This window comes from Ahaetulla prasina, chromosome 1, assembly GCF_028640845.1.
Source record: "Ahaetulla prasina isolate Xishuangbanna chromosome 1, ASM2864084v1, whole genome shotgun sequence".
NCBI lineage: Eukaryota > Metazoa > Chordata > Lepidosauria > Squamata > Colubridae > Ahaetulla > Ahaetulla prasina.
Genome location: NC_080539.1, coordinates 278376490 through 278448221, shown reverse-complemented (window position 1 = coordinate 278448221; position 71732 = coordinate 278376490). Strand labels below are relative to the sequence as shown.

The window sequence follows — 71732 nt, the reverse complement described above, 5'->3', positions numbered from 1 at the left end:
ATGTTCAGTATTTTAGCTAATTTAGGATTTTCTGAAGAATTTATAATTGGATCTGTATTCAAATGTACCTTCATCCAAAGTGATAGTCATTTTTAATCCATTTTTTTCATTGATAAAAGGCACTAGACAAGGATGCCCATTTCCCCCTATTATTTTAAATAGGTGTTTGAAATCGTTAGCATGTGATATTAACAAGATTACAATATTTAATGTATATAGCATAACTTTTTAGAATGTGAGCTAGGGTTAATATGCTGATGATATTTTTTATGTCCGTATTTCATGTCTCCAGTTTTGATTTTTTTTTTTAAATGGGAAGATTCTAAACTGCTCCAATAAACAGTCGACTGAACTAGCCCAAGTCAGAATTGTCAATGAGTAAAATTATCTTCAAGCTTTTCAATCAATCAATCAGAATAAACCTGGAAAGAACCTTGGAGGTCTTCTAGTCCGACTCCCTGTTCAAGCAGTAGACCCTATAACCATGATGGCGAATCTATGGCATGCGTGCCACAGGTGGCACACGTAGCCATATCAGTGGGCATGCAAGCTCAGCTCCGCCGGCTGCTTTTCGGGCCTTCTGGGCCCACCAGAAGTAGGGAAACAGGTTGTTTCCTACCTCCGAAGGGCCTCAGGGGGGGTGGGGATGGCCCGTTTTTTGCTGTCCCCAGCCTCCAGAGCCTCTCTAGTAGTCTGGGAAGGGAAAAAATGGCTTTCCCCACACACACACCCCGGAGGCCAGAAACGGCCCGTTTGCCAACTTCCGGTAGGCCCAGAAGGCCCGAAAATCAGCTGGCTGGCATGTGCATGGATGCCAGAGCTGAGCTCACATGCCCACTGATATGGCTACGCGTTCCATAGGTTTGCCATCACGGTTATAGGATCTGCTTGAGCAGGGAGTTGGACTAGAAGACCTCCAAGGTTCTTTCCAGGTCTATTCTGATTGATTGATGATTGATTGACTGCTATCATGTCCCCCTCCAGCCCTTCTTTTCTCTAGTCTAGCCAAACCCAAATCAACCATTCGTCATATGTTTGATTCTCCATGCCTTTAATCATCTTAATTGCTCTTCTTTGCACTTTTTTTCAAAGTCTAAACCTTTTTTTGTCATTTTTTTATCAGTTTTGTATTTGTAATCAATATATTAACTATCTCAGGGTCTTTATCCTTTATATAGTTCACAGATTATTACTTTAAATATCAATAAAAATATAAAATAAATCTCTTTGGATCTCTATATCTTACAAACATTACCCCTTGGAGCATGGTTAATGACTCATCAAACAGCTATTAAAAAATACCAAATCTGGGGCAAATGGCATGTTCTACCTGCTATGGTTGAAATGAAATTAGAATTTATTTTCAGGATACTTCCCTTTGACAATGCAGACAAGCAAGGATCAGTTCAATCCCCCACTTACATAAATCTATCAGACCCAAAAGATCCTTTTCTGCCTCAAAAGCCTGCCCCATCCTTTCTTTACTGGGAAGAAAGTAATAGTAACCATGAACAAAGGCAGAATGAAATTGACTAGAGGCCTCAGAAATCCCGCCCCATTCAACTGACCAAAGCAGAGCGAATAAGGAAGTTGCAACTAAGTATTTGGGTTATTTGTGTCTAAACCCAGCAATGTTATTCTAAAAAACAATGTTTTTTATGCATATGATCCCAAGAGCTTGATCGTGAATCAGTATCTAGAACATTCTGCTCTGCTATTCAAAACGCTTATAAAATGTCTTGTCTGTTGTTCTTTATTCCTCACCTTGCGAAGCTGGAACTCAATGATTGTTGAATAAAAGGTTAATTTCCCTTCAATCGTGTTCTCCATTCTTTCTAATTTTTCCACCACAGTGCCTCCCTTCCTTTCCATACACTGTTTGGGTTGCTTAACTGAATGTGGATTACAAACTGACTATTCTGGAATCTTTCTTTAACCAGTGATTTGTCTCTCTGAATTTTTTGGGGGAAAATATGCACTAACACTTGGCATTTTTCTTTTGATATGCTTAAAGTGAAAGGATGAATTTGCAGTTTGCTCTGGTATACTTCAATTGAAGATTTACGACTGCGAAGTTATATTTGGGCTTGAAGCAAAAGCTAAATAATCACAAAATAATATTCCAATGTAGATCTGTGGCATTTTGATACATCTAATTTACTACAAGTGATTATTAAAAGTCTATGGCATAAAAAACCCTACAATTACTATTTATAAAATTCTGTTGATAATGAATCAACAGTTGATACACAAACTATAATGACTGAATGGAACAAAATTTAAGGTTGTGTTTTGCCACACAACGGGAAGAGGTGTTTACATCAATTGCAAAACTTCAGTAGATATTATATTTTCTTAACCACTTTAAAAAACTGTAATATTTGGACATTCCATGGTGTTTATATATAAAAGGCTTGATCTAGGCTTTTAAACATATTCTTTTAAACATCGTAACATCCCCCTAAGATGAAGTTGGCCCCATTCTTCATAACCTTTGGGAAGTGAAGTCCCTTAAAATATGGCTTTGTCAACAGGTCAGGGGAATCTGAAGGAGATGACAATTTGATAAGACGGCTGATTTATTTTTTAACATTAACTTCCTTCAGATTCCTACTATTAATAATATTGCTGGTTCCTTTTAATTGTAGTTTTTAACATTTAGGGTTTTTTATGATGGTTTTTATTGTAACCTGCTTCTTTTTTACTGTGACACTTCACTGTTGCTTGTATAAATGTGATAGATAGACAGACAGACAGACAGATGATTAAAGGTCGGAGATGTGATAAATGCTTCATTTAAACATGTTTGTACAATGCTTTATATTTGTTCCAGTTGGAACAATTATGACGTATTAATTCAATTTTGAAAAAAGTATTATTTTCAGATATCCGTGTCTTTTGAATTATATTCCCGTAGCGTAGAAATTTGCTTTTGGATGAAGAAAATTGATGTCTGGGGCCTACATATAATTAATAAACATATTCTTTGGCACTGGAAAATAAATATATGGCCCCAACTATTCAGTGATTTGAAAGGATTTCAGTTGCAGGAGTAAATTAGATAAGTCTAGTTAACTGAGTTCCTTTCGATCAGGGTTCAGGCATGGACATTGCATTGGTCATGCTGGCTGAATTCTTGTTAAGACTTTTTATACCTTTTAACCACTGTATTCTAATCAGTCCTTGTATAAACTTTTAACTACTTTATTGTAAATCTGGAATACCACACTTGCAAACCTTCATTGCAAGTGTGGTATTCAATAAAAATGAATAATACAGTTCTACACTAAAGATACAATTTAAGATAATATTTGCCATTAAAAAACCTAAGACCTGATTATCTGAAAGACCCCTTCTCCTACTAGAAACTTGTCTAGTTACTGTACTTAAAAGAGCATAAGTTCTGATAGACAGTTAGTTAGTTAGTTAGTTAGTTAGATAGTTAGTTAGACAGACAGATAGATAGATGATAGATAGATAATTTGTATTTGTACAAGATCCCTTAGATGTCTGAAACTTGGTTGTTAGTATGGAGAAAAGGGCATTCTTCTATATGGCTCCCAGACAGTATAACATACTCCTTGCTCCCATTCTCCTACTATTTAGGTGGGTGGCAAAACCACTTTTCCCAAGCTTTTAATTTTTAATGGCTTAAACAATTTATTGTAAAGTTGGTCACTGTAATTGCATCAGTTTTATTTTTATAATTTGCTTTTTTAAAATGTAAGTCATCCTGAGAGATGAAATAAATAGAAAGCAATATAAATTCAATGTTATTTTAAATGCCATAGACGGTAATTTTGAGATAATAAATTCAGGAGACATGTATCTTAGTAAGTCCTAGCTTCTTTTGTAATAGAAAAGTCATTGTTCTCAACAAGAGTTTTCAAGATACTGTCTGAATGTGAATAATATTATTTTGAAGGGCAGGAAACAATGCATGATGCATTTTTTAAAAAAAAATCAGTCTTATATATCTAGATAAGGACGTGCAATCCAGGGGTGAAATCCAGCAGATTCTAGAGAACTGGTAGCCGAAATCGGCAAATATCACCTCTGGCTGGCTCCAGAGTGAGGTGGGAATGGAGATTTTGCAATATCCTTCCCCAGGAGTGGGGTGGGAATGGAGATTTTGCATATCCTTCCCCTGCCATGTCCACCAAGCCACGCCCATCAAGGCATACCACGTCCACCAAGCCATGCCCACAGAACCGGTAGTAAGAAAAATTGAATTCCACCACTGATGCAATTCAATAGTTTTCTGATACTTTGACACAAATTTTATTCTCCCTTCCTACTGGCCATGCTAGCTAGTGCTAATCAGAAACTAAATAAATAAATGTTATATAATTTCAGTTTTATTAATCCAGAAAATAGTGCAAAATGTGTACCTCACAGTTCCAAACATTTCAACAACATATGAAGTAGACGATGGAAGATTATTTTTCTTGGTCCCTTTATCTCCCTCTTACTTTAATAATACAATAAACAATGTATGTTTAATCAGAAGTACATCTCTTCATGGTGCCTAATTGTGAAAGACTGCAGAAAGACAAAACCAAAACAATAAAGGATTGTGTAATATGCTAAAAGCTACCAAACTCATTAAAATTATGTAAATAACTTCCTGTACTTCATGTTGATCATCCATTTCATCAAACATATAGGTATTACCTGAAACAAGACATATGTGCATGAATAGTGCCCTTGGCAAGCTATATTACAAAACTCAATTCAACTGTCTGCCAGATTGTTGGAGAACTCCACAAATGTTTTCTGGAAACTTGTATAGCAAATTTAAGGCATCTCCCTAATCAGTTTAATCTCTGCAAAGCTGCAAAGACTAACAGTGTTGACAATCTTCAGAATGATCAAATGTGATCTAATCACAAGGGACTAACAGAAATATCTCCACTTTCATATCATTAATCAGCTGGTTGAAAGTAAAAAAAGTATTTCCCACCTGTATCACGAAAACCTGAGCCATTAAATTTTGAATGCCACTCACGTTTTTAGCACCCATGCTTCCAAAGCATGGAAATTGAATATCTGCCACCAGCCCTGGTGAAATAGCTCAAGCAGTAGTACAGCTGGGCACGTTTTTCAAAATACCAGCAGCAATGACAATTTTGCCCATTGAGCCTAACTTCAAGTCTCACTGCCATTCATCTGTAAATCATGGTATCTGGTCTCTTCTAAGGGAGTCTTAGGAAATCATCACCACCCCACCTCCCTGTCTCTGGTGACATGGGTATTTATTTGTTTTCTTTCAAAAAGAAATGCAGCTGCCTTTGTTATTCATGATTATCCTATGATAATCCCATGATAATCTGGGCCTTGAAGGAGGCAGTGGTATATCTACCTCAGGAAGTCTCAGCCCTCCTGGGATAAACTAGACAGGAAACAGGAGTAGATGAGCTAATTCTACTTTATCATAAGGCAACATTAACAGGATCTTTCAAATCTGAAGGTTCGAACTTCCTGCTGTCACTATTAACCATCTGATCAATTGGGGTGGGTTCTTGCTCTGAATGTTATTAAGAGGAGTTGGGGACTCCTCTTTTCTTGTCTGAGTTTTCTTAGGCAGCATTTCTTTCCCTCATCTTCCTCATCCACGCATTCCATTATAGGAGGAGATTACACACACACACACACACACACACACACACACTTGTTGATGCTTTATTCAAACTGAATTTATATATCAGTGATTATGTGACCTTTCTAGATGCCATGTGCCATAAATGAATGAATGAATAAATTGCAGGAAGTCATCATTGTCCAGTCTCCAATATTCCTTGGGGGGGGGGTGTATGAACAAAGCTGATGGATACTAGCTATAGAGAATCTTGGAGAAAATGATTATTTGGTTGGTTTCAATTGGATTTCATACTGGGGCATTGTACAGAAACAGACTGACATGCTCCATCTTTGAATCAAGACCTTGTGGACAAGCTGTGGAAGTTGTTTTATTTTTATTTTATTTGTATTTATTTTATTTATTTTGTCACAACAATATATGTAAGTATGATACAAAAAGGTTATATAGTATATAAACATATATATGAGTAAATATTAGGAGGTATAAGCATATATATATATATAGGAAGAAGAAAAAAACAATAGGACAGGAATGGTAGGCACGTTTGTGCGACATGTTCGTGGGACACACTGTGCAACTGCAGTTTGCCTCTTTAATCAGTTGCTGGTCCCACTCAGTTAATTTTAATGAAGAGGGAGGTTCCTCATTTTAGAAGCGCTTAAAGTTCGATACTCTCCCTTGTTCTGTTTAACATCTACATGAAAATTGTTGAGAATATCCATTGGTTTGGGGTACAGTATTATCAGCACACATGCTGTGTGGCTGTTCAGGTCTAGATGAAGCAGAACAGACTTCAGCTCAATCCTGACAAAAATTGTTGTAACTGTTTGAGCCAGCCTTGGGTGGGTGGGGAGACATTTTTATTATGGGATAGCATTTCCCCATGTTAGGCAAATTGAGAATCCTCCTGGATTTTCAGCTACTGCTCAAAGAGCAGATGGCAGCTGTAGCCAGGAGGGCTTTTTGCACCAGCTCATCTTATGCACTAGTTGCGCTCTTGCCTTGACCAGCAGGCCCTTCAAATGATTACTCATGCCCTGATCACTACATGCTCGGACTGTTACAATGTGTTCCAAATGGGGCTACCCTTGAAGATTATCAGGAAGCTACAGCTGGTTCAAAATGCAGCAGGGCAGGCCGTAGCACACTTTTCATTATGTCATTATGCAGCTGCTATGCTAGATGCATTGTTTACCAGCTGTCTTTCAGGTACAACTCAAGATGCTAGCCATCGCCTATAAAGTTCTTTATGGCCTAGGCCTGGTTATCTGCCAAACTACTTTCTGCCTGCCTGGTATGTTCTGGCTATTTTTACTGTTTTGGGATTTTGTAAGCCACCTAAGGGTCTGTCCAGAATGAGCAGTCATAACAAAGGTAAGTAAATAAATGGCAGCTCACAGCAACATTCCATTAAAAAAATTATATTTATTTTAAAATAAATAAATATTTACTTATTGTTAAAAAGTATTTAAAACTAAATAAGTATAATAAAATAAATAGATAAAATAAGGATAAACCTACAAAATTCCACAAAAATCATTGAGTACGCAATGTGCAATCAGATAAATGTGTAAGACAGCTTCCATTCCTGTCCTTGTCTAGGTTTGTCCTTGCTCAAATCCAGAAAGGTGTGGCTACCTATGGATCTGAGATTTAGCAACAGCTGCCCTGTAATCCAGTTTATGAATCCCACCTTACTGGACTCAAAATACTGTGGCATTTAGCAGAACAGAACAGGTGATTGCTTGTGCCTACCCCAGTCTTACAGTGAATTTCTGTTACCTAAAGAAAATTAAGGGAAAGTCCTGATTTAATTCACATTTAAATATTACCATCTCTTACCATTTCAGGAAAGCAGAAACATAGTAATAAATTATAATATGTATAGGTTCAAAAAAAAAAATCCCAGAAAAACAATGCTGATTTTTTAAGAGGTGTAAATCCATCAATATCTTGCCCAATTATTTCAAAACATTCTTCTTTTTTGCGACCTGTTCATTTACAATCCAGAATGAGCTACAAGAAGACATTCTTCCAAAATGGTATAAACAAAAGATGTCAAAGTAGACATTTCTAGGGAATCATAGAATGGGCAAAGACATGTAAACTACTTTAGTTCAAAAATCTAAATTAATGCATCGTTTACAATGGCTGTTCAGCTTCTGTGTGAAAACATCCAACAAGCAAATACTCAACAACTTATTTTGGTAAGTGGTTTCACTGTTGAAAAGTTTATAATTAAGGTTCCTCTTCCTCCGATATTTAAACAGAATCTGTCTTCCCTACCTTCTAGGCTGACAAAACAACAGACCATGGTCTTCAGACCTGTGGCACCACTTCCAGTTCTTGAAGAAATCTGTACTATCTCCCCTTTATTGGCTTTTATTTTGGTTAATATGCTAATTTCTCAAACTCCCATCATTGTAGTTCATTAATCATTCTCACTGAACTCTTTGAACTTGTCCCCAAATTTATGAATCTTTAATTTGTGGGATCTGACCAATGGAGGCTTAAGAAGAACTATTACAGGTAGTCCCCAGGTTACGATGGCAATTGGGACCAAACCTGAGCAATGCAGTCCTAAAGTGCAAAACCATATGATGACATTGCCTAGTGGCAGTAAAGCCAGAACTCCAGGTTGCTGTTGTAGCTGCAGGATTACAATGCTTGTTAAATAAGGATAACTATGTGACTGTGATGTAGGATGATATGGGATTCTCAGACAAGCAAGTTGGTGGACAATAGCTATAGGCATGTTGGCACTACAAAGAGCAGGCAAATGGGTGTTATGGAGGATAGGGGAGAGGGTGATCTATCAAGATCATTTCTAATTTTGCTCCTATGTTCTAGAATGCAAAATGTTCTGCCTCATTTTATCCATCAGAAAGCTCTAGAAACAGTTCCTATGTCTCTTCGTCCAAGAGGGCTTCTTTGGCACTCAATTTTGTCCTTATCTAGCATAGTGAGGGTGAGTCCATCTGCACGGTAAGTGGGAGGGGCAGATATGGCGGAAGGGGGGGATCGCATCGGTTTAGGGGGTCACGCGTTCAATGTATACAGGCGATCGCGTGCCCCGATCCCCCTGACTTCTCCCGTTCCCCGGATGGTCAAGACCCTCAGAGCCTGGGCCTTCGTCTGATGTTATGCAACGCACGGTCCGTGGCCAATAAGGCCCCCCTAATACATGATCTGATTCAGGGGGGTGCCGCGGATATTATAGGCGTTACGGAGACCTGGTTGGGCACTGAAGGGGGCGTGCCCCTGGTTGGGATGCGCCCACCGGGTTTCCGTGCATTCCATCAGCCGAGGGCCCAGGGTAGGGGTGGGGGGGTGGCGGTTGTTATTAAAGAGAGTCTAGAGCCGAGGGAGACCACTGTACCTCAGATTGCCGGGTGTGAATCCCTCTTTGTGAGGTGGGGTCATAGATGTCAGATGGGCTTGCTGGTCGCGTACCTGGCTCCTTGCTGCGTGACAGCCGCCCTGCCCGAGCTCCTGGAGGTGCTTGCCGGGGTGGCAGTTTTAGTCATGGGGGACTTTAACTTGCCATCTGCCGGTTCGTCATCGACAGTAGCTCGGGAGTTCATGGCCTCCATGACGGCCCTGGACCTGACTCAAGTAGTGGATGGTCCTACTCACATCGGGGGAGGCACACTGGACCTGATTTTCATCTCTGGTCAGTGGTTGAAGGATCTGGACTTGAGAGATATAGTCACAGAACCTTTGTCATGGTCAGATCACTCTCTCCTTCGCCTGGACTTTCTGACTGCTACCCAACACCGCAGGGAGACGGAACCACTACGTTGGTACCATCCCAGGCACCTGATGGACCCAGAGAGGCTCCGGACGGAGCTTGGGCCATTCCCTGAGGGTCTGGCTCACGGCACGGCAGAGGAACTAGCCGCAGCCTGGGAACGGGCTGCGGCTGGGGCTTTAGACCATGTCGTGCCTCTGCGGCCTCTGACCCGGCGCAGATCCCAACCGGCTCCTTGGTTCTCCGAGGAGCTGAGGGGGATGAAACGCCGGAGAAGACGCCTAGAGAGTTCTTGGAGGTCCAGAGGCTGATCGGACACTAGTTAGATCCTATACTAGATCCTATACTAGGACCTACCTAGTGGCACTGAGGGAAGCGAGGCGTTGCTACGCCTCCTCCCTCATTGCGTCGGCAGATAACCGCCCAGCTGCCCTGTTTCGGGTGACCCGCTCCCTCCTTCACCAGGGGGAGCGGGATGACCCGTTGCAGGGACGTGCTGAGGAGTTTAACGGTTATCTATATGATAAAATCGTTCAGCTTTGGGACGGTCTGGACCAAAATTGTGGCGATTCGGACGGGGCGTCTGAGGGCGGTCTTGGTGATGTTGTCTGGGATGAGTTTGACCCTGTGGCTCCCGAGGACATGGACAGGTTGCTGAGTAGATTGAATGCCACCACGTGTTTACTGGACCCGTGCCCCTCCTGGCTGGTGCTGGCCACTCAGGAGGTGACACGAGGCTGGCTCCAGGGGATTACGAGCGCTTCCTTGTTGGAGGGAGTCTTTCCGGCCGCCTTGAAAGAGGCGGTGGTGAGGCCCCTCCTCAAGAAGCCTTCCTGACCCGCTGTTTTAGGTAATTATCGTCCGGTCTCCAACCCGCTCATGGCGAAGGTTGTAGAGAGTATGGTGGCATATCAGTTTCCCCTGCACCTGGAGGAAACTGTCTATCTAGACCTGCTCCAGTCCGCTTCCGCCCGGTTACAGCACTGAGACGGCTTTGGTCGCGTTGGTGGATGATCTCTGGAGGGCCAGGATAGGGGTTGTTCCTCTGCCCTGGTCCTATTAGACCTCTCAGCGGCTTTCGATACCATCGACCATGGTATCCTGCTGCGCCGGTTGGAGGGATTGGGAGTGAGAGGCACCGCTTATCGGTGGTTCTCCTCCTATCTCTCCGACCGTCGCAGACGGTGTTGACGGGGGCAGAGGTCGACCCGCGCCTCACTTGTGGGGTGCCGCAGGGTCGATTCTCTCGCCTTCTGTTCAACATCTATATGAAGCCGCTGGGTGAGATCATCAGTGGCTTCGTGTGAGGTACCAGCTGTACGCTGATGACACCCAGCTGTACTTTTCCACACCGGCCACCCCAATGAAGCTATCAAGTGCTGTCCTGGTGTTTGGAAGCCGACGGGTCTGGATGGGGAGAAACAGGCTCAAGCTCAATCCTCCAAGACGGAGTGGCTGTGGATGCCGGCATCCCGGCACAGTCAGCTGAGTCCACGGCTGACTGTTGGGAGCGAGTCATTGGCCCCGATGGAGAGGGTGCGCAACTTGGGCATTCTCCTGGATGAACGGCTGTCTTTGAAGACCACCTGACGGCCGCCTCCAGGAGAGCTTTCCACCAGGTTCGCCTGGTGCGCCAGTTGCGCCTTTCTAGACCGGGATGCCTTGTGCACAGTCACCACGCCCTTGTGACGCCTCATCTGGATTACTGCAATGCTCTCTACATGGGGCTCCCTTGAGGGGCATCCGAGGCTTCAGTTAGTCCAGAATGCAGCTGCGCGGGTGATAGAGGGAGCCCTCGTGGCTCCCGATGACACCTATCCTGCGCAGGCTGCACTGGCTACCTGTGGCCTTCCGGTGCGCTTCAAGGTGTTGGTGAACGCCTTCAAAGCGCCCATGGCATAGGGCCGGGCTATTTACGGGACCGCCTGCTGCTACCGAATACCTCTCACTGACCCGGCGCCTCACTTGTGGGTGCCGCAGGGTCGATTCTCTCGCCTTCTGTTCAACATCTATATGAAGCCGCTGGGTGAGATCATCAGTGGCTTCGTGTGAGGTACCAGCTGTACGCTGATGACACCCAGCTGTACTTTTCCACACCGGCCACCCCAATGAAGCTATCAAGTGCTGTCCCGGTGTTTGGAAGCCGACGGGTCTGGATGGGGAGAAACAGGCTCAAGCTCAATCCTCCAAGACGGAGTGGCTGTGGATGCCGGCATCCCGGCACAGTCAGCTGAGTCCACGGCTGACTGTTGGGAGCGAGTCATTGGCCCGATGGAGAGGGTGCGCAACTTGGGCATTCTCCTGGATGAACGGCTGTCTTTGAAGACCACCTGACGGCCGCCTCCAGGAGAGCTTTCCACCAGGTTCGCCTGGTGCGCCAGTTGCGCCTTTCTAGACCGGGATGCCTTGTGCACAGTCACCACGCCCTTGTGACGCCTCATCTGGATTACTGCAATGCTCTCTACATGGGGCTCCCTTGAGGGGCATCCGAGGCTTCAGTTAGTCCAGAATGCAGCTGCGCTGGTGATAGAGGGAGCCCTCGTGGCTCCCGATGACACCTATCCTGCGCAGGCTGCACTGGCTACCTGTGGCCTTCCGGTGCGCTTCAAGGTGTTGGTGAACGTCTTCAAAGCGCTCCATGGCATAGGGCCGGGCTATTTACGGGACCGCCTGCTGCTACCGAATACCTCTCACTGACCCGTGCGCTCTCACAGAGAGGGACTCCTCAGGGTGCCGTCGGCGCGACAGTGTCGTCTGGCGACGCCCAGGGGAAGGGCCTTCTCTGTGGGGGCTCCCGCCCTCTGGAACGAACTCCCCCCAGGACTCCGTCAACTTCCGGACCTCCGAACCTTTCGTCGCGAGCTTAAAACTCACTTATTCATCTGCGCTGGACTGGGTTAGTTTTAAATTTATGGGTTTTTAATGGGTTTTTATCCTAAAATTTTAATCTTGGCCAATTTAATAAGTTTTTTAATTGTATTTTAATCGTATTTATATTGTATTATTGTATATTTTTTATCTGGCTGTGAACCGCCCTGAGTCCTTCGGGAGAAGGGCGGTATAAAAATTTAAATAATAAATAAATAAATAAAATAGTAATGAAGCAAATCTAAGGCATTCCTTCTGACCACATGCTTTTGTTTAAAATATCATATATACCCTCTAGAAAATGCCCCCTTGCCCAAAGGACTACTTTTTCAGAGAGATTCTGATTGCAGGTTCTGTTGAGGAGTATCTGTTTCAGTCCCCACAATGCTTGCAGAAAAGCAACATTTTCCTTTAAGAAAATAACAGGAAGAGATGCTTCTGCCTTCCCAATCAAAACAAATAAATGGAACAGAATGTGTGGCATTCTTAGGTGAAAGCTGAACCACTCTTGTTAGCCTGCTGCACAAAAGCAAACAAGAACAAAAGGAAGACAGTGTTAAGCGTCTGTCATAACATCACCCTGTAAAAAGAGCTTATCCCCAAATTAACACAAACCCCTGCAGGTGTTGCGCTGAGAAAATTAGATCACACAGTGTGATTGGAAAAGGGCAAATCAATCTCAGGCATCTTTGGTAGCCATGATGGACATACATGATGTATGTTGTTCTATTTTAATTGATCTGTCCTTTTCCAATCACACCATGTTATTGGTGGCTAATTTAATTCCCTGAAGGTGTCAAAAGTCATTGCTGGACAACAGTCCTGCTAGAATCTGAAAACCAACTACTGTCAGTATATTTATTTGCTTTTTACTATGCTGATGACTTGGGAAACACTGCAAAACATATACAAGAAAGCTGCATTTGGGCTTCTTCATTAGATAACATTTATAATTGTGTAGTAAACATTTTAATAATCTATTAAAATAAAATGTAGTTCTTCAACTTTAAATTTAATTTTAAGAGGATTTGTTCACCTTACACCTGAAATCAGTAGAGGATGTCCTAAAATAATGTTATTCTTTGCAAAGAATTTGTAATCCTACTGGTAAAATAAGTATACAAATTCTATCCCACATTTATGTGATCAAATAGCTTGTGAGTTAGATGTAATCTCATTTTCAGATTATCTGGGAGAAATTCAACATTTCAGGATAATTGAAACCTCCTTGATTTTAAGTGACATTTTCAAGTGATATTTTCAAATGTTTTACTGCATTCAAATAACATTAAAGAATCACCATGAAAATACATTTTTAGTAACATTATATCAGTGGGGCCCATGGGGAGGGTCAAAATAGTTGAGGTATCCATCATAGAATCATACTATAAAAGTCTTTTAATATTTGCAAGCAATGTTGTGCATTTACTAAAAGGTGGGACATTGTGGATGCCCCTTTGCCTATTTTGACATTTTCTCCTTTAGCAATTTTGTTTTTTTACAGATGCATTCTTTCCCAATTCCTACTGATTTAAATGAGATGGTTTCAACCGTTGTCTCCTAGCATAACATTTCATGAGTAGACTCATGTGCAAGAAATGCAGGGAGGTCCAGGGGTAGAGACACTGTTTTTGAGGTTCCTTTTTCATTGCCACACTTAAAGGCCCTTTCCCCATTGCTTTGCAGAGCTCTCCTATCTGGAGGTCATAACAGACTGTGACATAAGGGAGGTCCAGGGCAAATGATCACTATATCTGTTCCATTGTGCGAGAAAGAGTCCTTCCATTCAAAGACAGTTTCTGAATCCAGGCTCATGAATGTATTGAAATAATAAGGTCATCAGATGGATTTCCCTTCAATTACATCGCAAAAAAAAAAGTTTATGCAAAAATGTACACAAAATTGCCTGGTCAAGAATATGAGTAGGTCAAGTGTCATTGACTTAGAACTACCCTATGCAAAGCAGATCTGCAACTATGATTTGATTTTGAGAAAAATCAAGCAAATAAGGATCAATCCGTTTACAATTCATTCTAAAGAATTAGATAAATAAGCGATGGAAATAATGAAGAACTTACAACTCTATGCATATAAAAATTAATAAATATTCTAGTAAGGCTTGCTGGGATTATCAAGATTTGATCATTCGTAATAAAGATTTTTGGGGATGAACAAAAAAACTCCTGCTAGTGTATCTAAAGCATAATGTATTTGGAATCATTTATTTTTACCAGAATCATTAGCTTAAGAACACATAAACTGGAAATGCACATTGCTATTTTCCAGAACTACAACAGAAAAGGTTGAATAGGAGGGGGGAAATGCTTTGTAATGTTAATTTGCAAATATTTATTTAAAAATGGTCTTCTAAAGAGTATCTGCCTGTCATACTCATAATACAGCTCTCTTTTTAGCAACCATTTATTAGCGTATGAAACTTGGTAAGTAAATCCTACCAGATACAGCAATGTACTTCATCCCATCTGGATTTTAAACTACTGGAACTTGCTCAGTACACATGATGTGCTTGTTTTATTTTATAATCTAGCATGGCCTTGAAAAAGTAAACAGTAAAGTAATTGGAATGGAAATTCACGCTATTTATTATGTTACATTCTTTCTCTCTACCATTCCCTCTCAGTTAGAGATCCTTGTCTTGTCTAGACAAGATTCTCCCAGCACAAAGCTGCATATAACTCTGATTATCTAATGCAGTGTTTCTCAACCTTGGTGACTTTATGATGTGTGGACTTCAGTGCCCAGAATTCCCCAGCCAGTGTGATATCCGCACCACATAAAGTCTCCTTTGCTCTTCACCAATTCCACAGCCAGTCTTCCACATGACAGTTTTGGACTGCTTTTGGAATGAGGCCTCTGGCAAAAGAACCAAGAACTACTCAAAGATCAATTAAACTGTTGTGGCATTTGATTCACCCTGGAACAACAAGTGATTCAGGTGTAGCAGCTGTCTAATCAAACATAACGAAACTGAAAGACAGAAAAAGACAAAGAGAAGTACAAGCTCTTTAGATATTTTTCATGACCCTTGCAATGAAAAACAATATTGAGTAGACTGTTAAGCACAGTCAAGATGCTGTTCCACAGGAGCTGTCTGAAATTATCTGTAAAATAACTCTGAAGGTACATCCTTAAGATCGCTTAACACATTTTACCCTTTAACACATTGTAATAACCTATAATCAAGATGGTTAAAAACTTTTTTTTACATATTCATTGCCTGTTCAGATATAGCATGCTGATTATTATAATTCTGTTTTAGGTGATGCAAAAGACAGAAGCAGAGGAGGGCAGTAAAATTAATTAATCTGGAATAAAACTATGTGATCTTGTGATATGCCCTAGGACAGGATTTGGCTCCATGTTGATACCACCAAAAAGAAGACTATTATTATTGTTGTTGTTGTTATTGTTATTGTTATTATTTCTTCTTCTTCTTCTTCTTTTGATAATTTGAAGAAAAAAAACACCTTTTTGATTAGAGAAAATATTCCAGAGGCCCTGTTTGTTTCCCAAGAACATTTCCTTCGGGATGGTTTTTTGGACATTAAAAAAGTTAGTATTACTTTCTTGAAGACTAGCAATGCATCTATACTCATTCTCATAGAATTAAATCCAACTGAGTTCCAGAGGGGAATTCCCAGGTACTGTATATATAAATACACGGAAACATAGCTTAAGACAGACTTCTTTTCAAATTTTTTGGCATTTGTTTGAATTGCTATGTTTTGCTCAGTATTAGCTGTCTAATCAATCATAGTCATCAGCATTATTCTGTACATGAAATATCCTCTTGGTATAAATAGCATTAAAATAACTTGTCAGAAAAAAAGTCTTTTGAGTTTTAATCAGAGTCCACCTTTTCTTAACTCATATCCTAAGCTGTGTTTTTCACGAAGTTTTCTACAAATATATATAAAAATTCACCATCCTCATTTCAGTGCATGTGGAGAGTGTGTGTGTTATAATTAAAGCTGTGCTACACCCTTTTGCATTTACACTGGAAGCAGTTTGCCCCTTTGGATGCATTCATAGAACCAATAAACTAAAATCTGTTTTAGGGTAACTACATTTTTCCCCTAAATTATAGAAAAATCACTTTGATTCAGAAATTGCATTATGGAGGAGAAAGAGAGAATAAATCTCCCCTATCTTTTAAAAGAATTGCTTGAGATGTTTCCCTTAAATTGCAGGCTTAATTTTTTACACATCATCAGATCTCTTCTTTCATGCAGTGTTGTAAATAACAGCTGGATCACAATGAACTTCCTTCATAGATGTAGGAATGTTTATATTCAAACTGCCAAAGACTAAAAGCTTTTCACTTTCACTAACCAGTCACAATTGACATTGTTGTCATATCCTTATTTCTTTTCTCTGATTATTTCTTGATAATGCATCTTTTCACCCTTGTGTATAGATGTGCAAAGGGCACTAAAATATTAGCCAGATTATAAATTCATGGGAAAATTATGTTAAGAAAGTGTGCTTTGTGAATACATGTAGGAATTCATTTTCTTAGAGAATTTTACTTTTGTAGTAAACATACCCATTCAATAATTTAAAAAACAAAACCCTAAAAAGTTATCTTCCAACCAGATATTCCAGTTTAATTCCATTAGCTTTAAACTAGGTTTATTTGAAAATAAGTATTTTCAGCGTTGCAGCTTAACTGAAATAAGTAGAAAATGTTCGTCTTTTCTCTAAATTCAAATTTATCCAACATAATTTAAAACATAACTCTTATTTAAAAGTTAGCTTTTTTCTCCTTATTAAATATTTCTTTATATAATATTTCATTGCAGCTGAAGAATTATATTATTATTATTAAAAAAGCTTTAATACGTAAGTCTGATGTTCTAACAAACTCAACTTTTCAACTGAGATTCCAAAATAAGTTATAAAATCTATAAAAATTACTTTTGAATGTTCATTTTCAACTGGCAAGTGTTACTGGCAAAAGACTTATTTGTGTGTGTAAAAAAAAATAGTTAAACCCTAACAAGGAACAAAATTTTCCACACCACACTATTAGGTTAAAAATAAAATAGTATAATAAAGGAAATACAAAGGCTTTGGCATGGTTTTTACAATCAACAATGGTTAATTTTGATATGTCGTTGTGAACAACTTCAAAACACTTAAGTTTAAAACTCTTGCAAGCACTTTTAATTGATTAGGAATGAATTCTAGATGCACAAAATGATTGGACTGTGAACAGTAGTACAACTATAGCTAAGAACAATTAACTTTTGCTGACCAAAAAAGAAATGTTTGATGCATGAAAATGTGTGTAAAACATCTATAGAATATTCTTGTTGAATATAAATGAAATTAACTTTATTATAGAAATCATTCTGGGAGATTTCTAGGGAAGACAAATACTTACATTTTGACATAAAACAAATTGGATTATATCAGAGACACAATCTACCCTTTTCCTATCAAACTTTTCTTCTTTGAAGTTAACCCTATGTTTGCAAATAAGCATCATCTGTTTATAACCTTTGGAAATTTCAACAGATATTTTCCTTACAGAAATATACTCTGAATTGTTCCCGGTTGAATTATATGCAGTGAAATAATATAGACTTGGAGCATAGTCTGGAATCTATGAACAAATTGGTAGAAGTATTTGATACAGTTTGATAAAACTCTTATTTCATGGCAAAGGTTGTTGATCATGGCTTCCTTTAAAAAAAAAACTTCATGACCAACACAAAAGCAAACATCCATTCAGTCTACATTGTTCTTTCATTATAACATATAAATGCCCATTTACAAATAATACACCAAAATGAATAAAAGTTTGGATACCAAAATGAAGATTTGTTCCAACTGATATAATTCCTTCAGTATACAAAGGTCCATGTTAAAGTCTTTCCTCGTGTGTTACATCATAGGATGCAGTTGTAGTACAGAAGTATGTGGAAAGCCATTCTTCTTTTAGAAATACAGATCAACCTCCAACTGATGTCCATATAGCCATTTGCAAAATCAGCCCACGATTTACTGTAACCTTGGCCAGTACTGAGACATATCAGGTTCACTGCCAGGAACTTGAACAGGAACTGACACCCCAGGAGAAATTAGACCTTGAAGAAGGGGGAAAATGTATTTGGGTGCATATTTACAGATCAATTGCTGGATAATAGATAGATAGATAGATAGATAGATAGATAGATAGATAGATAGATAGATAGATAGATAGACAGACAGACAGATAGAAGATAGACAGATAGACAGACAGACAGACAGATGAGACAGTTGATAGAGGGTGGGGAGAGAGAGAGGCAGATAGATGATAGATACAGACAGACAGATATATAGACTTGTCCCTATGACAAGGGGCACTTTGGAAAACCAGTGAATAAGAACTGCAACTTAAAGTGTTAAGGCACTGAGCATTCTCATTTGCTGAGTGTGATCACTTCAAGATCTTCTATGCATGCACAGATCTCTTTGTGAAATAACAAGTGATTTTATTTTGGCATTGAATCCTGGCAGAGGTTCTATCTGTGTGTGTATATAAGTGCTCAGATCATATATGTTTCTCTCACTTCCCAACCATCCTTTCCAATGGTTTATATAATAATGATTATAATAATATAATTATGACCATCTATTGGTTGAAAGATATCCAGCAGTACAACAGATATGCAGGATGGTGCAAGGATTGGGAGAAGTAAGGTAACATAACATTGGATTCAGTTGAATTTAATTCTGTAATAGATAAATTCATGCAAATTACATTTTTTCTTTATATTAAATTCTTTTAAAAAGAGGCTAACAACTGAATAAATAAAAGAGAGAAACATCATACAACAAGGAATGTGAATCATCAAAATCCACATAATGATATGCTAATATATAGCATATGAATTGTGTTTATTGTTTATTTGGGCTACAACACAAGCACAGCTTAGGAGCTTAGTGTATAATAATTAAGTTACAAGTCTCCCATTGACTAATGGGATTTTGAAACTTTAACTATTTAGATAGCCAAAATGTATTTTATTATTTGTCAGAACAATAAAAGGATTGGTCTACAAAATTCCATTACATTTTGGCTAAGATCAAATATACAGCAGCATCTGTTCCTCAACTGAACTGAGCTTTATCTTCCTGAATTCCTTAATATTTATCTCCTTCTCCACTATGGAGACAAAAGTGAATTAAATCTTGCCACACATTTATCTGAGTAATTTATAATTATTGTACCATTACATTATATATGATTGTAAACATAGATTGCACCTTTGTGTATCTTTTCATATTGAGATACCCTCCTTTCACCAAATTAGTAGAGAAACAAAAAACCTATCCATTATTCCACATGGTTAAAGAAGTGCTGAACTACAGCATTTGCATTAATGTATAAATGATTTACATTAACAGTGAATTTCTAACAAAATAGGGCTTTCTTTTTCGTTTGGCTATTTTATTCATAATCTCCAATACTATCTAATTAGACTCTTAAACACTTTTATGTTACCTCCTCTCCTTTTGTTTAAGAGTTGATAACAAGTTGTCAAGTTTTGTCCAATGGAATCAAAATTCCAATTCGTGGGTAAGCACTCCTCATAAAATATCTCTGATGAAAATACCAATGGTTGCTCACCTGTTGAAGTGGTTCCAGAAGTGCCCATTGGCTGGCTGTTCATATGTGTCTGCATATGAGGAGGGGTGTATGTATCATAGCTCCTCCCATTTACTGATGGACTTGTGGGCAACATGCAAGAATAAGAGGAAGTCTGGCTGGGTACTGGGGGCTGCGGGGGGGTGAAAAAGACCAATATCATGTTCATTACTTTTAACATCATTTTATGTTTCCTTCTTTTCTTTTTTTAAACAGTAATCTCCACAAACTCATGCAATGTTCATATTTACTGATTTGCTCCACTATGTTGGATGAGCTTTATGTTGCAACAGGGAAGACTGGTGTCCAGCTGCATTTTCTAGCATGCAGAAGTTGGCTCTGTTTGCCAACACAACTGACTCAACTTCTCCCCAGGGCAACAAACTCTCCCCGATGTGCCAGCAGACACTGACATGCATTAATAAGGCAGCCACATAAAGGCCATTTTTAAGTCCTCCCACTCACCATAAAGCAGGCTTAGAGTTCGTTTCTCCCCACCCCCCATTTGAAAAAAAAATAATGGGTGGGGGAAACATTGATGGCCTAATTAGGTTCAGTGCCACTGTGGATGGAGTCAGAGGGAGGGCTTTCCCAAGCTGACCCCTTTTTTCCATTCACCGCCAACCCTATCCCATTTGTGATGGTCTCAGAGGGTGAAAAGTAGAAAGGAAACAGTGACACAATGCCTAGAAAAGCTGCATTTCTGCAAGGCCCTTCTGCAGCTTTGTGTCTGTTTCAGAGACAAAGGGTTACTTCTCTGTTAACCCTTTCAAACCCTGTTTTCATGGAATGATTGACTGGGAGAGGGGAGATTAGTTCATCCTAAATCTTTCTAGGTTAATTTTCCAGGTTAGTTGACAAGCTTATGATGATGGCACAGCCCAGCCTCTGCCCAATTAAACACATCATGGAAACAGACCCGTGGCATCCTTTCATTTAAATTTTAGACACTTGCTTTCCTACATATGGATAAAGTCCCCTCCACCTCTATTTTCATAAACAGAATGATACAAGTGAAAGCTTTCAGAACATTCGCAAGCTAAGGAACTAATGGTGAAGCCTGTACAATCAGAACTGTAACTGAGTTGGAATTTAGGAGAAAATCTGGATCTTTCATGATTGTTCTAAGTGTCCGTACAAAACATCTACTCTATATTAATAACAGGCCATCTATATTTCCAGTTTGTAAGTCTTGTCTTCCTTCAGTCCAAAAGGAAGGAATGTATTTCTCACCCCATTTAGATTAGATTCTGGAGCATGTAGAAACCTGGGGGAAAGGTGACAAAAGAGGAGAAATACCCAAAGAGCTAAGAGGAGTCCATTTGTGCAATTTCCATTTCATTCAAAAGTGCAAAAGTTTTTTCATCCAAATCTCCCATGCCTCAGCCTTCCATTTGAAAGACCACTGCCAGATATAGAGTAGCAGTCATCTGGATAGGCATGAAAGCTGTATCAGTAACACTGGCATCACTTTTCAATTGGTGCCTTTTCTTCCATGTAGGCTACATTTCACTTCCTATAACTTCTAGTCAGCATGAAGCTGGGATTTATGAAAATTGAAACGCTGATATCTTTAGCTGCACCTGATTACAAAAAAGACAGAACTTTAAGTGCAAAGGATTTCATTTTGTGACCTAATTCTATGCATATTGCCCCTGAAGCAAAATTGAGTATTAAGTAAATTTAAATTGAACTGTGTCTATGTGTGTGCATGTATACAGTATATATACAGTGTATGTGTGTGTGTATATGTGTATATATAATATATATACTCTGTGTGTATGTGTGTGTGTGTGCGCGCGCACACATGCATGTATTGGTTATTGGTTATTACAGAGGCATATATAGCATGATAAATTTTCCAAGTATAATCATATATAATTCCAAGTATAATCATATATGTCCCACTAACTTTTCCTTATTGGTAGAGCTATCTTCAACAATTGGAAGTTGGAAGTTGGGTGAAATATTTAAAAGATCCCTAAATAGTTTTTTTGTATTCACAGACTTAGGTTCTAACTTCTGAGGTTTGCAAAGGTAGGGATTTATTTTTTTATGCTAGACTTTTTAAGGCAATCTATAAGACAGTTGTTCAAGCTCATCCATGAGTACCCATAACTTGCTATCTTCCTAAGAGGGCAACAATGATTGGGGGCTTAAAAATGTGTTCTTTTCCTGAGTAGTAATCTGCATGCTTACAAGCATAAGGGTTAGCAGCAGCATTCATTTCAACACAGCTATTTAGAACTGCAGGTGCTGTTCACATCCTCTGCTTCCCCTTGGGTATTTCTAGGGTGCCAATAGCCATGGTGTCTCATCAGCAAGGTGTAAGTCTGCTAGCACATTAATAAGCTCTTTCTCCACAGCAGCTCTACACTAATGAGTTTTTTTAGTTAGATACATTTTTCTAGTAAGATACATTTTACCCAAGTGAAACTTTTTGCTTTTTGGATTCAGAGTCTCTGGATGATTTAACCAAATCCTGTCTTCCATTTCCCAAGCTACACTGTTTGGGGTAAGAGTTGGGAAGCTCTTCTCAGGATCTGCCTACTTTCTTCTGTAATATACTAGGGTGCACGTTTTAGTGGCTAAATGTAATGACAAACTCAAAATTAGAATAGAAGTTGGGCTGGACCAGAAACCAATTTGAAGAAGGGGAATTCTTAAGAAGTAAAATCATGCTTCAACCCTCTGCTATGCTTAGGACATCCTTAGTTTACCATTTTAAAAAATCCCCCAAATAAAACAAAAAATTGAGTATGCTTTGCACTTCTTGTTCAATGATTGCTGAAATTTCTGTGCTACTTTGGTTTCTTCTACAATTTTCAAATCAGTTTGATATTTGAAAGAAATGTGGTTAAATGGGTAGGATAGGTACCATTCAAGCATTTCCAGGAATCTGAATGCAGTCCCAAACCAAGTGTCTAATGCTAGCAAAGCAACCTTGAGCCTGAATTTACTGTCCTCACGAGAGAAAAATGGGATTACATTGAACTATTATCAAAACTGATTAGACAATTTGTTTTTTACATTACAACAGACATTCCATTACACCATTCTCTGTAGGTTCAAAGAAAGTATCAAATATTCAGACAACCCATCAGCATCACTCAAACAACAATTCCAAATGTTATCAATTTGAAATGTTCCAAATGTTATCAAGGTGTCCTTAATGGCCCTTGGCTTACATTTAGTGGAAATTTCTTTTCTTTGGATCAGTATCACTGATCACAGTTCAATAAAGACAAAATATATGTATCGGTCTATACTGGACTGCATGTTTTAGACATGAGTCAAGTCTACTAATTTTCTAGTAAAAGATGCATAACATGGAGGCTGAGAAAAATTCTTATCGATTCTTGGAAGTCAACAAAGCACTCTTTAACTTCATGTTCCTGTTGTTTAAGCAAGGTTGCCTGTTTGAGATCAGAGCCTAGAAAATTTATCTTTCAAGGGACTAGCTTATAGAATTGGGATTATAAAAATATGATTCCAAACTTCATTGATATTAATCTTGATTTTTTGTCAGATTAAATTAATTTGGACTAATAACTGCCTGTGTTGTCTACTGTGCAACACCATCATAATAGCATTAAAATTTTAAGCACATATTTAAAAGAGGCAAAATTTTAATGCTAAGAAGAAATGCATACATACCCAAAATATATATGTAATGTCAGCCAGTGGGGTGTCATGGTTAAAGTATTGGACTAGGACCGCGAAGACCAAGTTCAAGTCCATTTTCAATCATGGAAACTCAGTGGGTGTCTCTGGGCTTTGCACAATCTCATATCCTAAACTACTTCACAAAGTTGTTCTTGTGGGGAATAACTAGACAAAGGAATGCTAAGTAAGCTGTTTCAAGACAAATTGGCAGAAAAATCTAATTAATGGATAAATAATCAAGAAGTGGCAACTCTGCTGGCCATAAATAGCCCTATAATAATACTACAATTCCCACAGGAAGGGAAGGCCCATTTCAGGATGATTTGGAATGGTGAAGTCACTGCAATCCAGAGAAATTGAAAGCAGCTAGCCATTGGAAACTTGTTCAACTTATTTGACCTAAAGCAAATCTGGGTTTGGAAATCCTATACTGCAGTACAACCTGACCATACCTATGGTACATAAGAGTAGCAAAGGGAGATGCAATTTTGTTCTTGATGGTTATTTACCAGTTCACACTTACACTTTGCTATTCTTATTTCATTTATTTCCACAAAATGTGAGCTCCACTCTGAGCAATGAACCCAAACCACATTGTATAAATGCTAGTAGTGCCAATGTTTTGGATCAGATGATGTAGATAAATCAACCAGAAGAAGCAATCTACATTTTTGCTTGAAAGTTTTAGATGTTTGCCTTCTAGGTTGCTGTAGGAGCTCTGAGGGCCCACAGAAGTTGCTGACTTTCACCTTTCCTAGGAAAATTTCCATTATCTTACATATCTACTCACTGAGTTTAAAACACTTTGCTGAAAGAAAGGCAAGATGCCCGAAACAAGCAATTTATGGACTGCTTCCTTGGTCCATATGGGACTTATGAGATAGGCCGGCTTTGAGCATGTGAATAATCTAGTGTTTCGATCACCAACGGATCAGATAAAAATAGTAGGAAGGACAGTATCAAACATTTGATCCATTTAGAATTAAGGAGCAGGCTGCCTTTTTGCTTTTATACTAAAAGAGAACATATAGTTCTCTCTTCCTTAAATGAAACCATTACTTCTAATTTTCTTCATCTGGGCAAACCAGATTTAAGTTCTAGAGTCTTTTACTGTTACCATACTTAAACTATAAAATCTACCAAAAGATCCCAATTTATTTTCTGCCTACATGCTTAAGAATATTGAATGATCCATTAACAATGGGTAGCGTTAGACATCTGTCATAACCAAGATAGTTAAAACACAACAAAAAGATGTTTCAATATATTGGTAGATAAAGTCGAGATTCCGATCAGTGTGCTGATTGGTAAGCACCAAAGCATCAATCTCACTCCTTCTCTCTTTATTGTATGTGTGTGCAGGTGTGTGTGTGTGTGTGTGTGTATGTGTGTGTGTGTGTGTGTGTGTGTTTCTATTTGTGAGGGGGGGAAATCTAAGTAGCAATCCAGGCTTTCCCATTTTGTTAAGTCAGACTGATAATATGCATAAGATCCCACAAATACTGGGTAGATTGCACACTTGGTGATAGCAGCATGATATGGAAAATCCTCTTAACCCTGGAGAAATCTCCCTTATAGTCTAGAATTGTTACTAACTTCAAAGGACAGAGATTCTGCCCAGAGATTACTCAACTCAGAGAGCATATTAGTGGATTATACTTACTTGCATAGGCAGGTTGTTAGCCATTGTGAAACTAGGCATGGGTGGCAAAGCACTGTATGTGTTTGTTAGCGCGGTGTCTGTTCTGCCCAGCATTGAACCTGATGTGAAAGAGGAAACTATAATAGAATAGATAGATAGAGAGGATGGATGTATTAGTTACACTTTGATCAGATGACGGCATTACTTTTGGCAGCATTCCCCAACTTGGTGGCTCCCAGATGTGACAGACTCTATATCTCATAATTCCCAGCCAGTGCATTTGGAAGACTCCATGTTGGGTAAGGTTGCAGGACAGCGTTCCATGGTATTGCCCAGAAAGGGTGAGTAATTGCATGATATACTTCATAAAGCATATTACCCGGTGTTGTGGGTTGTGGGATCGGTTGGTAGACACTTGTGCTAAAACTACTGCTGATGGGAATGTGACTGGGGGTGTTGCTCGCTTGTCTTCTCTGATTCCTTAGTTTTTCTTCTCGTCTCCATTTTGCCCTCCTGTTGGAAAACCATACCTGCCAATGCAATATATTTCCCATTAGTTCAGGGAGGAGAAAGACCAATGCATCATACAAAGCAAAAACTCAGTAATGGTTGTAGGACTAAGAGGAAACATTTGTGAAAATAAAGAAACCATCTTTATTAAGTCCTCACTTCCAAATTTTTCATCCGTTACCATATTCATCGGGGCAAAAAAGTTTAGCAAAGGCCATGAAAGATTATCCATGTATGGTGGACTTTCCAAATAAGAAATGTAGGTACCTATTTACTACATTTAAATTAGAACATCTGTCTAGATGAGTTCTAGATGAAAGTGGGCATGCTACTTGCCGTAAGAAGGATGCAGATAACTTCACTGGAATTTGCATTTATTTTATTGATTATGTATTATTGCATGGATGTACACCTGATTTTCAGATTATTTCAATACTATAGGTGGATTGCAACAAAAGAAAATACAGAATACCAAACAAAACAACCCTTAATGCGATTAAAATCAGATTTTAAACAATTTATTAAATTATTAACCATGAAAATCGCCTATACCACCTTCTTGAACATCAATGCACAGAGAAGAAAAAGAGAAAGGATATAGTCAGGTAACAAGAGCTGAAGAAAAATACTGCATAGTCTTTGAATACCTGTATTCTTGCTTCAGGCAGGTCTATTTTGGCAGCTAGTCTCTCTCTGGCAAACACATCAGGATAATGGGTTCTCTCAAATTCTAGTAGAAAAGAAACCCATAGAATTTGCATTAAGATCGGTTTTTTTTTCTTTTAGCTTTCTGAATATTCTGAGTGCACTTGGCATTCTAAATCTTTTATGAGGAGTATCATCAGAGGAATGCTTTGAACAAGATCATATAATGCAGGTTTGATTTAAAGTGTGAGATATTATTATTGAATGATTCCTTCCCAATCAAGTGACTCATATTAAAATGGTTTATATAATGATAGATTGTGTTCAGATAGAAACCAGTAATAGGTGCATTTTAAGCAGTTAATAGATAACCCCTAGAGCAGGGGTGTCAAACTCGTGGCCCGTGGGCTGGATGAGTCATGTGCTGGCCATGCCCGCACCCTGTTTAGTGAAGGGGGAAAAAGTCACGCTACGTCACGTGACGGCCCCGTGACAACACAAGTTTGACACCCCTGCCCTAGAGTAACTTTCTCACGCTAACTTTCAAGACAATTTCAAAGGATAACTCAGACCTCAAATCAGATGAGTTCCAAATCAACTACATTGGGAGCAAGGGAACTGAAGAATGGTAGATTGAGTTTTGTGTATATTTTACGATCCAAAAAAGTGGGGTGCAAGATTGCCTCTGAAAGTCTCATGACCAAGACAATGTAGCTTTGGGATATTTTTGAAGTCTCAGTTCCAAATGCTTGCCCTACTGCTTGTATAATCACTGCATCTCTAAGCCATCATAAAAAAAAATACACTCCTAGGCTTTATCAATGGACAGCTGCTCCATGTTTGTCCCAGATTAATCATACCATGCTAGGAGAGAAAAGGCAGTAGAGTACATTATGTGTCCCTTCTTCTGACTTTTGGCCATGAAAATGAGTCTCACCTTTCTCAAGTGCTTCGATTTGTTCTTGGGTAAAGGACGTCCGATTTCTCTGCAGCTTTCTTTTCAACTGGAGTCTCATCTGGGCCTCATCTGAATCTTCTCCATTTGAACTGATGGAATTGGTATTTTCGCCCCCTCCTTCTTGTTGTGGGCAGCCATCTGCAGAAGAAAGAGGACACCATTCTAAGAAGGTTTTTGCTGAACTCATAGGCCATAGCAAACACAGCCAACGGACCAATGTCTCAGGGCCTCTTTGTTTCATTATCCCAAAGTGACAATACAGTAATCCCATTGCTCATTCTGGAGTGGTATAACCTATACTGAATAGTAATACTTTTGTGGCTCAATACATATTTAAACTTTTTTCCCCTTCTCTTTAACTCTATCTGATTCTTGGAAATTGGCTAGACCAAGTCCTTGCAATTCTCTTGGCAAAGTTTTTCAGAAATAGTTTTCCATTGCCTTCTTCCTAGGACTGAGAGAAAGTAACTGGCCCAAGGTTATCCAGCTGTCTTCGTGTCCAAGATACCTCTACAATGTACAGTCTCCTGGTTTCTAGCCTAGTGCCTTAATCACTACACCAAACTGGCCCTCATATTTCACATTTGGATTTAAATTTGTATATGCACTAAATCTAAAACATAGTGTATGCTACTTTTGAAGTCTATGACTTACTGAAAATATGTCTTGCAAATTTGTACATGGTCATTTTGATCCAGTTTGAATGCAGGAGATGAAAGTATTGTACCCAACACCCAAAAATTTTCATGAGATTGAGCCTAAACTGAAATGCAGAAAAAGCTTGCAGATGTCAGGACCTTCTCTGCTCATTGTAGCATGTATGGTGGTCAGAAGAGGATTAGAACTGGAGAGACTATGGTATCTATTGAAATTATTTGTCTATTCTGAAGAATACAAAGAATTCCAGGATGGGAAAATTTATAAGGGCAATTCAGTGACTTCTAAGCAAAAATTAATCTGGGTCCCTTAAATGGAATAGCGGCAGAAACAAGGTAGGGCTTATTCCTTTCTATAATTCAGTGATGTTCAGAATAGCTGGCAATAAAACATTAATCAGTATATATAACAATGGGGAACCAAACATGTCCAAAGCAGAAATATTCAGTTCCAAAATATCTAAACAACACTTTAAAAATATAGCTGAATAAATCGGCCCCATCTCACAAGTCAAAGATATTGTTCAAAGGAGCATAATGCACGTTTTCCAACATGCCTTCCTAAAATATTATTTCTATTAAATGTATTTACCTATTGGTACATTTAGAATAGGGATGCTCACTTTTTCAGATTATCTATAATCAGCAATTCCTATCTAATCAATTAGATGCTGATAGGTTTGCAGAAAATGCTATTAAGAAGCCAAACCAAGCTTATAATCTTTTTTAAAAAATATTTATCTAGTTTTGATTTTAATTCTGCACAGTCAATTTCATTTTAAAGGTTGTGAATTTAGAAGTGCCTGCATTGTTCTTCAGTTTTATTCAACTATTGTATGAGTGTGCATTGCCTTGACACCTATTACAGAGCACAGCTGTAATTATATCATCACCAAGAACAGGCTATAATTGCTGAAAATGGAATTTTATATTTAGATAAAAGGACTGTCCATTCTTTGTAATGTGTTGCACCAGAGAAAAGTAAGATTTCTTTAAAAATTTTAACATGTAATTTTAACAAGAAATAGTAGCGAGTTCGCTAAGTAGCTAAATATGCTATTCTGCAGCTGAGCGCCTGGCATATCATTTGTGGTACATTTTTAATTAGGGCATTTCCACCACTTTTAATGTAATTTCTATCATTAAACAAGAGAAAGTTTTATTGTTTTCACATAGCTGCTGGAGGTAAAGATATGCTCCTGGCTGAGCTGTCTTTCAAACTGTCTGCAGACCCTGAGGAAAATGGAGGGAGGGGTGTGTGTGTGTGTGTTTCTTCCTCTCTTTTTTTCCTGCTTCACCCTCCCCCCCCCTTTTTTTTTTACAAAAGAAATGGACATTCCTGCAGAAGGAGAGAAGTTGTCAGTAAATTAACTCTCCCTTTCCTTTCAGAGCATAATTTGGAGTGGTTTTGAAGTTGCTAAATGAAAAATAGAACAAGGGTTTCTTTTGATACATGTCCTGGAGAAGGAAAATGAGAAGGAGAAAGTTATGTGAAAAAGAAAGGAGCAGCCTCTCTCTCTCTCTCTCTCTCTCTCTCTCTCTCTCTCTCTCTCTCTCTCTCTCTTCTAGAAAACAGATTTTTGTGGGAAATCAACTTTAGAGCAATATATCGGTTATAATCAGCCAACAATGGAGTCTAACCTTCAAAGCCCGAAAGAGAATTGTGACAGGATCTGGTAGAGATCTTTTCAAACACTTTGAAATGTTTTAAAACTCCAACTTTCTCCCCCATTTAAACAGTTGGATTCATCTCCAGTGGTCACCATATGGATGTTTGGAGATCTATTGAGATGACCACCACCACTTGAATAGCGAGGGGGGGCCCTGCTTTTCACCAGGACACAATGCCAGCAGAGTAAAGGAAACTATTAAACTCTTGGGGCAAGGAGGAGGGTTGGCAAACTTTCGTGGGCAGAATTTTGAGGACACAATCAGGCCGGCCCAACAAAAGGATTCTCTTGAGGCGTGCAGTGGCCCACATTGTATCACAAGGATCCCAGTCAACAGACTTTTCAGTGAAGTATGTTAACCTTTAGGCACTACTATCATTAATCACTGTCCCCTAGGCTGGGCTACTCAATGCTCTTTAGGGTTTTTTTCTCCTTCTATAGGAGCCGGAGAAGAAAGAAAGAACACCCCTAAACTGGTGAATAGACCAGCTCCACACATTCAGCCTGTTTACTCAACATGGGAGGGGGGGAGGAGGGGGGGGAGAAAGAGAGAACTACTTAGCTTAGATTAAGTAAGCTTCAGCTGGCAGAGAAGGGTCTAAGACAAGAGCCCCTGCTTCTACACATTAACCAAAGGTGATCACTGCCTTTTAAAGCACTTTCAGGGTAAGGACTTCTAGGTTGATATTTTTGTGAAAAGAAACCGAGGCTTTGTTGCCCTACAGCCTCTTGGTTTGGAGTCTAAACCAGAGTGTTGGGATTCTAGACCGGCCTTTACCCAATTTTTGCCCCTCACCCCCTTAGCTCCACTCACCAGAGAACCTCTGGGGCCTGGATAAAGGACCCCACAGTGTGTCTGAGGTGCTCGGGGCAGAGCACCATCAAAGGTTATGACGCCCCCTCCTTTCTCCCGCAGGGGCACATGGGTGCCCAAGCACCTCAGCAGGTGGGAGGGCTGGGAAGGAACTGGACCCTGTCTTCAATCCCCCAGCACTTGCCTTGTGGCAAAGACTCATTGGGAGAGCGCCATGTGCCCCACGGTTGAAGAAGCTTCAGGCATAGGAGAGGAGCCTCCAGACACCCTTCCTCATTTGGAAGGCAAGATCTGAGCCTTCAGCTGCTTTTCCCAAACAAGGGAGAAACCAAAGATTGGGGTGGGGGGGACATTGTGTAGGCTTGTTCTGGATTAAGCTTCCAAAGAGACCTTAAAGAGAGGTCCTTGGTGCTCTCTGCGTTTGGTTGTTTTCTTGCAGATGTGTCACTATCCAAACTAGGTAACATCCATCCAAGATACATGACCACAAGAAATACATGATACAAGAAAACAGCCAAGCTCAGAGAGCACCAAGGACCCCTCGTCTCAACCCTGAGCTACAAATATTCTCCTTCATTGCGACTCAAAGAACGCCCAGTTCAAGTACGGAATTAGGAGCTTCCATTTGGCCCAAGGAGCGAGAGGTTGGGGCTCTTTGGTGGCTCTTTTGTCACCCAACCCAAGCAAAGGAAGGCCAAGCGAGGAAAGGGGAATGAAAAGGAGCTGAAATTCAGCTGAACCCCCTTGCTGTCGCCCTGCCGGATCTTTCCGAGGCCCTTCGGACCCCATCAGGTCGACCTCCCTATTGCTGGGCTACGCCAGGAAAGGCCAAATCTCTCCGGTCAGTTCCTTGGCTAGCTCTGCGATTCTCCCTTCGGCCATATGGGGATCCAAGCGCCGGGTTGGCAGCGTCTGTTTGTCAGCTGGCCAAAGGGGGACAAAGTTAGGCAGTTCGGTTTACAGCTGAAGCGTAAGAAGTAAAATACCCTCAAACCTAGGGGGGGAGGGGTGCGTGCATGGGTGCGTGCGTGAGATTGTATGTTTGTGTGCGTTGGGAGCAACAAGAAAAATTGGCGGCTTTTCAGCTCAAAGGTTAGAGAAGCTTGAAAAGAAATCAACAAATGCATCCTCCAGAAGGCTGTCTTCGCTCAACCGGCATTAAAGACCGCAAAGGTTAGGCTCCAACTCCATTAACATCAATGGAACCTTCTCCATTGACTTCAAAATACGATGTAAATTCGCCCTATATCAAAATTTTCTCCCAATTACAGTTATGACGACTTTTTCGTTCGCTTTCATCTCTTTTCTCCCTCCCTCCCGCTCCTCTCCTCCTCAAAAACCTCACCCGATGCCTGTTAACTCCCAAAGTTTTGACCGGATAAGACAGACAGATATGTTTGAAAAAGAAAAAAGAGGGGAAAAAAGAGAGAAATGACAGACAATTAAGATATCTTGCTTTCTTTTAAAAGAGAGACTTTAAGAGAAAAAGCAGCTTTATAAAAGAACTCAATAGTCCCGTTCCACCTTCTCTGGACCTAATCCGTAAGAAAGCGAGTTGAATATGTTGCCCCTATTATCTAAAAGCTAGACCATCTGACGCTGGGTATAAGGATTTGTTTCCAGGAAAGAAAAAAAAAGGGGGGTGGTGGTTGGATAAAAGACGCTGGGAAATAAAATCATTCCTTAGTTTCTTAGTGTCTTAATCAGTGAGGCGGAAAACTAGCAGAGAGAAAAAAAGAAAACTCCAAGCAAGCAAGATAGCAAAACCGATCGCGGCACCTTTCAGCTGTGGAGCTGGGATCAAAAACATTGTAGCATCTGTTGAAAGAGAAAGTGTCTAAATCCTATAGAAGGGCTTTAGTCTTATAAGGAGGGGAGGAAGGGAGCCGGGCGGGGGCGGGGTGGGATGGGATGGGGGGGACGATAAGAAACAGTGTCTCGGGGATGCCTAAAACCACTCAATCACTAGAGAATTTCTCCCGGATAGAGAGAGAGAGAGTGAGAGAGATGTCTCTTTTTGTTCTGTCAAGCCCTCGTGTAGCCATTATTTTATTTGCTGCTGCCTGGCGTTTATCAGATTGAGACCGTATTTGTCCCCCTCTGAGACCTAACCTTGCCTTATGCTTTGGGAGTAATGGGCTCTTAAAATCCAGGCGCACAGAGGCAGCCCTGCAAGGGGAAAAAAAGAACATCAGAGATTGGCATGACTGTTCCAGGGCAAACAAAAAACAAAAAAACAAAAAAAAAACCCTTGGAATCCTTTGAAACAACGCGTTGAAGTCTACTTCTCTGCGTCCTCCCTCCTCTCCTCCTCAAAACCTCACCCGATGCCTGTTAACTCCCAAAGTTTTGACCGGATAAGACAGACAGATATGTTTGAAAAAGAAAAAAGAGGGGAAAAAAGAGAGAAATGACAGACAATTAAGATATCTTGCTTTCTTTTAAAAGAGAGACTTTAAGAGAAAAAGCAGCTTTATAAAAGAACTCAATAGTCCCGTTCCACCTTCTCTGGACCTAATCCGTAAGAAAGCGAGTTGAATATGTTGCCCCTATTATCTAAAAGCTAGACCATCTGACGCTGGGTATAAGGATTTGTTTCCAGGAAAGAAAAAAAAAGGGGGGTGGTGGTTGGATAAAAGACGCTGGGAAATAAAATCATTCCTTAGTTTCTTAGTGTCTTAATCAGTGAGGCGGAAAACTAGCAGAGAGAAAAAAAGAAAACTCCAAGCAAGCAAGATAGCAAAACCGATCGCGGCACCTTTCAGCTGTGGAGCTGGGATCAAAAACATTGTAGCATCTGTTGAAAGAGAAAGTGTCTAAATCCTATAGAAGGGCTTTAGTCTTATAAGGAGGGGAGGAAGGGAGCCGGGCGGGGGCGGGGTGGGATGGGATGGGGGGGACGATAAGAAACAGTGTCTCGGGGATGCCTAAAACCACTCAATCACTAGAGAATTTCTCCCGGATAGAGAGAGAGAGAGTGAGAGAGATGTCTCTTTTTGTTCTGTCAAGCCCTCGTGTAGCCATTATTTTATTTGCTGCTGCCTGGCGTTTATCAGATTGAGACCGTATTTGTCCCCCTCTGAGACCTAACCTTGCCTTATGCTTTGGGAGTAATGGGCTCTTAAAATCCAGGCGCACAGAGGCAGCCCTGCAAGGGGAAAAAAAGAACATCAGAGATTGGCATGACTGTTCCAGGGCAAACAAAAAACAAAAAAACAAAAAAAAAACCCTTGGAATCCTTTGAAACAACGCGTTGAAGTCTACTTCTCTGCGTCCCGCTCCCCCCTCCCTCCTTTCCTATTTTCGCATTTTATGCGGTGAGTCGAGGCCCATAAATAAGCTCCCATCCAGCTTTCCCCCCCTCCCCACCGAACCAAGCTTTGGTTTGAACAGGGACCGATGATTAAGGGCAGCGGACGGGGGTGGGGGTGGGGGTTGGGGAGAGGCGGGGATGGGGTGGGGTGGGAGAGAGAGAAATATTGGGAAGCCGGGCGTCCCTATCCCAAACAGGCTGGCTTCAAAAGATTTCAGAACGAATTAGGCTCAATTTGTAGACGATGGGCTTCACCAGCTGTTGGGGGGGAGGATGATAGAGCCCAGGGCGAGCGGTTTTTAAGGTTGGAATTTCAAACATTTTATTCCTGGGTTAGGCAGCGAAGCTTCCCCTCCCCCTCACCGTTCAAAAACAGAGAGTCCCTTGCCTGGGGACTTCTAGTGGGCGAGCAGCTGGTATCCCCTTTTGAGGGAGAGAAGTTGGCATAGGCTGCCTTCGGTCCGCGATCATCCTTAGGGCTGCCGACTCCTGCCCCGTTTCAACCCCCCGAGACCGCAGGCGAAGGCCCCAGCTTCTTCCGGGAAGCGACTCCCGGCAATCCAGGTCCGGCTAGAAGCCAGCCCGGTTCTCCTGGCCTCACTCCTGGCCTGACAAAGCCCAACAACCCCACTAGCACCACCACAGGCGGGCGACGCTGGCTACCCAAAGAACCGCCTCGATTGCCCCAGAGGCCTGCGCGCACTTTCAAGACTTTCGGGGGGGGGGGCAGTTTGTCCTTTCGGGACCCCGTGAAGCTCACCCAGCGCCCTGGGAGGGAAAGTGGGTCTGCTGCACCTTTTCGGGAGAGGGTCTGCCGAAGCCCCCGCCGTTGCTCTTCATCGCGCTTCTCCAAGGAGGAGAAGGGAGGAAGCACTAACTCCTCTCAGAGTAGCAGAATCACGGAGGCTATTAAGGATCTTGGGTTTTTTTGTTTTTTTAAAGGGGCCATTTAAAAACAAAACAAAACATGGATGCATCCCGTCGAAGCGACCGTCCTCGAGAGGCTACGACTGACTGCAAAGATGCGCATCCTGGTGGGTGGGGGAGGCGAGAGGGCAGGCAGAGAGGACCCTATTAATCGCAATTGGGAGACTGGTTGCCATGGACCGAAAGAGAGACTCGGATCTTCGCTACCCTCATTCATGAAGCCCCTCCGGAATCTTTTCCCCGCACCTGGGCGAACTATCCTGAGCCTCGCTCCCGTTGGATCGCAGCGCGGCGACTCCGGTCCGACTCTCTCTTTCTTTCTCTCTCGGAAGACTTTTGCTAAGGCCACTTGGGGAGCTCCAGCTCCCCGTTTCTCTACGTCTTTCAGGTTCCAGCAGTGCAAGCGAAGGGGGAAGCAGGGGTCTCCGGCCAACAACACCCCCCCCCCGAACTCCCCTACTCTGACTGAGGATATTCCGATCCTCAAAGCCTCGGGAAAGAAGGCTACAATCCGACGTGCGTTTTCGGAGAAGGGAAAGGACCTGCTTAATGCTGGCAATCAGAAAGCGGGGTCTTTGAAAAGAGGAAGTTCGCCCAACGCAAAGATATTTTCTTACCTCCAGCTTACTTATTATGCCATCCTGAGCGTGGATGAGCAGAAGCCAGCCTCACTAAATACCCCCGGGGTTACTTCCGACTAAGAGACGGATGAAATTTCGTCTGAAAATAAATTAGGTCTTTTTCTTGGCATTTCAAGTTTAGGATCGGGCGCATATGCATTTAGAATCGGGAGGGGCCAGCTAAAGGGTTGGAAAAGAGTTAAACCACAGACGTCAGTAGGATATAACGGCAAAATCTTCCCCTGAGCAGAGTGTGCTGCTTCGGGCCGCCCTATTAAAGTCTAAAGTCGATGGTGCCAGATTTAAATTTGCTCAGACTGTTTTGGTCTCAGAGTCCAAGGGGTGTATGAGTGAGCGTTTGTGGGATTCGGTCCCAGAAAATCCTTTTCCCCTTCACCTGAGCGACCAGAATGCTTCTGGCTTTCAGGGTTGAGTTGAACTGGCTGAAATTCGGATCTGAAAAGACGCTGAAAAAAAATCTCTCGGCCTCCCCCATCTAGAGCCTCCTTGTCATCTTCCTGGCATCCTCCAGCTGGTGCCATCCTGAGGAACTAAAGGACAACCCCTCGGCTTCCCCCAGCCAGAATTGGTTGGGCTACAAACCCTAGGGAAGGGTTTGCCAACACAGCAAAGGGGGTCCTTCTTTTTTATATATTCACACACTTCCCCCTGGTCCACACATTGGTCCTTCCTCTTCCCATCTGAATGCCCTGCTTGTGGCAATTCCCAGTTTTGAACCACACCTTTCCCATCTTTAAACCGACAGACAGGTAGCAACTCCCAGAATCCAGAGGCTCTTACAAATAAACCCAATAGGCTCCTTTGACCTGCCACTCGTCCCCCCCCCCACTTCTGGGATTTGGTTTGGCTGTCCCAGGCTGCCTCACTGCAGTCCTGAGAGAACAGCAATGCCTCGATGCTTTAATGCAGATGCTTTTTGGGACATCATAAGACAGTTGGAAGCCTTGGAAAGAGCAATGGAAAACTTTTGAGCTGGCGGTTCTTTCAAGGCAGATTTATTGCAGGCAGGACATTTTAGAGGAATGAGCTTGCTCTGGCTCATGAAAGACGCCAAATGGGAATAGCTCAAAGAATAGCTGTAGATCTGTCTTGAAAGAGCCACTAGCCTTGAAGGTGTGACAAGAGTCCTTCTTGCTTTTGCTGCAGCACATATTTCACTTCCTGGATCTAACCTGTTCCCACCATCCCTGCCCACAATGGCTGCAAACAATGCATAAAGCTGATAGATATTTTACTTCCTCCCAAAGGAAGTGGGAGGTACAAAGGAGTAGTGGGATGGAGGGGGAAGAACACACACACACCCAAAAATCGGTATTGGACTCAGTTCTCCATTAGTTTCAGCCACCAATGCAGCAAAAAAAACACCCAGAGATGAGGCTTGGGGCCTGGTCTTCTGAGGGTCCCTCCTAGAAAGCTCCCTTCTCTTAAAACTGACATGTCTAATTGGCAAACGGTGCCATATCGTGTCCAGAGGTCTCCTGTGGAACATTTCTACAGCTGTCTCCTTCAACTAGACGCTTATTCATGTCTCCTTAATGAGAAACAAAACGATCTCTAATGAGCAATTACATAGCGACAGAATTGTTCCCATAACAAATTCTTGTGTGTGACAGAAACATCCTTTGTATCAGATATTGTGCATATTGTTACTGATTTTCTTTCCTTCTCTCTCTCTCTCTCTCTCTCTCTCTCTCTCTCTCTCTCTCTCTCTCTCTCTCTCTCTCTCCCTCCCTCCCTCCCTCCCTCCCTCCCTCCCTCCCTCTCTCTGTCTGTCTCTCTCCTGGTTTCCTCTCTTCTTTCTCCTTTCCCAGACAGCACAAAATAGGGTGTTGGCTACTGGATGCTGGAAAAGCTGACCAGAGCCACCCCAAGAGAGGACACAAACAAGCAGGGAAGCCCCCAATCCTCAAGGGAGTGAACTCAAGCCAAGGGGATGTGAAAGCATGCCTTTTCCCCAATCACAAGCAAGCTGGGGATGCCCAGGCATAGCTGGCATCAGAGCCTTCCAGCAGTGATCCACCCCTGAATTTGGAGTCCCCTGAAAAAAACAAATCCAAATATACTCCAGCCTGGGTTTCAAAATGCCAAAGTCTCATCTAAAAGGAACAAGTACAAGCAACCCACAACAGCAGGAGTTTCCAGCTCAGGTTGCCTCTTTGTTCTCTTCCCTTCAGTACTGATTTTCGATATTCCAATATTTATTTTCCGGCAAAGAAAGGCAAGATTCTACAAGAGGCATGGACGGTAATTCTTCTGTCGACTGATCAGGTCCTCAAAGACGAAGAACTGCAAGTTTTGTTTAGCATGCCCATCATTGGGGGTGCTTCTTCCCACTCAGGGCTCCACCATTTGTTAATTACGTTTCCAAAGCAAACTGATACAGTGAGGATTTGCTCACAGTCTACCAGCAAGTTAGCATCTGATGCCTTTTAATTGGGAGAAAGGGACCACGGTTGTGTAGGGATTTGATTTAAAAACAACCGGAAACTCTGCTGCTGTTGACTTGGGAAGTTTTCTTAGCAAATGTAGGGCATCAGATTTGTGCTCCCTCTTCCATTTTGTCCTTACAACAACTCTATGGAGGAGGTTGGACTAAGAGAAATGCCTGGCCTGGCTCAAAGCCACCCAGGGAGTTTCTGTGGTTGGAGATGAATTTGGGTCAGGTCCCTCCATTGTTAAACCCATCATCCACTAGCTCTCCTTCTCCATGGTTTTTTTCTTTAACTGTCTAGTCTATCCTCTATCCTGGGTGGAATTCAGGGAAGTGGATTGAAAAATTGCTGCTTTTAGAAAACGTCCTTTAAGTGGACATTCCCAGGGAGGCAGAGTAGAGAGTGAGAAGGAAGTTGGAAATGGAGGAGGAACGAGTCAGTCGAGTTGCCCCTGTAGGCTCTGAAGGATCATTTGAGAAATCAGATTGATCTAGGAGGAGAAGGGAAGGAGCAGTTGACTGACCTCTCTTCCCTGCCTACCTTGCGTTGGTTGTCCTGGGACAGACGTCCCCGGGTACCACCCAGGCCTGGTGCCCCACGTCCCCGTCTGCCCATTCAGCATTCTTAGCTTGTCATACATTCCATCTGCTCCCATCTGTTGCTTTTCGCTAGCCAGGTTGCGTAGGACTCGGTTGATCGAAGAGACCTGGAAGGGAAATTGCATTCCACCAAATGGCAGCCACAGTGGTACAGAACCTAACCCCCCCTCCCCTTCCCATCCCCCCACCTTTCCCATCCCAGCCACAGATCCACTGTCCACCCAGAGAAGAAAGCCAGAAGTGAAGCAAAACTCACTCGGCTTTCCGGGATTGTGCCCGCCATTCATTTCACCAGGGTTCCTTGGCAAGCAGCCCCTTAAGACACAGATCTTCCCTGACCCTCTTGCTCCATTCATTGCAAGCTCCCGGCTTTCAGTAGGGCCACTCTGATCAATGCCCCCCCCACCCCACCCCCAAAGGATGCAACGCTAGGCTGCCATCCCAGGACTGTGAGGTGGGGTGGGGGGAATGGGAGATGCATTCAGGAGGCAAGACATATGCTACGGAGCCTGAGACAAAAAGCTGGTGAAAAGCAAGTGGCACAAGAGACCAGTTCAGCTGTGCCTTCAAACATATTTGGCACCACGGCAGAGGCAGCCAAATTTAGATCCCTTTTGGCAGGGCCCCGGTGGGTTAGCTTGAGTGCTTTCCTTTCACGGGACAACCACTTCTTTTGGGAAGTGAATAGCCTGGACCAAAAATGCCTCCCCCTCTTCAAATTAGAAAGAAATGCCCAGATGAAACAGCTCAACTTATACCTATCTCCTTGTGCCGGATGCCATTCCTAATTCACACAGAAAGATCTTCCCCACTCCACACCCCACCCCCGCTTAGATTTCGATTTTTAGATATATTTCTGTTACAATTCGGATATTCAAAAGCAGCATATTTCTATTCTTTAGAAATAGAAGAGTTTAAAAGGCAAGAGTGAGTCCCGCGTTATTTCCCCCCCCCCCAGCACTCCTGCAAGTTTTGCCCCTATGGAAGGACGGACAGTGAGACGGAGAAAGGAGGAATATGGAGCTAAAAGACAGGGTGGGAATGGTCATCTACAGCTCTGTTCTAGGTCAGACAAAAAGGAGATTCTCGAGGAACTTACGCTGGGTATATTATCGTTGGTACAGACCCCCTCCGATAGTAATCTGTCTCGGATCTCCCAAGCAAAGATCGAGGGGCACTCCCGCTTATACTGCGCTATTTTGCTTACAACTTCTGGAGTCGCTACTCTCGGCTTGCTACCTCCGATTGCCCGCGGTCGAATGGAGCCAGTTTCGTAATACCTGCCCAGAATTTTACTCACACAGCCATTCGACACCTGCATCAGGGAAGTGGACAGAAAATCACATTATTAATAATTTCAAGACAAAAATAAAATTGTTTAAGTAGGCATTAAACAATGACAAGCTTACGTTTTGATTGTCCAGCACTTGGACTTTTGCATCTGCATGGGTCTATAACACAAAAATATACCTTCAATGGTATGAGAACTTACTTAAGAGAGGTTTCTTTTCTTTTCTTTTCTTTAAAAAAAAAAGATTACATTTGGGACCCTACATGCTACAAAGGTGAAATGTTTGTTCTAAAAAAAAAACACCTTTTGACATAGGGGAAGGGAGAGAAAAACTGAAGAAAGATGGCAAATATGGACAAGATGTTTAGTAGATAAGCTACCAACGGGCATCTTCAGAGCAGTTTTCAAAATAGACACATTCCTGGGGAAGGGATATTGGGGCTGTAGTGCTGACCTATCAGAGACGAATTCGACTGCATTCCTAAAGCCAAATACCTGGCCAAAACTTCTCGAGGGGGTAAGGATTGCCGAAGCAAAGGCGATTTTTTGAGTATTGCTGGTTTTTCAGCCTTTGCTTATATATATATGCATGCAGAAAACAGAAGCTACTACATCCGGGCGGAGAGGACACCTTAGCTTCCCCACCCCCGTCCCCAATGCAATGGAGAAATTTTCAAGAAAGGCATTGGGGATATATGGCTATCTCTTATCCTCGCCCAGTTCATTCCCAGGCCAACTAAGGCACCGCTTGAAGCACTAGATGACCACAAACAAAGAAGGCATAAGACAGACTGGTAATATATATATATATATTATATTTCCCACGATTTGGAGAAACCGCTGGACTGAGCATAATTCATTATTCTTTTCCCCCAGAAAGCTGGACGGAGAAGTTTGCAGCTGTGGAAAGCCCTCCTCCTCCTCCCTTGTTTTTCCAAGAAGGCAAGAAGCCCCAGGCTGGCTCCAACTGGGAAGGCGACTGGCGTTTTCACCTGCAGGATTCGGGAGATGTCGCACGGCCGAGCCCCGCTGTGGGCCAGTTCCACGATTTTTTGCCGGGTTGAATCTGGCAGCGGCCGCCCGTTGACAAACACACCTCCGAGCTGATTCACGCCGCTGTGACCTGCGAAGTGGGCGAAGGAAAAGAAGGACAATGGAAGTCTCGATCACCTGAGGAGACCTGGAAGAGCGGCAGCTCCTTCCTGGGTCATGATAAAGGCAAGGGCAGTGGTGGGGGCGGTAGAGGGAGACAGGGAAGGGACGGTGAGGGGGGCAGGGAGAGCCGATCGACGGCAAGCAGTTCTGTCCCACGAGGTGGGCCTGGAAGACGCACTGGGGTGGGGAGGAGAGAAGAGCATTTCTTCAAGGAAAGAAGCGTTTCAATAAAGCCTCCAATCTCTCAGAGTCAACAGCCACTGCCTCTCAAACTCGACACACGGACAGGCGCGTCCCTAAATTTACACGACCGTTCCTTTGAGAAAAAGCCCAGCTCGCCAACCCCGTGTTAGAGTGTGTGTGTGGACGAGGGGGGGAGGGGGGAGGACGGACGGACGGACGGAAAGGGAGTTACTCCGCTATCGCTTCTCCTGTCCCACCGCCCCAGCTTGCTTCTCCGGCCCCCTCCCCCAATTCTAGGCGACATGCCGAATCAATCCATTGACGGCCAGCTCTGTCCAGAAGAGCAACATTTGGTTACACACTTCCACTCAGCCGTCATCCTTTCAGCAGATTTGGCAAGAGCGAGCAAGGAAAAGCAGCGGTGGGGTGGGGGAGGGGGGAGGGGAGAGGGGAGAGGGCAGCAAAAAAGAAAAAAAAAGCCGCCCGTCTCTCGAGTTGAGCGGTGGGGTGGAACGGAAGCCTCGGAAGCCCGGCGCTTGGCTCCGGGTAAGGGTACCGGTAGCTCGGGCCCGGTAAGGGTGCCCCCCCCCCACAATGCCCGGCTCCGTAAAGAAGGAGAAGCAGCCCAGGTTTCTTGGTTCTCCCCCTCTCCCAAATTGTGCCATCCCCGAGAAAGTCGTCTCTCGCCCATTTCCTCCCCCCCCCCACGCGTTGGAGGTAAAAGAGGGGGAGGAGAAGGGACACCCGGGTTATTAAGGAAAAGCCACGAGCTTGGTCTGCATCTTCTCCGCACAGTTCCCCACCCCCACCCGGCCAAAGGCAAGACTCCCAAAAGGGGTTGGAAAAGGATCCCCAACCTGCAGCTTTAAGCTTTGGAGGAAAAAGGTTCCCTGGAGAAGAGGTGGCCTCTCTCTCTCTCTTTCTTTCTTTCTCTCTTTCTCTCTTCCCCTCTTTCTCTCTCTGCTTCTGTTCTGCTCGCCTTCTCTCTTTGGAGCCTTCTGCTAAATTGACTCCAGGAGCCTCGGCTTCTTAGCAATAAATAAGCTCCAAATATAGAAGAGCAGGAAAATATGATGAGTCTCTCTGACATTTGTCTTTAAAATAAAACTAGCTGCACGTCAAGTTTGAGCTTAATTTCTGGAAATAGGCGGAAGTCGCCCCGGATCATGCATGGAAGGCTAATTGAAAAGATCAGTTGGAGCACTTGTAGCAGACCTGTCACTTTGTGACAGTGCTCCGCTCTTGGATATTGCATCGCCACGACAAACGGGAGCAGGATAAAAAACGACCCTTTCTGTCCGGATTTGGGTATCACTCCGACGAGAGTGAACTCGCCTAGCTATCCCTTCGAGGAGAAGCGACTTTTTAAGGTAGCCACAGGGTCAATCCGGACACTACCGAAGGGGCGCGCTGCCTCCGCGATAAATCCGAAGTGACAAGAGTTGGAGAGAGTAGTGGGGAGAGGAGAGAGGAGGAAGGGAAGGGGGGGGGTAGACTACGGGCTGGGAGGAAGGGAAAGTGAGGCTTCACATAAAGGCCACTGGAGAACTGACCAGCCATGGCTGCAAAAACCTCTAACGGGGGAAACAGCGGCCCTCTTTGCTTCTAGGGTGGAGTTGCTGACCGGGAAGGAGCTCAGGAAAGGCAGCTTGGGGAGGGGGTGGGATCCGAGGCCCACTTTTCTCCCCCTCTCGTCTTCCCTCCACCAAGTGCTTGTTTCCTGGAGAGCCTTTATGCTCAGCACCGGCACCCAGATCCTCCCTTTCTCCTCTCCTTCTCCCCCACCCCCCTTACATGGTCTGGACTGCAGAGAAATCTTGGTTGTTACCCCCTCTCCTGCGGAGGCCTGAGACCGGTCTTTAAGTCCGTAGCTGAGTTCTGAGCAGCAGCAGGTGCCCCCTTCTGCCCCCCATAAAGTGTGTGTGTGTATGTGGGTTTCCATCGCCACTGGGTGCTCGGAGCTCTAAGGCCTGCGAGGTGCACCGAGAGCTCTTCTTCCTAAGCCTCCACATCTCACTCTCCGCCCCACACAGAAGCCAATGTAGGCCTTTCCTCCTCCGCGCCTCAAAGAAGGCAGCCCAACTCCCAAATTCCATGCAAAAAAAAAAAAAAGGTTAAGCTTTAATCAATGCCTTAATTTCCCAGGAGAACGCAAGCAGTTCGAGCCCAGTGGCAATGATTATGCGCCTCGGCTTCTCGGGCGAGCCATCTAAGAGGAAAACATATGGTCCCAATTTGGATGCGCGGTGCTGCAGACACGCAGGAGTTCTCCACACAAAGCCGGGGAAACTGGCCACGACCTCCACCCAAATCACCCCGGCGGGCTTTCTTTTCTTTTTTTTCCCCTGCGGGTAGGATGGAGGAATTGGGGTCGGGAGGGAATCTAGTGCAAAGGCATTTGACATTCCCAGGAAAGTCGCTCGTGTTGTGTAGGGAGGCCCGGCCACAGAAGGGATGCCGCTCTCTCAAGGCGGCCTTCTCAGAAATTTCTCCAGGGACGAGTAAAACCTGCAGCAGGAAATCTTCAACTCTACCCCAACCCAGCCACAGAGGGACTCCGAGAGGAGCCGGCCGATAAAACTCAGCGCCACGGACCTCAGAAACTCAGCCCCTCAAACAGGCCTCGGGGCGTATTGGCACAGAAAGGAACCTCGCCGTTGCGGGGGGGGTGCTTCCTCCCCAGTCGGGAAACTATACCCCCAAAGCGAGTCTTGCGCTTAGAGAAAAAGGTGCAAAAGCCCCGGGATCCAGGGAAGCCGAGGCCGCGAGTCGAACCGCGTTGAATTTCGGATTTGATCAGGAGGGGCGCCGGATTGGAACCATCTAAGGGCCGGGCATAGCCCGGCCGGAGCTTCTGCGGGGCTCCTTAGAGAAGAAAGCCCCGCTGTGCTCAATGGGGCTTACTTCCAAGCCAGCTTCCGAAAGCCAAGGGGATGGAAATAGACCCGGGATTACGTGCAAGAGCGAGCAACTCCAGAGGAGAAGAGAAGGGAGGGAAGCAAAGCTATTGAGAGACGATTCCGCGACCGAGTCTCGACTGCACTTCTCTCAAAAGGAAATCCCGACGAAGTTTGCATACTAAAGAGGCACCTTTAGGCTTTAAAAGCTCAACCGAAGAACAACCACCAGCCAGGGAGGGGTGCCGGCTTACAGTAAATTTAAAAGAAACGCAATATATGCTTCAAAACGGGAATCGCTTGCAAAGACTTTCGCGTTATTTTTTACCGGCGTAACTTTTAGGGAAATTAGGGCACCGTCCATCTCAACGGATCAAGCCTACCTTGATCTCAGGAGTAACTTGCGAGCTAACTCGCCTTTCCCGCTGCACAACAAGAGTAATTTTTTTTTTCCAAGTCCACGCACGAACAATCCGGGATAGCAACTTTCCCACCAAGATAGGGCTGTCCAGCTCTCCGCTCCGGCCATAAATAAAGAAGTCGCTTTGTGCTTGTTAGCACGACTTGCTGCCCGCAAGGCTAAGCGTGTTTTGTCAGCAAGCTAACAGCCCCGATCGGTTTTAAAGACGTGTGGAACCATCTGGGGCTGAGTCCCCTCGCCAAGGTTGCGGAGCTGAGCGACGAAATCACGGCCCTGCGGAAACCCGGAGTGGGTTTAAGAAATAGCGGGGATTTTGAGTATTCGTTCTTGTGCTGAAAGCACCTGTGCTCCACCCAATTCCCCGGGAAACGACGCGGCTGGGAGTCAATTGTGGCCAGATTTGGGGGAACAAATATCCCCCAAATCCTCCTGGCACCTCTACTCCATAATTCGGCTCTCCCCCCCCCCTTCCTGTCAATGTCACTCGGGATTCCCTCCAGCGTGCGGAAAGGCCTGGCGAGGGTAGAGGCAGAGACAACAGCTCTTCCTCCTGGAAGGGCACCCCACCCAGATCAAAGAGGGGCTCTTCTCTCCGAGCTCCGGAGAGTCCCGGAAGGAAGGCACTCACTAAGCCCTTTCAGCTGGCCATTGGGAACGGCCCTCTCGAGATCTGGGACGGCGCCTCCTCGGTCCCGCCGCACTTTTAGGCTTCCAACCCCTTAAGTGCCTAAACTACACTTAACAAATCAGGCGTTCCAAACCAGTATCGTCTTTTTCTCAGTTCACGCCTTCCGTCTTGCGGTGGAAATCGCCCACCCTGCCCAGCCCTTCAGTCTGGCAGCGTGCTACGGTCCCCTTACTATTTGTATTACGCCTCTATGTCTAGGCGCCAAAGAGGATAGCTGACGGTTTTTTTGTTTTTTTAAATGCATGATTCGGGAATTCCTAATGCCAGGGAGAACTCGCCTGGGTTTCGAAATAAAACTCATTGTTAGGGCATTAGTAAAGAATTGCCCCCGGCGCTGTTGTTTTCTGGATTCTAGTTGAGCGATTCTAGTTTACTTTACTTTTTGGAGGGTGCTGGGGCTGTCTATGACAATATACCAAAACGAGGGTCTCTTCCAACCTTTTGCTTTACCCTCCAGACTAATAAAGCGATCTAGCAGCTTCCATTGCCCTAGCACCACGCCTTCTTCGACAAATACCTTGCATGCTAAGGGAATTTTCTTCCAGGTTAATAAAAATTGCAACGACAGACTGAGGATTTCAACTAGCTCACCTTTTGTTGTTGCTTTTACTACACTACAACAAACAGAGAGCCATGCCATAATGCAATGAATCGGCCTTCCAGCCTTCCTTCCTTCCTTCCTTCCTTCCTTCCTTCCTTCCTTCCTTCCTTCCTTCCTTCCTTCCTTCCTTCCTTCCCTTCTCTTCCTCCCTCCCTCCCTTTCTAGTTTTAAGATGTGCAAAAGTTACACAGGTCTCAGTGTTCCACTATTTCTTGCCAGAGAGGCTGTCATGCCCATCACTGGAGAATGCTGGGGAAAGGGGTGGTGTGAAGTGGACAGGAATCCATAGCACTGAGAGCCGAGGGAAAGAACCAGACTTCAAGAAACCTGCTTGTGTCCTCCCCATGCAGAGCATTATTCTCACAATGTCCCCACACAACACTCAAAGAATCTGCACATTTGAAGAGCTGCCGAGGAATCCAGGAGCAGATGAATTTTACACTGTGTCTGTCTACAACCAATGGGTTGTCAGTCCACAAAAAAATATTCTTTCACCCCATCTCCATTAGTGCAATTTCAAGGGGGGGGGGGAAAGGTCTTCTGAGCTGGATGGATTTCCATCCCTCCAACATGCCCTTAAGGACAAAGAAGGAGAATCTCCACATAGTCCCCCCACCCCCACAAGTTTGAAAGCCTCATCTCTTGGTGGAAGAGTCCAAAGAACCCCATTCATCCAATCTCTTTCAGCTTTCTCTTCTACTATGAAGGACATTTTCAAAATGAGTAATATTCTCTCTTCCCAGCCACCTTACCACCCAAGCCAAGCCAAAACACTTTTTCAACTAGACATGCTCAAGATGGCATCCCAAAAGACAGGAAGAGCCACTTACTGTTCTGCATTGTGGACCGATGAAGCAAGATCCCACGTGGCTCGGGAAGAGGGCACTGTAGTGATAAAATCAATATTAACCAAGGTAATGGAGCAGGTTGGCAGTTCCAGTATTATTATGTCTAAGAAGTCATTCATCCTATGGCCTCTCAATTAAGGCCCCAAAATGTATTAATTTATTATTATTTGTTTGTTCTCTCCCAACCCTGATATCTTTAATAACAAATCACTGAATCTTTCATGCAACCATGCAAGAGAAATCACATTCTGAGGAACTCTTGAGCTCTCTCAGCACATCAGCTACCATGTGAGAAGAGAGGCTGGTCAGTCACTTTTAACCCCTAATATGGACCCATTCACATTATTGTGCTATAGGGGAACACAGGAGGAGGAGGAGGAGGAGGAGGAGGAGGAGGAGGAGGAGGAGGAGGAGGAGGAGGAGGGAGGAGAAGAGGAGGAGGAGGGGCTTGAAACTTGCCTGATTTATGAGTGGACTCTCCTCTCATGCAATTTAAGGAATCACACATCTGTGTAGTGCTGATTAAAGTTTTCCCACTAGGATGAAGAAGAAAAGTGCATGAAAAATAAAATCAAGGACTGTTTAGTTTACATCCTTCCCTCCCCCTACCTGCCTCCCCTTCAAGAATAGGGTTATTCTTGAGAGTTTGGAAGTGAAGAAAAGGTGGACGATGTGTCCAGCTTTCTTCAGTTTGAAACTCTCGGGAACAGTCCCATAATTCCTTAATAATATTGGAGTGCTTCTTGCAAGAATGCAAAATGTTGTCCCATGGGACACCTGCTGTTTAAAAATACACAAACACCCCCTCCAACAACTTGACTTTGAGTTGATTTTTATGGAAGCAAGTATATATAACATCTTCTTTCTCTGGCCTAACAGAACTTTATGGGTCAAGGAACGCTTGCTGCCACATATAAGGTACAATATCAGAACAACCATAATAATACTATAAAGCAGGAGAAGAAAGACATTTTTAGGTTATGTGCAAATCTCTCACCTGAGGCATTTTAAATTAGCTGGTTATTACTTTTGGTGAGAAAACCCAAAGTATCCCCCCTCCCAAGGGGCACTAACAACCCCTAACAATTTTTCAAGAGTCAGTAACAATCCCATCCCCGTTTTTCCCCCTGAGTGAGAAGAGAGAAGAGAGCAGGGAGAAGAGAAGGGAAAGAAGAGAGAAATCCTACACATTCTGGTTAACTTCTTTCTGCTCTTTAGATCTTCCCCCCTTTCGCTGTACTGTGACACACGCTGTCTCACTGCTTTAAAAAGTAAGATCAGGAGGGGGTGAGAACTGTGAGCACAAAGCTCATGGAAGGCAAACAATGGCTTCCATTTTATTCCCTTCCCCAAACCTAGAGCGTAAGAGCCATCTAGCCTTCTCCAGCTCCGGCTAGGCAGCTTCCAGCTTAAGGTACCAACAGCCCTTCCATGTATAAAGAGCAAGGAAAGGTCCTCTCCTCCCAGCCTTAGGCCTGCCTTGGTCCAGGATCTGGGCAGCCCCAATGCCTGGCTTCAGTGGATCTTCCTTCCTTCCTTCCTTCCTTCCTTCCTTCCTTCCTTCCCTACAAACACATTTTGTTTTTAAAAAAGTTATGTAGTTCCTAATGTGTCTGCATTTTATCCCAGCTCTTTCTTCTAGGTTCCCAGCCTAGCAGGAGGAAAATAGAGAAGTAATTTCTCGTTATAAATATCTGGAGGTAATTATGTTACTGGTGCGAGTTGTTAAGGGTTGTAAAAAGATACAACAGCGCAGTGGGGTGCTCAATTGGGGTGAGACAATTACAATAAAGAAGCTATTCAAGAGGGGTTTTCTTTTAAAAAAAAAGCGGGGGGGGGGGGCGGAGAGAAAACCGAGAGAGGTAAAGGAGATAAAATAATGAAACGGTGCTCGCTTTCAATTCCTTCATCTCCTCCCACGTTCTCTTTACTTATTTATTTAGAAAGCTTCTCCCCACCCCCGATTTTGTTTTAAGGAAAGCCTTTTTTTCTTTTTTTTCCCCTTTTTTCTTTTTCTTTTTACATTCCTGGTTTGTTCACAGAGATCCATTGTACTCTTTCTCCGGGAAAGAAAAAGTGGCCAAGGCAGACGGCCGGAGTCCAAACTGGGTCCGGTTTGGACGGCTCTCCTGAAGCAATTAAAAACAAGAAAGCGAACCGCGGCGATGTCTTTCCCGCAGCGTGAAGGACCTTCCAGGGGTAAATATTGATTCCACTGGCGAGGGGCACCTGATTAGCGGCCTGGCTCAGCTAGAGGCGAAGCTGGACCTGGAGCCCCGTTCTCTGCACCTCCGGCTCCCCAACAACTCTGCCCTGCTAAGCCTACTGCCGGCCGCGGTTAAGGGGGCCAGGCTTTGCTAGTTTGGTAGCCGCCGCCTTTCTCCAAGCGGGAACTTTGGTTTCCGGGAGCTCTACCGTCTTGGCTCTTCGGCCGCCCTCCTCAGGATCAGGAAAAGTGAGGCCGGGGCTTAGCCAAAGGCCTGGCGGCATCCACCAGAAAAACATGACACACACATACATACATACATACATACATACATACACACACACACACACACACGCCCGGAAGCCCCGTCGGGGAGCAGTTCCCACTTTGCCACGAAGCAGCCAATTTCTCACGTTGCGTTTTGTGCTCGTGGAGAGAGAAGCCGCGGCGGCCGGTGCCACGCATCCCTCAACCAGTCTCGGTGTCCTCCTGCTCTCGCTTTCCATTTTTAAAATAATAATAATAATTTTTTTCCGCTGCCCTTCCAGCCGGTTAGGCCTAATTTGCGCCGTCTTTCTCGAAAAACCGCCTCCAAATCGGGACCTAGTCTGTTCGAATTAGGATGCCGAGTCTCCCCTTCCGTTGCGAGCTCTCGAGGTGGTAAATGTTTACAATCCCATGACAAATCGGCAAAAGAATAAACGCTAATCCAAATGGCGTAGGAGACGGTCGCAAAGGTCGCCGGCTATTAAAAGAAAAATATTGCCAAAGACTCCAATTATTATTTTAGGCCTACAGCGGCTCGCAGCCCGCCGCCGCCGCCGCCGCCGCCGCCACTTAAAAGCTTCGCTGTTTTTCAAGAACTCAAGCCAGCCTTGAAAACTTTCTTTGCTTCGGCTCCCGGGGGTGGTGGTGCTGCTGGTTGGTCTCTTGTCGCTGTTGCCGTTGTTGTTGTTGTTTGGAAGCTCGCGGGTCTGAAGGAGTTTTAGCAAAGGTCAGTGGATTTTTCGTTCCCTTGAGACACCTTAAAGAAATGGCAGAGAGAAATTGCTTCTTCCTTCACTCTTTTAAGTGACCCCGGTAGGCAGCATTTCCGTGTGCAGGTTGGCTCAAAAGGGAGCGCCATTTACTTCAATGGGATGTTCCCCTATCAACGTTGCGTGGGCAGGAAGCTATAGCCTTAACGTACTGCGGGAGGGAGGTGGCGGAAAACTTTTCTAGGACCCTAACAACTGCACCGAATTTTCACTGGGGCTGGGAGAACAATTTAAAAAAAAGGAGGGGGGTGGAAGGCATCCAGGCATACAAGGAGGAAATGTTCATTTGAAAAATCCAACGCAGGAAACAGAAGCAGAAACTCTCTTTCATTTCGAAACTTGATCGCAACTTCTGTGGAGCGCAAAATTTAGGAGATTTCCGATTTCACAGAACCACAGAAAGAGGTGCAGAAAGGGGACTCGGGTCTTCCCTGCTATTTTTTTTTTTATGGTCCGGCTTCCTTTTTTCACCCTCTTTGTTTTTGTTGGTTGGAACTTCTAGCCAGGTGACGGTCAAGTTAGAAAGTTCTGTTGGTTCCTTTTCTTCTGCGGGCGGATAAGTTTGGGGAGATCTGGGGGCTGCTTGATTGAGAGTGACAGTCCTTTAGGCTCGCTCAGACCATCCCGGACACAGGAACTACTCAGAGTTGACTTGGCCTAGAAGGTGACGCTACAACCACCAACCCCCCCTCTTTTTTTTCATTTGCTTATCACCAGGCACATGAATAAAAGATCCATAAATAAAGCCCCCCAAACGGGACTCCTTCCTCACCCAAACAACACACAGGCGCCTCTCTCTTTGGAATACAAAGCCAGAAAAGTAAGGGGGAAAGAGCTGGGCTGGGGGGGGGGGAGAGAGAGAGAGAGAGAGAGAGAGCCACACTCGGATCGATCCAGTCACCTCACAGAAAGCAATCTATGAATGAGCGCCAGGCGGGCGCAGTAGAACAACAACAGAAAAAACCTGGTGGCACCGGTCACATCCACCACGCACGTTCTGGGAGTCCCTACAAGCCTCGAGCGAGCTTGTCGCCCTTAGTCAGAAGAGTCTTTGGGAGGAGGGCTCTGTCCAGTCAAAGGCAGCTAGGAGAGTCTGGCGGCCCTGCTGCAGCCATTGCTTCGTCAGGCAAGATATTTTTCGGGGCGGGGAGGGTGCATGAAAGAAGAGGAGGAAGTAAGCTAGCTTTGAGACTGAGGCATCTCCCAGGATCATCTCCGGAATAGAAAAGTGGAGATAAGAAAAAGGGGGGGATGTCTCTGTGTGTGTTTGTGTGTGTGTGTGTGTGTGAGAGAGAGAGAGAGAGAAAATGGGCGAAAGAGAAAGGCAGATAGGAGTTGGGAGGCAGCATGCAGCCTAAGGAGAAGAAACAAGTAGACTCACCTTTTTGAGGCATCCTGTCTTGTTGTCAAAGCTCTTGTCAAGAGTTTTTAAAAAGCGCCCGTGATTTGAAACGATGGTGTCTTAAAAAGGGTTGCCAGTAAAAGAGTTTTTCTCCAGTGACGCTGCTGGTTGTGTGATCTTGAGTTCCTGGGAAGGCGACAGAGATTGACAATAAAATGGGCTGACACTGACTGGAGAGGGAAGAAGAAAGAGGATGTGAGAGGAGGGAGGGAGGGAGGGGGGCGGGGAGAGTGGTGGAGAGGGAGAGAGCCAGAGCACACCTAGGCTGATTGGTGATGGTTCAAGGGTATGAATGTGCGTGTGCGCCTAGTCTCTGCCTCGCCTCCATCGGCCCATTAGCAAAGGCTGACCTCTGTCATCATCTTCCAGCAAAACACTTCCTCCCCGCGCCTTAACCAGAGCGGGAAATGAGGCTGAGCCAGGGTTCGCTTTTCAAACCCACTAATCACTCCACGCATGCAAATGCTCGGCTCGCTCCCACACAAAATATTGCTTTATGCAAAGCAACGCCATTGCCTCCCAGCTGCCGATTGGATGTTCACTCACACTGCTTGGTTCAATTGGCCCATTTGTTTGAATATGAATGCACCGGCTTCTCTCTTCTCTCTCTCTCTCTCTTCCCCCCCACCCGCTTTCCCGCTCCTCCTCGCTTGGATCCCCCCCCCCCACGCCGTCCCCCATTTGCCCTGGGTTCCTCTTCTATCTTTTCCTAGCTCAAATCCCAAACTTTAGAGACAACAAGGATGTGCGGCGGGCAGTTGCCTAGCTTCCTCGTTTTGGCTTTGGAGAGGTGTTTTCTTGGTTTGTTCTCAAGTTATCCAAAATAATACCACCGGGGCCTTCCTGAAGTTTCTCTCTCTCTTTCCCCCCCCCCTTCCCCTTTCCTTTCCTTTCCTTTCCTCCCCCCCCCCCCCACGCTTTCATTTACCAGAGCCAAAGTGCCTCTTTGCCTGCAACTAAAATATCAACTCTGCTCACACCCGCCCCCTCGCCTCTGAGTTAGGGCCCGGAGTAAATAAATAATGTCGCTTGGAAAACGAGTGCCCTTTTCTTTCCAAAGCGACCGTGGTTGGTGCGGGCGGGGGAGGGAGGGAAGGGGGAGGGAGAGGGAGGGAGAGGCGACCCATTTGCATTTAAACAGTTAGCTTCCACCAGACAATGGAGATAAGGAAAAAATAACATTCAGATGGTAAGGACATAAATATTTGGGAGACAGGCGCTTTGTCAAGTGGGAATCGCCTAGAGGTAGCCAAGTTACAGTTGGATGTGTGGGCATTCATTCCCCCTTTTTCTCCAAATGTGGTGGAGAAAGGAATTTCTCTCCTCCCTCTCTCTCTCCCTTCTGCCTGGAAAGTGCAGAGCAAATACACAATTTACTTTGTGTATTGAGGGCTCTCATGAAAAGGGCCTGAAGAGTCCTTGCCTAAACTTCTTCCACGTGCCGTTTGTTGACTAAGAGCTGTAAGGTTCCCTCGACCTCGCCCCCCCCTCCGCCGCAGACCTTACCAAAAAAAAAAAAAAAAAGACAAGGCGAATTGAGTACTAAATCTCCCTCCCCCACACCCCCACCCCGGCATGAGTGAATATGGGTGTTTGTGTGTGATCGTGTCTTTTGCTTCCATCAGCTTTGGCCCAATCTTGCATCTCATCTCTGGCCCGTTTCTTCTATCTGCACCCAGGCAGAAAAACCAAGGGCCGAAGGCAGGCAAACTTCTGGCCACACACTACCACAAGTTCATTTGTTGAATGGCGGAGTATTAGGATACACCTCAGTACACTCCAAAGCAACCCCTCCGTGCCTGCATTTAAGGTGACACCGGCAGCACCAGTCCGAGCTCAGGGTGTTCCGATCGTTGATGGGGAGCGGTCGGGGGTGAGGGCGCGGTGTGTGTGGGGGAGGCACTTCCTCTTGCATAAAGGGAGAGGGAGGGGCGGGGGGGGGCAGGGAGGAAGAGAGAGAAGGAAGGCGCGTCCTCCCCCCCACTTCAAAATTCCAGGAGGCTGAAAAGGCGGAGGTGGGGGGGGGACACACGAACGCGCCAAGCATAAAATGAAGTCGTAGCCCCGCATACACTTGACTTCTCTTGACATGTGAAAAGTGCTAAAAGTCAGAGCTCATCAATAAAGTAGCTGGCGATTGAATGAGGGCCCTGACAAGCATCGCATTCTTCCAGAAAGTACAATGAGGAGACAAACGACTCTGCCAAGGAGTTAGCATGGGAGTGAAAAGACGCCTCAATGGGAGCTGGATAATGGGCTGCCAGGCCGTCATGCACTGACTGTCATCTGCAGCCCGGCCGAGAAACTGCGGCGGCCCCTAAGAGCACAAAACTGGCTGGAAAGACCAACGGGCAATTCCTTTCGAGGGTGGGCCCCCGCCCGCGGCCGTCCGTCCGGCCAGCCAGCCAACCGGCCCTCCCCTCATTCTCCTTCTTCTCCTTCTTCTTCCAGCCTCCTTCCTTTTCTCCTGCTTATGTGCCTGGAAGCGGAGGGCCACTAAACCGTGGGGTCTGGTTCTCTTAGGGCTGTTTCCCCCCCCTCCCCTCCCATCGCCCGGGTGGTGGGGAGGAGATTGAATAGAAAGAAGGTAAAGGGAGAAATGGAAGAGGCTGGAAATTCAGGATTTATCTCTCCGTGACAAAGTTTTGGTGTTGGATGATTTTTTTTTTTTTTGCAGGCTGGGGCTGCCTGTGCAACCAAGGTGGGTGGGGTGAAGTGGGGAAAACCTGCAAACTTTTTTTTAAAAAGTGAGGGGGGGGGTTGGGGAATAGGAATCCGGCTCTTTTCGTTTCCTTTTTATTTGCAGATCTTGATTTGTTTTCTTTAAGCTCCCCCACCAGGTTTTGTTTTTTTTTGGTGGGGGTGCTCAATCAGCCCTTCCATCCCTTCAGTTGCTGAAGAAAAGAGCCGACCGGGCAGGCTGGACCAATCCTTGCCCTTTAGCCACCGTATTTAGGCCTAAGGCAATCTGTATTTTCCTTATTGAACTGGAAAGTGGGGACCAAGTTTGTAATCGGACCCGAATATAATGGTGGAAAGGGGGGGAGGGGAGGAAGCAGGGAAGAGTCGAACAGGACTTCCGTAAAGGTAAGTAGGAACTTGAGAATTTCCTGGGCTGAGTTGCTGGTGTCTGCTGAAAGACTGTTCGGGTTGCTAATTTAGATTATTTAAAATGAACTGGTCCCCCTCCCCGTTGGTACTCTCCACTCTTATTCTTGAATCAGCCCCAGTAAATTTGAATCCCTTTAATGTGAGGGTGATAACCCCCTCCAGTCAATTTAATATTCATTGTTAAATTATTCATCTTTTTCCAACCCAGCTTCAGGAAAACTTTAGAATCAGCTTCTCAACAAGGATCTTGGTAGAAAGGGGGAAAAAACCCCTCTAGATTAAGAAAACCTCGTCTTTTTTTTTCCCCTTTCCAAAATTGAACTTGTTAAGTCAGCAAGTGGTTTGAAAGGACATCAGTCCTTCTAGATAGTGTTGTAATAAAATAATAAAATAAAATATAAAGTGGGGGTTACCATGACGAGTTTACCGAGTGTGCGATTTGTTTAGACTAGTCTAATGTTATGAAAAAGAATTAAACTTCCCAGTTTCCCTTTTTTTAATTTTAAAAACATTGTTAACTCTTTTGAGATATATAACAACAACCACAGCAATAACAATGGAGGGAGGGGGAGAAAAAAAGGAAAGTGTAAGGGGGAGAAGCCACAAGCTCTCTACCCAGATCTTCAGGCAAATATCATTTTTACAACCATTCAATTAGCCATTCTTTGGATTAGCACCTACTTATATGCTTCATCTCCAAAAGAAAGAATCTTGTTGCTATTTCCCCCCAGGGCACAGTAGGCCTTGTGTGCCTCCCTTTCTTAGTTGCTGATTTAAAAAAAAAAAATAGAACAAAAAAAATAATGAGAGGGAAATAGTGAATAATCTGACGTCATTGTAGAAAAGGGACTGGAAGAACTGAGGAAGCAAGTCTGAGTAAAAAGAAAAAAGAAAGAGGAGAGAGAGAGAGAAGGGCCACAAAAGATCGATAAAAAGAGTGGGCCCGTGGGACGGCTGCAGATTTATCAGAACTTGCACGACAAGAGGGCGAGGAGAGGCGGAGGAGTCTCTGAAACTAAGAAAGCAAAAGTTGAAAGAGAAGGGTGGGAGGGGAGAGGAGGAGGAGGAGGAGGAGGAGAGGAAAGAACAAGAGCGAAGAAGGGCCTGTATTAAAATGTGCATGTGTGAAAGAGAATGGGAAAGGAAGAGCACCGGGCGTGTAGAATGTGGGCGTGAGAAAGCAAAGCAGGATTTATGTGAAAAGAAGGGAGAGAGGCGAGATGAGAAAAAGAGACAGACAGAGCAGCCTTAGGTCCGTGGGCCCGGATGCCTTACCAGAAGAGTTCAAGAAAGGAGAGGCCGGTTCATGATGTGTGTGTGTGTGTAATGGGCGTGTGAGAAGGGAACGTGGTTGATGGGGGCTGTGAATATAGGCTGCCCTCCCCACATCCTCGCTTTCTCGTAAAGGAAGTTTCCCCTGAATTCGGCGGGGCTTCTTACTTCGGAATAGACGCGCGTCGACGTTCCTCGGGAGCGAGCTTAAGCCCAAAGCCCGGCAGTGATCGGAGAGCGAGGAGTCTCTGGGATCCGGGCGTGCTTTGCGCGTGAGTGAAGGGACCAGAGAGGGCGTGGGAGGCCGCGTGGGCTGAGATCTGAAGGGGGAGGCAGGTGGGGGGGCAGGTGGGATCTGAGGGCGGCTCTCTAGGCCTGGGGCTGAAAAGGCTGCCCCGTCGGGGTGGGGCCCCCAGAAACTCCCCCAGGCCGGCGCCCGGCTGCTAAGGGCAACCCAAGAAGGGTGGGAGACGGCTACCTGCCACCGGGAGGCAAAGGAGACGGAGGCCGTGACCGGAGACGCCATTTTAAGTCGGGGTTACTCCTGTTCCTGAGAGGGCGAGGGGGGGCATTAAAAAAAAACCAACCACCAAAAGAAGAAGAAAAGGGGGGGGGTGGCAGACAAAATCAGGACAGGACCCGGGAGGGGACCAAAAGCAAGAGCCCCCTTTCCGCTTCGCTCAGTCGGGCCGAGTTGGCCTGGGCAGGTGGGCGCCTGGGCTGGCCCCCGAACTTGAGGCTCGTCGAAGTGGCAGCCGTTCTCCCAGGCGCTCCTTCCCAGGCGGCCCTCCTGCCAGGGACAAATAGGAACCGACGGAGCGAGGAGCTGGGGCGGGTGGGCTGACGGGCTTCGAAGGAAGGGGAGGGGGGAATTGATTGATGATTACCGACCGGTCCGTCTCGCAAATGGGAGCGCCGGACTGGGAGAGGAAAGGCGCTCTTCTTCAGAGATCCCGTTGGATCAAGAAGAGGGAAAAGGCTTTTTAACTGCGAAGCGCTGGGATGGCAACCGCGTGCCCGATCCACCAGGCTGGCAGCCCGATCCCTGGGATCTGGTAGGCCTGCCACCGAGAACAAGCTCTCAAAAGACGGCGGGGTTTCTCTCCCTAAGACGCTCGTGCGTATGAAGCTGAGACGGTGGCAGCGATCCAGAAGGGCTTCTTCCAAGAAAGAAAGAAAGAAAAACGCGTCTAGGATCGCAGCCTGGCTCTTGCCTATCTCATCCGGCTGCCGGCACTAACAATCAGGTCCTGGAGGGAGGCGTTGCTTATTGGAGCCTGGAGCGGCAGAGGGTCTCCCGAGGCTCACCGCTTTCCTAAGAGTTAAGCTTCTCAGTGGGCCAAGACTCGGCTTCGACAGGGAGCAGTCGGGTCAGGGGGATTTGAGGCCAAGGTTTCTTGCGCCCGAGAAAGCCAGCTGCACGCCTCCCAAGCCCGCGAGCGGCTGTCTTGCGTGTTCAGCAAAATAATAACAATACAAAAAAACGAACGGTAGGTTCGCCTTGCTGTCAAGGGAGAGCCGTGCTTTGGATGTAGCGGTCAGTGTCAGGTGAATTCCAAGCGGGGCGGTCAGAAATGGCTGCAGGTTTGGAACATACAGGGGTGGGAAGCCCATCTGATGAATTTGTCAGTCGGGTCTCGAGAAAGATCCCTGGTCTTGATCAAGGAAAGCAGCCCTGGTAGGAGAATCGATCGTTTCTCCTTTTGAAGCACTCCTACGTCTGTTAGGCGAAGGGGGATAAAACGTTCGGAAGTCACTAGATTTCGTGTTTTTGTTTTCCCTTTTTGAAGCTCGCCCACACAGAGCAAGCAGGGAATTTGAGAGAATTGCTGCTAAAATGCGAATCGCTCAGAGCTTTGGCAGCTTTCTGAAGAGGAAAGGCCAGCATCTTTGTTTATCTCCCGAGTGCTAAATAAAGACAGAAGTGTGAATAACTGATACAGATTGCTTCAGTGCTGTCATTGGATCCCAGGAAGTGCAATCTATTTATTAAAAATATCTGTATATTTAAAGGGTGGGAAGGGGTGCCCCCTCGGAAGGAATCACTGAATTAACTGCTCTTGGATGGTCTCTTTGCATTAAGATCTGCCTTGTGAAGCACTATTTTATAAATACCCCGAAAAGGGCTTAAAAGTCCTCTTGTCCACTTCAGTCTCAGACTGAAGAGATTCACCCACACTGACGGGTCGCTCCACAACGCCTCAGCCTTCAGGACACCGGCTGCCGACTTCGATTGGGGGAGAAGCCCTTGAAACCTCTAATGCGCCGGACACCGAGTTAAACGGAGCTTTGGCGAGTTTAGCAACAATCTGCAAAAAAAAAAAAGTTTGGAATCGATTTAACCTCTTTTTTGCATTAGGCGTTTTGCAGGAAGGCACTTTTGTGTGCAAGGATTAGAGAAAAATGGAGGGCGGGTGTGGGGGGGAGGATGGAGAAAGGACTCGGCCTTGGGGAACTATGAAAAAGAGGCGGGAGCCACCGCCGTGTTTGTTTGGTTTTTTCCCACCGTAAGAAAGTTTAATATTTTATACTGCAGGGAAGAAAGTCTACCCGTACTAGTCACCCTGGAAAATTCTTCCAAAAAGTGAAAACAGAGAGAGAGAGGCGCGAGAAACCACATCAGCAAAGCGCATCCTGACGGGCTTTCTAAACGCTATTGATTGGAACAAGCTGTTCAGCGCCCCCCCCTTCCCGAAGCACTTAATCTGCCTGTTAATCAAGGCACTAAGGAGCTCAATGCGACTTTTATTAGCGACTGGAGAACACAGCGGCAGAAAGGATCAAAAGACTCGCCCCCTTGATATTTGTCAAGCCAGCCTCCCCACAAAAAAAAATATTTTCAATTACAGAGCAATTCTTAGCTTATCATCGCCGCGTAACAGAAACACGCAGATGGTTTCCCCAAACGCTGCCAGAAGAGAAGAGCCGGCTCAAAAAGGCGGAGGGAGACTTCGCCAGGGCTGCAGCTACCGCCGATTCTCAGGCTTTCCTCCAAAGCGGAGCGCTGCAGAAGAAAAAAAGGAACATTCCGCCGGAGCATAGACAGATATTCTCGTCCTCTTCCTTTTCTTCTTCTTCTTCTCTTCCACCTCCTTTCTAGGAATGGCTTGGGTGGTTCGGAGAAAGCGTCAACTGGACAGCCCTACATTTATCAATCCCAAAGGCCGTCTGAGTGTTCCCCCCCACATTTTTTTTCTCTGCGTGGATTTGGAAACGGACAGCTTTCAGTGGGTTTGCATTTGCATCCTAGGAGTGGAGGGAAACGCCAGGAGTTCTGACCCTATTCCACCCACAAACTACTTTTTTAAAAAAATAAAGCATTCACCGAGACACACTAGTGCATTTAGGTGCGCGAGTGCGGGTGGATGAGTGGGAACTGAGTCGGGCCGTTCCTCCAGGGCTAGTTTCAATTAAGGTAAAGGTGGAGAAAACTTTCCATCTGCGAAGATCAACATTTTGATCTTGTCGTTTTTAATGCGATCGGATGGCGCTGGATGTCAACGAGATATGCATATAAAAGACTATGTGGTCAGAGGTAATTATGTCACAGCTTTTTCTCGTCGTGACAGCTGGATAAACACAATCTCCAATAAACATCTCTAATTAGGGAGGAGGACCTGCGAGCCTGGGTGTTTGATTTATTACCCATCCAGAATGTCCATTTACTGGAGAAGATTAAAGTGGACTTTTCCCCTCCTTTTTAATTTTTTTTTGTTCCAAAGCACCTTAAGAGATGGTAAGAACTGAAAGGCTGCAGACTTCATCCAAGAGAGTGAATGAAAGAAAAATGGGGGACGGAGGTGGGGAGGAAAAAAGCCATTATCCCACTAATCCTTTTTTCCCCTAATTAAGTACCCCCACCCAATCATCTAGATTTCGAAACACAGCTCACCTGCCTTGGGCTGCAATCCTAAACAAAACGATTTGAAACCTTGTTGGGATTTATTCTCAGGGATGGGCAGCTTTCTCTATATGCTCGGCTTAAGCCAAACCCGTTCAGAAGATGGCCCTCCTGTACGACTCAAACTGCTCTTTAAATAAGTGGGCTTAAGGCGGCAACTCAGCACAGAGTTTCCCAAGAAATCGTTCCCCCTTTTCCCCATATATTTCTTTGGTTTCCACTCTTATTCTTCCCTTTTGCAGCTGCCACCGCCAGCAAAACAGAAAAGCAAAAGACAAACCAAACACGCCCTCCTGCTCGCCTCTGGCCTACCTGTGTATATTTTTCAGTGATCTCCGTCTACCTAACTTCACGCTACCTTTTGGGAAGAAATTCCTCCGCCATTCCATACCCAGCCTTTTTTTGTGTGTGTGTGTGTACTACCCGTTCACTTCGCGATTCCATGGCCTATTCATCGGACCGAGAAAGCTTATCCGGATGGCAACAGTTGAAAAGTGAAATCAGAGCCGGTATCTAGGCTGCCCCCTTTTCTCCAACCTTAACGCACCACCTGTGTTTTCTGCAAGCCGGGATAATTAAGTCGGCGGTGAGGCGGCATCATAGGAAGCAAGACAGAGCGGTAGAATTTGCAATACAGGATTTGAAGGTTTTTCAGAGTGAGACCTAAAGGAATTCTTCCGGAGAAAGTTCCACAGGTCAACTAACTCTGTGTGTTCCTCTCTGCCGGTTTTAACTTCAACAGAACCAGCAGGTCGGCTTCGAGGTGTGGATTTTGGCGGAATTAACTTGGGGACCAGGGTCTAAAAAAAAAAGCGTACCCCTGACGCCTAGTATTTACTTTCCCCTCCTTCCTCAGTCTTTTAATATGACTGGTAGTGGAAAGCAACAGTAATGGAAGGCTTGCAAAACGCTCCAGGAAACTTGCATCTGGGACTTTACCTTGATTGCAACTTTCGGGGTCCCGAACGTATTGCCCTGGAGCAGCAACCGAACCAAACGGAACCATCCAGAACTGAGAGAAAATGTACCATCACCTCAAACCTAAGAGCCTAAGTGAGACCGGACACTGGGTGAACTGAGGCGGGGTGGGTTGGCAAACGGCCGGAAGAAAAAGAACGAGGGTCCAGTTCGGATTCATTCAAAACAGGGCAACCCCACAGCAAAAGCTTCCCCGCCAGGCGAGGTTCTCTTGAGGGCCCCCGAAATGGGCTGCAAACTCCCCAGCGGCCCAGACGGCAGAGCCCTTTAAGCTGCCTGAAGCCCAAGGCGAGCAGGGTGTGCCGGAGTCCCCGTGTAACCCGAAGCGCTTTTCTTTCTACCTCAGTGAGAATCGTTAATTGTTAGGTTTTCCCAAGGAAAGCTCAAATCACTCGGACTGGGGATAGAAAATGCTACCCAACAATGCGCGCTGCATTCTTTCGTGCCTGCCTGAACCTCAGAGCACCAAGGCGAGGGCTCCGGGCTCGCTCAAGTATCAAACCTTCCATTTCCCTCTTTTACAAAGCAACGCTACTTTTCCCCTGCTTACCTTCCCTCCCCCCCCCCGTGATGCTTTGGAGGGGAAGAGTCCCGGTCTCTCTCCCGCCTCCCTTTGGCCTCGGTTCTCCACTGCAAAGGAAGGTCCAGGCCATTTCCCTGGCTCTTCCTATCCGCTTCCCACTAATTGCACTGCTTGGGCTACACCTGTCCAGTCAACGGCACGGCGCTTCACGGGGGAAAAAAAATGACTCTCTGCTTCACTAGCCATTGGCACGCAAGCGGCTCTCCTGCTCCAGAAGTTGACTAGCCGACGACGCCAAGCTCAGCCCAGACGTCAAACAAGGGTCGCAGCAACGGCAAACCACCCCTACCCCACCCCTTCCCGCCATAAAGATTTAACGAAGCTTTGAGATCAGCAGAAGACCAGTGCAGAAGAGGAGAGTCCAATAAATCTTCGTGCAAACGCTCGCGCGCGTGAATGCGTGGGCGTGAGAGAGGGAGAAAGCATCCAGACGCGAAAGAAAAAAAAAAAGTAAACATCCACGACGGGCAGAAAATTCGGGGGAAAAAAAACCAACCACAAAACAATTTCGAGAGTCTATAGCTTTAGAAGCCGCTCTGCAAATTCTCGAAAACGACGGACTAATAAAGAGCAACAAATGTTTACCTGTTAGCGGGAGGGCAGGCGGAGGCGCATGTTCCGCGGATTCCCAATTCCGCCTCTGCGAGTCGGTCGCTGGCAAGTCAGATCGCCAATTTTCTACATAAGAATCTGCCACACAGTTTAAATGTCAATGGCAATAAAAAAAAAAAGAGAGAGAGAAGAAGAAGAAGCCACGGCGCTTAGCTTTGCACTAACTTTCCCTTAATATCAGCGCCAGCGCTTCCCTCATTGGCTGGGCTGTCCCCGTGACGTCACGGCGGAGAGCAGTTAGAGCGGCTCAGCTAATAAGCCATTTTTTTCCCACCCCGGGAAGGCAGGAGCTCCCAGCGCCGGGCTCGCTCACCTTCCCGCGGCCATTGCTGAAACTTCGAGGCCAGGCGAGGCGCACGTGGAGGCGCCCGGCTTGAGTCTCCAGCCTCTTGCGCTCGATCCGTCTTGTCCGAACTCACGCGGACAAGCTTCTCAGAGATTGGGGCGGGGTGGGGGGAGGATGAGGAGTGGCCCCCTCCTCTTCAAAAGTACCCCGAATCTTCTTTTGAGCCCCGAATCTTTGCTTTCGGGGTTCCTTTTTCTTTTCTTTTCCCGAGCTCACTCCTTTGCCCTCCCCGTTTCCACCGTCGGTTTTTACTCCGCTCTCTTCTTTTTTGCTTGCTTTCCTTGCTTTGCGTACTGGACAGGAAAGTCCGCTGTGTTCCCAGTATTAAGTATCTTCGGCCCAAGGAGTGTAGAAAAGTCCCCTAGACAGGTTGACCTAGGCTGGAGATCAACGGCCGTCAAGGGAGCCAAAAAGTCTGGAAGAGGACGTGGGCTTTTCTTCCCTGAGTCTCTAAGGCGCAAAAAACAAACAAACCCAAAAGGGTCTATGCACCTCTCTCCGCCCACAACTCAGCCGTCAAGGAAAAGCCACCTTGGCTCCCAGGTTTTTGCTTCTGGAACAGTCCAGCTCTAACTTCTGGAACAGTTCAACTCGAACTCGGGCTTATGGCTGGCGACCTCGGTAGGGGAGGGGGCAGGAGGGAGGGGAAAGGAGGGCTGACAACGATTGACCGCGTTTTCGCTTTGTAGTGATGTCAGTGGGAATGAACGGTGTGTGTTATGTATAAAATTGGCCGGCTAAAAAAAAAGGCTGGCACGCGCACGGAGAGAGACGTTTCGAATGGTGATAACTGGACAAAATCCTCGCATTTCTTCGACTCCCCCCATGTCCCCTCCCGCTCCATGTCTCCAAAGAATTTAAAAGAGAACAAAATGGACCGATCATGTTCTCTTTAAACATTAGGAGGCTGGTCCTGGGAAAGTAAAGTTTCTTTTCAGGAAGTGAAAAGAAGATACACAACACCCCCCCCAACCCACATTTTTTAATCTTTCAAACACTCGTCCCTAGGGTGGGGTCGTGTCTTTTTACGTTTTTCTGAGGGAACATTTCCTGGGAGAGTAGTTAAGTGGAAGGAAGGCGAACTGGAGTTACAGACTTATTTGTGATAGTTTGACTAAGTTTTATGACTCACCTTTTTTTTTTAAATAGCAAGAACTTTATTGCTCTCTTCTAGTGATATTGGTGAGAGTCCACTTGGAGAAGCCAGACTGAAGCGATGTTCAAAAGGGCTGTGAATTCACTTCGGTTCTGGTAACCAGTAATAATAATCAGGAAATTTCTTGAGACCACCGGCTTCTATTCTAAGTGCATGTCTTCTGCATCCAGTCTGGTTAGTGATTGGTTTTTTTGGGGTGTGCGTGTGTGGAGAGATAAATTTAAATACATTGTATTGGATCCCACTAGCTTAAAAACATGCCTGTTCCTTTATTTTTTGAACTACAAGGGATTTTTATTTTGGGGAAAGCAATGATAATCGTTTTCCTATTAAGGTGCTATTCAGAGTCTCCTGTACATTGTCCACTAATTTCAATGAGAATTGCCAGCTATTTATTGGAAACCTCTGGTTCCATTTTATTGTGGGTTTCTCTTCATCATACACTGGCAATATTGAGTTCTTTGGTCAGAAAACTGGGCCACAGTGGAAAGTTACAGATGTGATTTAAATGTACATCAGTATTTCAGGAAGATTTCTGGAGAAAATGTCTGGCAGTGGGTTCCTGAAAACTGCTGGAAGAAAAAACTCTCAGAAGACTAGATTGCTCTCTTTTTTACATAATATTCTCCCCGTATCCACCCCTCCCCCGGCCCTGCATCCTATTTCCTTTCTTGACTCAACCCTTTGACACACTTGCAGTACAAGCTAATGCTTCACTACTTAGAAGCAGGCCCCAGGTGGGCAATTGATTTTGAGGGCTGCAACCCCATTGCAAAATATTGGAGCTACTTTAAATTCAAGGCAAAGGTTTTAGTCATTTCTCAGGTTCCCCTCCCCATTATATTGAGTAACGTAAATAAACATACTAAATTAAAATGCTCTCTTGAGTTGTTCTTCAAAGAATGTGGTCAGCATAACTGTTTGTTTTGTCAAGTGCTTTCTTAGATGGTTCCCTCATTTGTCCAAACATATTTTCAGAACTACAAGAAAACTATCCTTGATCTAGCAAAGACCTGAAACCTAAGCGGAATGTTTTCCCACAGGCCTCTCTCTCTATTGTGGAGAAACTCCAAACTGGCAAGAATGAGAGCTCAGTCTATTGTTGCTCCATCCACCCCTCACACACATTCTCTTTATGATAGGTTCCTAAAATCCTCAGGATCTTAACTTTGGAGAATATTCGGCTGAGGAATCCTTGCACATTCCTTTTTGTAGAGACCTTGACTGCATGAACATTCAGGGATCCCAACATCCTGAAGCCCCAGGTTGAGGATGTCTTGGAGATCTACCTTAATCCCAGCTGAAAGCAATGGTATCTTGAGCTCTTGTATGTTTGGGGCTGAAGGTGTGAGCACACAGAGAGAAATTAAAATGCTGAAAGAACCAGAAAGGTAACGGAGTCCATTTCTTTGACCTTTAGCTAAGAGGAAGACTAACTCTACAAAAAGGGCCTCTGGTGGCTCAGACTGCTAAGACAGTCTGTTATTAACACAGCTGCTTGCAATTACTGCAGGTTCAAGTCCCACCAGGCCCAAGGTTGACTCAGCCTTCCATCCTTTATAAGGTAGGTAAAATGAGGACCCAGATTGTTGGGGGCAATAAGTTCACTTTGTATATAATATACAAATGGATGAAGAATATTGCTAACATAGTGTAAGCCGCCCTGAGTCTTCGGAGAAGGGCGGGATATAAATGCAAATAAAAAAAAACTTTGGAATTTACCTTTCCAGCACCTGCTTATGTGTCCAACCTTAAGGTCCCTGAATACTAGTCTTCTATGGAATGAAAAGAATTTCTGAAGGAGACCCTGCTGGATGGGGTGGGAATGGGGTAGGGGTCCTTCCATAGACAGGGCTCCAGGTGAAGTAATCTAGAAGTACACGATGAATACAGGAGGAGACGAAATGATTCTTTTCATTCTACTCCAAATATTAATTCGCTAAGTGGGTTCTCTCCCACGAACACATTTACTGAGCCCTCGACATCAGTGGCGAGAGAGAACCCTGGGGGAAAGAAATTCTATGGAGAAAAAAAAAAAGGCTCGAGAAAGGGAAATAGTACATCAAAGGGCTCAGGCTGTCCCTCTCAGCTGAACTACTAAAGGCCTCCGGGAGGAAGACAATTGGTGGTCTTCTCTGGTTCTCGCCGGATGCCCAGCCTTCCTCTTCCCTGTTTGTCGACGGCGCTTTCTAGGCCACCAGCGCTTTGCAAGGGGGCAAAGAGGGTTACGCTGCCCCCGGAAGGCTTCCTCCCTGCAGAGGGGCGCGCGCGCTGATCCACGACTTATCAGGCAGCGTGTTTGCCCGGGTTGTTTGGAGTTGCTGCCATTAAGACTCGGGCTCCCTGCAACCCAGCAGGGTTCTCCAAGGAAGCGCTGGAAACGCCACGCTCCCGCCTGCTTATCTGGCTGTCAATAAAGGAGATGGCTCCGAAAAGCAGGGCCAGGTGCTGCCTTGCCTTCGCGCCAACCGGCTCGGCTCTTCAGAAACCGATCAGGCGTGAAGCCAAGGCTGCTTGGCCGGGCCTCCGCAGCAAGCAAACAGTTCCCCAGCCAACGCCTGAGTGCCGCTCGCTCCGGCTCGCCTCAGGGATTGCTCCCGGGAGCACACCGGGCTGGGTTAGAATTAAACACCAACCAAAGAAACGCCAGGCCGGGCCGGACACTAGGTACTGGGACGGAAAAAGGGGTGATGGACAAATAGCCCTTCGCTTTGGGCTTGCTTGAGCCTTATCTGATCTGGATTTAACAGCAAATGAAACGACAGGCCCGATCTTGTTCGACGTATCCCTAAAAATGAGGGCGGGCGGGGCGGAGGGCGCTAAAAGAGGGCCGCCCTCCTGATCTTTTGGACTGTTTCAGCCACCTCCATTGGATCAGATAGCAATTTAATTACCCGTTGCTTTTCTCTCCCTCCCTCCCTCCCGCCCCCTCCCCCCCCAACACATTTCAGACGATTTTCACTCTGTGTCTCCCTAGTGCAGAGTGACAGGCAATAGGAACTGAAAACCCCTTTCTCTCCGCGCGCGAAAGCGCTCACACTCCCAATCCCCTTAAGGCTCCCGTTGGAAAACCTCTGTGACCTCCTCTAATCTAAAGTCAGCTAAAACGAGCGCGGGATTAGATCTGAAATGCTCTCCACTCTTTTCCTAGCCGCTTAGGTACGAGATGGAAGAACTCTCCAAACTTTTCTCAATCCGTAACAAAGGAATACCTTAAATAGAATTTGTGAGCTTGGCAGAAGAGGCCTGCAGTCTCCCATTCTCCCTCCCACTCCCTCTCTCTCCCCCCCCCTCCCGTTTGCAGGTTGATTCTTGTTCTTTTTCCTCTTTTCAGATGACTTTATTGCACACCATTTATAGCTCTCCAAAACTGGCGCCATGAAAGCTTCCCCTTTCCAGGGTGACATTAGCGGGGAAATTAACAGGCCGTCTAGGTAGATAAAGCGCTAATGAGGGCACTGAGCCCGGAAAGGGGTGGGGGGAGCGGGGAGAGAAAAGCAAACGCTGCTTTCAATGGAGGCGTTTTGCTGCTCCGGATTTCTGATGGACAGAAGACTTGAAAGCTGTGAAGCCTCTTTGAATGGTACGCAAGCAAGGAGCAACAGTAATGTGTTACAAATTTATAAGCACTCTACATATTTGATTTACACTGCATAGTCCCCCCCTTCTCTTTCTTTCTGCAACATTCCCCCCCTCGTGTGTTCACTTAGATACAGCAATTCTCAGCGCGCACACGCACGCACACACGCGCACACACAAGCTGTAATAATGAGGTTTAATTCTCTATCCAAGCAGAACTTGAGCAATAATAATAAGCCCATCAGAACAATTTGTTTACTGGCATCGAACAGACGGCAAAATAAGGTCCGAGAAAGACTGGCTGCACGAAACCGTTTAAAGGGGGAAAAATGACTTCAAGCGAGTCAGAGAGAGGGGGAAAATCTGAGGAGACACAAGGCTTGAATACTGTAGAAGGCACAAAGGTGATGTTCCATAAAAGGACTCTGATGGCTTTGTCCAAGGTATGTGTTTTTTAAAATTATTTTTTCCCCATAGGATTAAGACTAACTTCAAAGCAGAAATACTCCCAACTGTCACTGCACCTTTATATTTTGACACCAAGAGGTCTATATCTGTTTTGTATACTTAATTGTCTAAGTACCTTCCCTATTTACCTTGCAGATTAATTTTTAGGATGAGATTACAAGACTTAAAGCAGAGTCAAGGAACAAGGGAAGAAACTGCTGTTTTCCGAGACATAAAACATATGGGGTTAATATATAATCCAACCTGGATTAAAATCAATGACAAAACTTTCATCAGCTGTAATTGGTCAGGAGAGCTGTATTAATAGTCTTAGTCCAACCCTCCATTTATAAAACTGCAAGAGACTTCGATCTGTAGTTCTATTCCCTTTGCATGTTGTTAGTCAAGAACTCCCTCCCCAATGTTACCACTGCCAGGTATAATTTTATAATACTGGCAAATCTTGGCATTGCTCTCATTCCTGTCCTAAGCACACTTTGAGAAAAATGGCTCTTTCTGAATGAAGCTTGAGAGATCTGATCATAGGTGTTCAGCATCCCGATGAGATGTAAAGGCTTAAAGGCTGTAAGTTTAAAGTTTTGGGGCCTAAGAATTCTTGTTAAAATAAAGGGTCCTATTGAATTGGTTGGGATTTCTGGAGAAATATATCTGGCTCCCTTTGTAAATAAAAGCAAGTCTTTTGGAAGTGAAAAATGGGATTCCTTTCTAATTGTGTCTTTTTGCTTGTTGTTATTGCGGGTAAGTGCTGCTGGTTATTAAAGAAAATTGGTGCAAGGAAGAAGAATATTCAGGGCAACCTAGATATAAGCAGACAATGAGACACTTGTGGTTATGCAGATGTTGTGCAAAAAAGTGTAGGTAGGAACACCATTCTGCAAAAGCCTTTTGAAACTCCAGAATCCCCACTTTCTGGTTTGTCAGCTATTCAGAAAAGAAGGAAAGTAGAAAGGATGGAAAGCCAAGAGGTACCTTTTTTAAAAAGGAAAATTAGAATAATTTCTATGAAGTCTTAAGAGTCAGCAAATACAGAGGGTTACATCCCTAGTTTAAGGTTAATTTTGGGGGAAGGGGAAATCCAGCTAAGGGAAGAAGTCTGATTCCCCACTCTGAGCTTTGCTCTTGCCTCCTTCGGGATTCTTAATTTGGCTCTGAAGAGAACTAGGCATATCTGGCATTCTCTCCTTCCAACAACCCCCCAAACCCCACCCACAATTTCTTAATAAACATGATGCTGGCAAATGTTGCTTGATTTGTTTTTCTGCCCCACGTCCCCGAGCATTTGTGCCCCCACCGTTTTTCCCCCCCTCCCCGGACTGAGACATTAGCTGAATTCCCTGGGGGTGATTGGATGCAATTCGCTGAAAGTCGACAGGCACGTCCTGGATGTTAGAAATTCACTTTTCCTCGACGTGACAAGACTGAGTTCGATCTACAATTGCATTTGAAAGGGCAGCGAGCGGAAAGATCTCCCTATTATTAATGCTTCTCCTCTCCTTTAGCAAAATAACAAGATACTTCATTTGCACACGCGCGCTCGCTCTCTCGCACACACACACACACACCCCTTTAAAAAGAATAGGAGAAAAATGCCCCGACCCTCAATGAGTCTAACAATTAGAACCTCTTGCCTCATCATTTGCAACCAGGCAGGAGGGAAATAAAGTAAATTTAAATAATAATAATGTTAAAGGGAAGAGATGCAGGAGTCTGTTTTCTCCGAAAGTATCAGAGCTTTCCCAAAGCGACCATGTGACCCAGTTGACTTAAAAAAAACCCCTTAAAATCTTGAATAAGATGTGAGTTGTAACAAGGGTATTTGCGCTTACTCCTTGACCCTTGTAATTGGATTAAATATAGACTGAGACGTACAAACCAGACCAAGATTGACATCTGCCAACTGGGCTTCCTTATGATTGATTGTGATGCTTCGTGCTGGCAACAATAATGAAATAAATTGTATGGATAAAGCAGCGCGTTTGTCATTTCCGTGCCATAAGAGAAAGGGAGGTAAGCGGGGCTGGCAAGCTGTTAGCTGACAGCCCCGATACCGAGCGGGCGCGTTTAAAAGAACTACAACCAAAGAGGCAAAGTCGCTGACAGGACAAATGATAACTTGTCACAACCTTCTTAAATCTTCAAGTTTGTCAATTAACATATAGATTGCTCTGCCGAGAGAAGGAAAAAAAAGGAAAAGGGGGGGGGAAAGCCACGCGCGAGCCCAGAACTCTCGAAACCCCCGTAGAGGCGTCAAAATGGCGTCGTGGCTCCTGGCTTTCCCGGGCAGCGAAGTCCTCGAGACAGGACCAGCTCCGCCCCCCCCAAAGCCCATCTCAGAGGGACCATTGAAAGGGCGCCTAGAGAGGACCTGCAGGAAGGCCCTCAGATGGCAACGGCGCAGCCACTTTAAAGGGACAAATAATAAACGGCTGTTGAGCTCGAAGGGAGGCCCTCCCGGGGAGGCGTTCGAGCCACCCAGAAAGGCGAGGCGAGGCGAAATTCGCGCAGGCCTCAAAAGCTTGGGCCTGATCGCCACGAGGCTTTGGGAGGAGTTCAAGCTCAAAGGCGCCATTTGACCTTGGCGAATAATAATAATAGTATGATAATAACAATAAAAATGAATAATAAGTAGAGAAGGGCGGGGACAAGAAGAATGCGGCGTTGGTTCCACTCTATCACGGGGGTGTTTTGGGCAGGCAAAACCTCTGCCTCAGCCCGCGTACGTGGGAGAAAAAGGCCCATCTCCCCCACCCCGTTTTCAGCCAAACTGGAAGATTCCAAAGACCGAAGCGCCGCCCCTCAGGCCACGCCCCTTCGAAGTTGGAAGTCTCTCGGGGCGGTCAGCGGGGTTTTCTCCTAGCTGCCTTTCCCCAAAGAGCCTCCAGGGCAGCTGATCCCGTCGTTTCTTTGGAAGGGAGGCGAAAGCAACCTCGTCTGCCACGTTAAGGCGAACTCTGCCTCGGTTATTTTGCCTTCGCCTGTCAGCATTTTCTCCTTCGAGCCACCTTCCGCTATGCCTTCTTTAAGCCGAGGGAATCCTGCCGTCCTTTCTAATTGCGAGTCTTCGTGGGGTGAACGGCAAGGGGTTCCCCTTGTCCATAAAGAGGAGTTGCCTCGGGCTCCGGGGGTCCCATATGCCCAGGAATAGAATAGAATAAAATAGAATAGAATAGAATTTTTAATTGGCCAAGTGGGATTGGACACACAAGGAATTGGTCTTGGTGCATATGCTCTCAGTGTACATAAAAGGAAAGTAGCTTCTCACTCACTCCAATAGCCCTAACTATCCATCTCCTTTGGCAGCCAGCCTCAGGTGTGCATGTAGAAAAAGGTGGCCAAGCATTTTAATCGCTTTTTTTTTTTTTTTTACATTTATACCCCGCCCTTCTCCGAAGACTCAGGGCGGCTTACAATGTATAAGGCAATAGTCTCATTCTATTTGTATATTTTTACAAAGTCAACTTATTGCCCCCCCAACAATCTGGGTCCTCATTTTACCTACCTTATAAAGGATGGAAGGCTGAGTCAACCTTGGGCCGGGCTCGAACCTGCTGTAATTGCAGGCTTTGTGTTCTTAATAACAGGCCTTACCAGCCTGAGCTAAACCGGCCCCAGCTTGTTTGAGAAGTTCCCCTGAATATCCCTGATGCATTTTCCGACCACCTGCTTGTAATATATCAGCTGGCCGTATCCCTTCTGTCTTGACTCTGCTCAGACTTCTACCTTGCAAACTAGTTTGGATGAAAAGGGGGAATGTCAGGCCGCTCTTGGGAATAAAAAGCCGCATTGGGATTAAAAGGCTGCATTCATTACAGGCCTTCTCCTGGAGCCATTCAATTGCAAAAGGAGGACTTACCTGACTCAGTCTGCTTCCCCTGGAGGAAAAGATGCGTTTAACAAGCCTGTGGTCCACTGCCTTTGGTCCCTGTGCCATGATCTATCTACTTAATGCTCTAAGGGCAGAGCTCCTGTAAAGGCAGTCCACAAACCAGTTAAGCGGAAATTCTTAATGACCAGAATTATTTTGCAGGTTTTTTTTTCAGGGGCAAAGCAGGCCTGTAGTTAATTCAAAATTGAAAGTAAATTCCATTGACCTACTTCTGAACAGGGATGCAAAAGATTGTAGGGGGGGGGGATGCAACACAGCCCAACCGCTAGCTTGGACACACACTGCCTGTTGGGATTCTGGCTAAGCATACAAAAGCTTATTTTGCCAACCTCCCAGATTCTCCTGTACTTTGGATTATTGGACTCTAGTTTCCTTACGAGCTTTGAGTCTTCGTTGAATAATTCTTCACATTTTTGTGACTTCAGTTTCCACAACACATACACACACTTCTTCACAAGTGCTTCAATAATAGTAACAATAACAATATTCCCACAGCAATGGCTGGATGACTCTAGAAAGTGTTGGGGATCACTAGTGAGGAAATGATCAGAGAGATAAGAGAAAGGGAGAAATTAATGGTCGAATGAAAAAGCAAGGTCCATAACATTTGGCCTTTATCCAATACCCAGCTTGAGGGAGGGGGAGGCTTTCTCCATCCTCAATAAAATGGAATTAAAAAAAAAATCAATGGAAGCCATGTTTTTTCAATGCATTGGCTGCTCTGTTCTCCAGTCTAATGGACTATTCTGAAAGAAAAAGA

General features: G+C 44.9%; 1 protein-coding gene across 7 annotated transcripts; it reads right to left on the bottom strand.

The window, feature by feature from the left end:
• Positions 1-18248: 18248 nt before the first annotated feature.
• PAX6 (paired box 6) lies at positions 18249-46427 on the bottom strand. 7 transcript variants are annotated; one of them, XM_058160747.1, is made up of 11 exons: positions 46418-46427; positions 40635-40765; positions 39761-39802; positions 39451-39666; positions 38293-38458; positions 27279-27437; positions 26344-26426; positions 25566-25716; positions 25208-25323; positions 19861-20011; positions 18249-18334 (listed from the first exon to the last, which is right to left on the bottom strand). In XM_058160747.1, the coding sequence occupies exons 1-11, from the start codon at positions 46425-46427 to the stop codon at positions 18249-18251; spliced, it is 1311 nt and encodes a 436-aa protein (XP_058016730.1). The 7 variants fall into 7 exon arrangements, with proteins under 7 accessions (XP_058016730.1, XP_058016743.1, XP_058016759.1 ...); XM_058160760.1 differs by having other exon boundaries at positions 39559-39666; XM_058160776.1 differs by having other exon boundaries at positions 39652-39666.
• Between the last annotated feature and the right edge of the window lie 25305 nt (positions 46428-71732).

Coding starts and splice junctions, on each gene's coding strand:
- PAX6 (XM_058160747.1), bottom strand. Junction 39,803..40,634: donor ACATCTCCCGAATCCTGCAG/GTGAAAACGCCA, acceptor TTTGTGTTATAG/ACCCATGCAGATGCAAAAGT. Junction 27,438..38,292: donor CCCAGGACAACCAACGCAAG/GTAGGCAGGGAA, acceptor TTTCTTCTGCAG/ATGGCTGCCCACAACAAGAA.